At 34.6% G+C, this 71683-nt stretch overlaps 7 protein-coding genes and 1 pseudogene across 7 annotated transcripts; 4 read left to right on the plus strand and 4 right to left on the minus strand.

The window, feature by feature from the left end:
• The first annotated feature begins 7395 nt into the window (after window positions 1–7395).
• On the plus strand, window positions 7396–8076 carry LOC143542231 (putative calcium-binding protein CML36 pseudogene; annotated as a pseudogene).
• A 1295-nt stretch (window positions 8077–9371) lies between these two features.
• On the minus strand, window positions 9372–10487 carry LOC143542232 (F-box/kelch-repeat protein At3g06240-like). Its single transcript, XM_077034867.1, has one exon. It carries the CDS (start codon window positions 10485–10487, stop codon window positions 9372–9374), a length of 1116 nt encoding a protein of 371 aa, XP_076890982.1.
• Window positions 10488–11388: 901 nt separating this feature from the next.
• Window positions 11389–13685, minus strand: LOC143542271 (protein trichome birefringence-like 36). The gene is made up of 5 exons (XM_077034902.1): window positions 13332–13685; window positions 12379–12550; window positions 12059–12240; window positions 11836–11994; window positions 11389–11756 (listed from the first exon to the last, which is right to left on the minus strand). The coding sequence occupies exons 1-5, from the start codon at window positions 13661–13663 to the stop codon at window positions 11453–11455; spliced, it is 1149 nt and encodes a 382-aa protein (XP_076891017.1). The 5' UTR covers window positions 13664–13685; the 3' UTR covers window positions 11389–11452.
• Window positions 13686–19054: 5369 nt separating this feature from the next.
• LOC143542233 (uncharacterized) lies at window positions 19055–25371 on the plus strand. The gene is made up of 13 exons (XM_077034868.1): window positions 19055–19328; window positions 20222–20338; window positions 20647–20711; window positions 21396–21495; window positions 21664–21735; window positions 22156–22215; window positions 22295–22424; window positions 22493–22671; window positions 23503–23687; window positions 23767–23894; window positions 23992–24218; window positions 24309–24552; window positions 24641–25371. Exons 1-13 carry the CDS (start codon window positions 19059–19061, stop codon window positions 25270–25272), a joined length of 2409 nt encoding a protein of 802 aa, XP_076890983.1. The 5' UTR covers window positions 19055–19058; the 3' UTR covers window positions 25273–25371.
• A 4907-nt stretch (window positions 25372–30278) lies between these two features.
• On the plus strand, window positions 30279–33603 carry LOC143542272 (diphosphomevalonate decarboxylase 1-like). The gene is made up of 10 exons (XM_077034903.1): window positions 30279–30564; window positions 30996–31194; window positions 31540–31603; window positions 31864–31927; window positions 32022–32102; window positions 32226–32312; window positions 32510–32667; window positions 32764–32812; window positions 32973–33097; window positions 33190–33603. Exons 1-10 carry the CDS (start codon window positions 30349–30351, stop codon window positions 33413–33415), a joined length of 1269 nt encoding a protein of 422 aa, XP_076891018.1. The 5' UTR covers window positions 30279–30348; the 3' UTR covers window positions 33416–33603.
• Window positions 33604–33780: 177 nt separating this feature from the next.
• On the minus strand, window positions 33781–38600 carry LOC143542235 (putative sodium/metabolite cotransporter BASS4, chloroplastic). Its single transcript, XM_077034869.1, has 14 exons — window positions 38427–38600; window positions 38230–38332; window positions 37392–37499; window positions 37246–37313; window positions 37085–37163; window positions 36939–36997; window positions 36775–36843; window positions 36576–36689; window positions 36345–36366; window positions 36142–36209; window positions 35974–36059; window positions 35760–35889; window positions 35570–35671; window positions 33781–33902 (listed from the first exon to the last, which is right to left on the minus strand). The coding sequence occupies exons 1-14, from the start codon at window positions 38598–38600 to the stop codon at window positions 33828–33830; spliced, it is 1257 nt and encodes a 418-aa protein (XP_076890984.1). The 3' UTR covers window positions 33781–33827.
• Window positions 38601–39815: 1215 nt separating this feature from the next.
• On the plus strand, window positions 39816–43478 carry LOC143542236 (putative aspartyl aminopeptidase). The gene is made up of 10 exons (XM_077034870.1): window positions 39816–40052; window positions 40886–40973; window positions 41102–41237; window positions 41327–41599; window positions 41675–41807; window positions 41895–42131; window positions 42232–42364; window positions 42463–42644; window positions 42733–42845; window positions 43250–43478. Exons 1-10 carry the CDS (start codon window positions 39816–39818, stop codon window positions 43353–43355), a joined length of 1638 nt encoding a protein of 545 aa, XP_076890985.1. The 3' UTR covers window positions 43356–43478.
• A 1346-nt stretch (window positions 43479–44824) lies between these two features.
• Window positions 44825–49873, minus strand: LOC143542237 (uncharacterized). Its single transcript, XM_077034871.1, has 5 exons — window positions 49636–49873; window positions 46456–47125; window positions 46044–46395; window positions 45621–45971; window positions 44825–45002 (listed from the first exon to the last, which is right to left on the minus strand). Exons 1-4 carry the CDS (start codon window positions 49871–49873, stop codon window positions 45921–45923), a joined length of 1311 nt encoding a protein of 436 aa, XP_076890986.1. The 3' UTR covers window positions 44825–45002; window positions 45621–45920.
• Window positions 49874–71683: the final 21810 nt, after the last annotated feature.

The raw sequence follows: 71683 nt of genomic DNA on the forward strand, positions 1-71683 counted from the left end.
GACCAAATGCTGATGGAAAAACAAAAGGAACGTATCCGGAAGAGGTTGATCGAAGAAGACCAAGCCGAAGAATAAGAATAATGTTTTTTTTTAGTACTTTAATTTTTTTTTAGATATTAATGTGTTTTTTTAATTAATGTGTGTTTTTTTAAATAATTTATGAGTTTTTTTTAATAATACGTTTTTTTAATACATTTATAAAAAAATTAAAAAAAAAACCGCTCGCGCCCCCTCTCGCGCCCCTCCACACCAGGGCCGGGGCGCGAGCACCACAACCAACACCCATCTTATCAAGTTTCTCTCTCTGCCACACATCACAATATTATTGGCTGGAGCCCCCACTCGCGCCCCCCACACCCCTCAGCCCTTATTTCAGTTTTGTTTGTTATCTCTTTTCTTATTTAAAGTAGGTCCATATGCTCTGTATCTTTACAAGAAATAATAAAATCATTCTCTTTGATCTCCTCCTTATTCGTACGTTCTTTACAAACAAATCAAAAGTCTCCATTTATGCAAGCATCAGCAAGACCAAAATAGCTTCTATTAAAGTTTGAATACAATAAATAAAAAAATAAATAAATTGCAACTAATGAAATTATTTCTCCAAGAAAGATGCTACATTAACTGATCTTCCCATGAAACTCGGATTATGAACTTCCAAAATGCACTTCATTTTAAATCTGTTAAAGCAAAACATTAAAAAAAAAAGAAGAAAAAAAAAGCTAATTTTTTTTCTTGCATCATATGTCAGTTAAACACACAACATCATATAGACAAATTTGTACGTACTGTTATGCATAAACGATCCAAAGATAAATTAAGTGCAAGGGGAGTTTAGTTATAGTTCGTCAAATGAGATTCAATCATGAAATCAAAAGTAATTAACCCTATAATCTGGTACTTGAAATTCAATTTCATGACCTAAAAAACAAATAAGCAATTAAATCTAAAACCAATCGCATATAAATCGTAAATCAACTAAACAAATAGCAATCACAGAATCATAAGATCCAATAGAAACGATACCTCGCTTAGGGCAAACGACATATGATTAAGGTAGCCAAAGAATGATAATGACCGAACCGCAGGTCCGATATAGATACGGATACGAATGAAGATGATTCACCCCATCAACCGCTTTCAATCGGTCACGAAATCGAATATTTGTAAGTGGGCAACGTGCAAACAGTGATATAGTGTCACACCCCGTTGAGCGATTTGCGGAAGCGTAAAACGGAAATGTAACAGACACCTCTGGTATCAACCATATTGTTTATAAAGAACAATACAAACTAGTTTACAATATTTTACATCGATCTAACTTTGTTTACAACTAGGTGATACAAACTAAATCCAGCCGTTAAGCGACTTTACTTCTTACTAGCACACTTGCATCAATTCACCCAGCATTGATTGCAAGTCAAACACGTAGCACATTGACTTTCTAATCCAATCCAGTACCTGAAAAACATGTTAAAACGGGTCAACTACAAGTAGTTGGTGAGTTTCACAAATTTCAAGAAATCAGTTGTGCATACAACAATCACAGTTGTAAATACGCAAGTATGTATGTATGTACGTTCACAAGTACGTTTGTTTGTATGTTTATGATGTAATTATGCTAAGCTACAGTGAAGCCTTGATTGTCTGCGCTACGTGCATCCATTTCCCACGCCCAATCAACCACTGTGGCTCCCCTTCCGCCCACAACATGCCCCGGTAGCTATGTCTAACACTACATAGCCTGTCTGTATAAGTATGGTCATGTGCAAACGGCGCTATGTGACACGGCAGCCAGGCCGATTCCGTTTGGGTTTGTCAAACCAATAGTACTATTCACAAACCACCGGCTCGAAGTTAATCACTGTGTTTGTGGGGACTTTCGTGTGTTAGCACTTAGATAATTCCCATCATCAAACAATTCAGAGTATATAGATATGTATCAACATGTTTTTCACCCCGAAAGTTCATAAAAGCAGTTTAAAAGTGGGGTCATGAAACTCACTGTTTTGTGGGCACTCAGTGCGAGGTCAGCTCAGGGTTCGTTTCCTTTGTTATCACTTAGTCCCTATAATTAATATTATAATAATATTAATATTTTAATATTATTATAATCTCAATACTAAATCGGGCTGTATAGCTAGTCTGGATATAGCTGTTACATCCAGAAAGTGTCAGTAGGCTTAGCTTGTGATGTTGTTCAATGTCTAATACTTAAAACCGAACTTGCCCCAGTTTCCTCATTTTCCCAGCTGGGCCAAGTTGTTCGTTTATGCGTTCAGAAAACAGTTATGGGGAAGTAAGCTTGGGTAAATGTGTTGGTCGATAAAATGATTAACTTATAAAGAAAGATCACACATTGGGGTTCCGGATTCGCTACGGGGCCCGTTTCCGTTTATTCAGTTTGATTTGAGGAGAAACGCGCACTCTATCCAGATTGTCAAGGTTTCTCATAAAAAGGTTCTTTTTTACATAATTAATCCAAAAATACGATTTTTGATCACTCTTGGTGTTCTGATATTTCCGCAGGTTCGTTAATCACAAACTTGCCGGTTTTCATCATAATTGAATTTGTTTAATTTTCAAATTAAAATAACTAATTAACCGTTAAACATTAAATTATGAAACTTTAGCCACTTATCAAATAAAATATGCAGATTTTTATAAAAGTATTTCTGGAATTATTTATTGGTTTATTAATTTATAAAAATTCATTTTACCTGCTATATTTAGCCCGAAAATCATCCGTTTATACCAAACAATTTCTGAAAATTCCACAAAAATTCCTGGATGCTCAAATTATATCCTTAAACCATCTGTATCAATTCTAGAATGTAAAAACCTTGTTCAATATTCTTTTCGGGCCAAAAACGACTATAAAAACTCATATGAACGCAAATGCATAAAGCCTACTTAGGACTTTCCAAATGCTCCCAAATTTCATGTGTGATCACAATATATCAAATCTAAGTTCCCCAAAAATTTTCACAATTTTTCAAGCATTTTAATTATTTTTTCCCAAATAAACGTCCCAATTCGCTAATAAGTTCGCCAAATATTCTCGGATGATCGAAAAATTACCAAATTTGAAAAGGGACTCAATGATATGATCCCTAATGTCCTTGTAAAATTTCAAGACTTAATAATATGCACATCACAATATAATCCTAAACAGCCCGTAATCGAGTGATTCGGTATTACCTTACCGGTTTTGGTTCGTTTTCGCCTTTCTAATCAAGTTTTCAGGCTCTTGTGCTTCTATGAAAGCTAGGTGCGGGTCCTAGGTCACAAACCAAGCAAGTTTCATCAACATAACTGTCACACCTCGACCAATGAAGGCGGAAACGTCGAGGCGCGACATGATTGCTCATTGCACAATGACACTATAAAGTTACAATATTTAAACAACTCATTTAAATCCATATCATCATAAATAACACAACAATTGTTCATACAAAATGCCAAATAGATAGATAAACAAATAACTTGTTCTTTTATTTTCTAATATCCTAAAGCCAACATCAAACCTGTAACATTGCATAAAATAGAGTTTGTCAACACGAAGGTTGGTGAGCAATTTTCATAGTTTTGGACAATAAGTATATAGTATGAAATCCACAACTAGTATATGAAAACAATAAATAATAGCAACAATTTAGATAATAAAACCGTCAATAAGAATACATTGACGACAATAATGAAATCGTCAATAATAATACATTGACGACACCTTTCTATATGGGGATACCATATATACTCGGAATTAACGTATGATCATACTTTGATGAGGCTACCCGCCTTAGCATTCAAGAATTTGCACATAATCATGTAAAGCATATAACACCAAATCGAGCATTTATTTAAGTAAACATATACAATACGTGTTGTGGTTTAAGACTCAAGTATAAATCATTTGAATTTGAATAAGTATGCAATGCCACCCCCAAAACGAAAGATGGAAAACGGGGGATGAAAACGTACTCACATTAACAAGTAATTTGAAAGATAGTGTCGTGAATAATCGGAGAGATCGGTTTAATGAGCAAGACCTATATTAAACGGGTATCGTGTTAGTAGGTAGTCTTGGAGGGGTTTAAAATAAAATACATGACAAATAAAGTAAATAAATAAAGTTTAGGATTTAAAATGTAAGTATTTGAGAAATTAAAGAAACGAGTTTTGTAAAATAAGTTTACTCGAAACCGGGTCTTGGTATTCTATTCATTAGTTTTTTTCTTTTTTTTTTACTCAACCTATGTTAAGTAATAATATGGGTTAAAATGCGATATTGCAAAACCCTTGGTTATAAGAATACCAAGACGAGGTTTAAACGAGTGTTCGGGTTTGTCGGTTCGAGACTTGATAATTGACCAAGCTCACAGTTAACTTCCCAAAATAATAAATGTTATGAGATAACTCAATAAAATCAAAATAGACTTAACCAAGTATGTACTTCTATTGTGAAGAACCTTAACGTTCGTTAAGCGAGTATACGACCTTATCGGTTCGAACTTGTTATAAGATCAAGTTGGTTACCGATATGCCAAGTATGTTTATAAATTAACTAAAATTGATTTAAAATATAATCTTGAAGAAAAATATCAGTTTTGGTGGCTAAAAACACACTTGTGTGTCTTAAGCGAGTGAACTCGGTTTAGTTCGGTTTTTTTTTGGTTCGGTCATTGACTCGGAATAAGACCGAGGATGGTTACCACATACCCAATTACCATGGAACTTATAAATAATAATACTCAAGTTTTACATTCAAAAAGTTAACAATAAAGCTTTTAAACAAAAGTTCGGTTTTTGGTTCGGTCCTTGACTCGGAATAAGACCGAGGATGGTTACCACATACCCAATTACCATGGAACTTGTAAAATAACTTATAAATAATAATACTCAAGTTTTACATTCAAAAAGTTAACAATAAAGCTTTTAAACAAAAGTTCGGTTTTTGGTTCGGTCCTTGACTCGGAATAAAACCGAGGATGGTTACCACATACCCAATTACCATGGAATTTGTAAAATAACTTATAAATAATAATACTCAAGTTTTACATTCAAAAAGTTAACAATAATGCTTTTAAACAAAAGTTCGGTTTTTGGTTCGGTTCTCAATTCGGGATAAAACCGAGGCTAGTCACCACATACCCAATACCATGGAACTTGACAAATATGAACAATAAACTAAAATATGTAGAAGTTAAGCAAGTATAACAAGTTATATGGTTAGATTTGTTAAATATATAAACAAGGACTACAAAGTCCTCCATGTAACCTTACCTTACTAGCCCGACATTTCAACCGGTCGAGACCGGAGAAATGAAAGGCCGAAGGTAAACAAGGAGTGTATATTATATATATGTTGTAACATCAAGCTTTAAGTATTGAGAAGTTAGTTAAAATGAAAGATTAGCTTATGAAGAACAACCTTAGAATTCAAGAATTTGAGAGAGAAATGAATAAATGAGCAAGCACAAATGAAGAAGATGGGTGTGTATATATAGGGTAAGTTGAATGGGTCTTTCATAAAGGGTGTTTCATGAAAATGGGTTGGTTATAGACCCAAGAAAGCACAAACTACAAATGGGTCCTTCAAGTCTCCATTTTGGTAGTTTTAGTCCCTGGAGTTCGTTTTGAGCGTTTTTGGGGAATTTTAAGAACTGAAAATGGTGTTTTTTTTATCCAACAACTATAAAACAAATATTTAACATACAATTCATCATTTTGATAATATCGAAAGATTCGGGATACAAAACGGGTCGGGTTTACATTAAGAATACAAGTATAAAATAACCCGAAATTGACAAATGTCACAATAACAGCCCCATAACTTAGGGTTTCGGCTAAGGTATAAATCGAACTTTTGGATCGTAAAAACGCCATTTAATCCCTATAATTTGTGTTTATGGCAAAAAAAAACTATCAAACCAGGTTCCTAACCATGTGTATGATCAAAACATGTTTTTGAACAATTTTTAGGATTTTTGCATGGTTAGGAATGATTTTTAATAATCAAACTATGTTTATACGAAATCATATATGATTAAACATTGTTTAAATGATTAAAACATCAAAGTTACCTTATAGTTTTTGTTTCTTGATGAAGAAATCAGAAGAAAGTGTCCAGAATTTTGATAGATAAGGATGTTTAAATATCTTAGTATAGTATAATATAAAAGGAAACATTGGAGGGGGGCTTTCCCCATTTTACGGCCGCCGACATTGGGCCCCATTTTGGGCCTAATTTAGCCCACTTGTCTCGTTTTCCGTGCCCGAGGGTGAAATCCCGAGTCCAAATTTATTTCGGGTTCGGTTTTTGGCGTGAAAAATATATCGGGTACGACCAACAGCGCGAAAACGAGTGTTTTTCGGCTACTGTTGTGTAAATTTATAAAAACATATTATTTGTTTGTAAAAATCAAAAATATTTTCACGAATTGCTTAAAACATTTCAAATAAGTGTTTGGTAAGTCTTTTTTGGTTTAAGGGATGATACAATGCTTGGTTTGTAACTATCTTTCGCGTTTAAATCTATAGCGGGTAGTTAAACGGGCATGTTTTCGTTTAACTTGTTTGCTATCGAACTAAGGCCATAATATTAATATATTAGCTTATACTAATCGTATATCACCTATAGATGGCACCCGAGATATCTGGGTTATAACCAGACCTGTTCGGTTAATCGTTCGTTTGTTTCAAAATAAGCGTTTAATCGTTAAATCGGTAGGGTGTACCTGTTTTTGTCTCAATTGTCACAAATAGATTGATTTGAGAAGCATAATTGAATAGCATTATTATATGTGTTTAATTTAATGTATGTAGTGGAAAACCTTTGACTTAGAGTAATTACTAATCGAGACTTCATTAATTGGTATGATACGCTTAAAGAGTAATTACTTTTGTAAGATATGCTTGGAGATATAGAAATTATGTTCAAAAGTATTTGAAGAGTCAAATCTTTTTCTTTTGTTTTTACATCACATTACCCCACCACCGTGCAAATCTTGTCTCCGCCGTAAAACCCTACTTTCTCTCTCCGCCTTGAATTCTCCGCCACACTCACTAAAAAAATGGACGATCTGGAATCCAACACGTTTCACGATATTCACCCATGTTCAGATACTGTAGTCTTTTTAAAAAAGGACTATTGGTTTTTATTGTCCAAAGTATTTCATTTTTGCCGGCGCTGGTCCCAACTATCACTTTAACTGCCAACGGTCCCAACTTTCACACATGTGTCTGCCACCAGTCCACGACTAACCGAGTACTAACTCCGTTATGTTTTAGCTGACGTGTCCATCCTACGTGTTAAAAAACGTTGACGTGGCTGCCTGCGTGTATATTAATAACAAAAACCCTTCTCCTCCTGTATATTAATAACAAAAATATTATAAATCATGAAACTCGTCGCAAAAATAAACCCTAAGAACCTATTCAGATCAAAGAAACGAACCTCCATTTCCAGATCCGATACGTCGTCGTTCCAATCCTCCAACTCATCACTCGCCACGTCATCCACCTCACCGGAATCATCTCACCGTAATCCAAAATCCACCGGCATCACCACTCCGACGAGCGTCCTACCACCACACGACGAACTAATCCAAGCCTTCAACCTACTCGACACCGACGGCGACGGAAGAATAACCAGATCGGAGCTAGAATCCTTACTAAACCGGATCGGAGGATCCGAACCGATTCCGGCTGAGGAGTTAAAGCTAATGATCGACGAGATCGATACCGACGGCGACGGAAGCATAAGCTTGACGGAGTTTGGAGTGATCGGTGCGGCGTTTGGTCCGGCGGCGCGTGAGGAGGAGATAAGAGGCGCGTTTGAGGTGTTTGATACGGACCGTGACGGGATGATAACGGCGGAGGAGTTGTTTGCGGTGTTTGAGATGATTGTTGGTGAGGGACGGTGCACGTTAGAGGAGTGTAGGCGTATGATAAGTGAGGTGGATAAGAAACGAGGTTGGGTTCGTGTGCTTCGAGGACTTTGCGAGAATATACAGGGAAGGGTTTTTGTTATTAATATACACGCAGGCAGCCACGTCAACGTTTTTTAACACGTAGGATGGACACGTCAGCTAAAACATAACGGAGTTAGTACTCGGTTAGTCGTGGACTGGTGGCAGACACATGTGTGAAAGTTGGGACCGTTGGCAGTTAAAGTGATAGTTGGGACCAGCGCCGGCAAAAATGAAATAATTTGGACAATAAAAACCAATAGTACTTTTTTAAAAAGACTACAGTATCTGAACATGGGTGAGTATCGTGAAACGTGTTGGATTCCAGATCGTCCATTTTTTTAGTGAGTGTGGCGGAGAATTCAAGGCGGAGAGAGAAAGTAGGGTTTTACGGCGGAGACAAGATTTGCACGGTGGTGGGGTAATGTGATGTAAAAACAAAAGAAAAAGATTTGACTCCTCAAATACTTTTGAAAATAATTTCTATATCTCCAAGCATATCTTACAAAAGTAATTACTCTTTCAGCGTATCATACCAATTAATGAAGTCTCAATTAGTAATTACTCTAAGTCAAAGGTTTTCCACTACATACATTAAATTAAACACATATAATAATGCTATTCAATTATGCTTCTCAAATCAATCTATTTGTGACAATTGAGACAAAAACAGGTACAACCTACCGATTTAACGATTAAACGCTTATTTTGAAACAAACGAACGATTAACCGAACAGGTCTGGTTATAACCCAGATATCTCGGGTGCCATCTATAGGTGATATACGATTAGTATAAGCTAATATATTAATATTATGGCCTAAGTTCGATAGCAAACAAGTTAAACGAAAACATGCCCGTTTAACTACCCGCTATAGATTTAAACGCGAAAGATAGTTACAAACCAAGCATTGTATCATCCCTTAAACCAAAAAAGACTTACCAAACACTTATTTGAAATGTTTTAAGCAATTCGTGAAAATATTTTTGATTTTTACAAACAAATAATATGTTTTTATAAATTTACACAACAGTAGCCGAAAAACACTCGTTTTCGCGCTGTTGGTCGTACCCGATATATTTTTCACGCCAAAAACCGAACCCGAAATAAATTTGGACTCGGGATTTCACCCTCGGGCACGGAAAACGAGACAAGTGGGCTATGTGAACTCTTATAAATAAAATGCTATATCTAAGTTCCAGCTTTAAACCCATGTGAACTCTTATAACTTATTCCATGCAGACTAACATACTAAACCACTTAATTAACCAATGATCAATAGCCATGGACTCGTTTTACCCGTCAAGATTAAACCCAACATATTCATCACTTATTTATCAATCAGATAAGTAACAATTTAGTTAAATTTGACCAAAAGCACAAGATAATATGTTAGATAAAACTAACACATATCAAAAGGTGAAAGCAAACTTTCGACGTAATGGATGGGGCGTGAATATGCGAGACGATAATCCACGTAATACTTCTGATCATTGAAACCACCAATCCAGTCTGTCGCCATGGATTCATCAAGATCAGCCAAACCCTTGAGCGCCTTATATGAATCTTTTGATGTGGCATAGTTAACGAGTTCGAATGAGAAATTTTGGATGAGAACTTTCCCATCACCTAAAATACAAATAGGGTAGAACCTGTTAGCTTCCGATCCAAAGCTGAATGAACGTATTTTCAACCATACGTCTTCTTCTTTCATCAACCACAGATCAAATGCGATATTGGTATTTGAGCTATTGTTAATCATGCAAAGACATCCGTCTAGGACTCCCAAAACCAGCCCGTTGCATTCAAAATAATGTCCATTGGGTGCTTCTACTTTTGAGAATACCATCTCCTTAACATTGAGCGCCAAGATTGCCTTATTGGAAAAGTAAGCTGACCAATACAAAAAGCCATTTACAAACAAACCCGCCTGACCCGAAAGCTCAAAATCTCTTATGAGGTATGTATATGGTAGCCCGCTCCACAGACTAGTTTTAAGATCAAAGACATCATATTTATACAACCGTTTGTCGATTCGATTGTAAACAGTTTTAAGTCTAACAATCTTCAAGTCATCACCAACACCATAGCCAAATCCAAATACATAGGGATGGCCCGAACAAGGTCGATCCATAGCCACAAGTATCTTTGATGCACACGTTAAGGGATTGTATAGGACCAAATGACAACGTAAGGACGTGTCATGAAGAGCCAAAAGCACAATGCCATTTAAAGCTCCGACAACGGAAACGTGTGTACCTTCATCATGTTTTAAAGGAGAAGGAATTGTGACCATAGAATGAGCCTCGTCTTCGGCTGGTACATTGTCGTCTATGACAACAAGAGGCCGTGTGAATGGCAAAAGGATCATTCGACGTGATCTTGACCTCATAAAACAAGGATCTGAAATTAGAGCATTCCAATGCTTAGACACGCATCGAAACCGTAGTAAAGGTTTTCCCGGAAGTCGACCAAGAATGTTGTGAAGAATGTCGTCTCCTATATGGATGTTCGCCATAGATCGATATTCCAAAATTTTACTTGATGGTATTTGGGGTGCTGAGGAGAAGATATGAATGGAAGGATGGAAACCCTATGTTTGCATTGTTAACTGTATTATCTATATATAGCAAATGTGATAGTTGGTGCCACAAGATTATTTTAAATATATTTATCAACACTTTTTAGTCCATAAATTAAGTGACTACAAAAAATGTTATTATTAAAATAATAAAATATTGCATAAATATCAATTCGAACCCTGAGTCCAACCGGGTTTTCGTTCCACCGTATGTTACGCCAGAAAGTTCTGCTCTTGTGGTGGCACAACGACTATCAAGTGGCAATCTGCGATATGGTTTCTCGGGGGAACGCACAAGCCAAACTTTGAAGCCAGCGTGGGCCTGGTTAAGACAACATGGTCTGACCAGAGTAAAGCATTGGAACTCTCCAAATTTAAAAAGTATGGTAGCCTAAATACAAGCAAGGCACCATTTTCAAAAAAGAAAAAATTTAAAAGGAATAAAGTCTTGGATATGGATTTTGCCAACCAAAATATGAAGAATCATTCACCAAATAAGCAACAAAGATATCATGAAATATGCATGTGATGTTGACTTTATGCAAATGAATAATTCTTACTAATTGTTCTTGATATTAATTGGCTTGTATTTAGATTTAAAGGAATTGAAAGTTTATGCTAACCACCTTACATTGCAATGTATTAGATTTAAAGGAATTGAAAGTTTATGCTAACCACCTTATCCACCCGTATAATTTGATGAATTTTAACCAGTAATCCATTTAAATAATTCATTTAATGTAAAAAAAAATAGAGTGTTTGGAAGTGCAATCAAATTATGTTTCGTGGAAATAGCTTTTACCATTTATGGGAGAGTGTTTGGATGTTACAGCCCAAATAAACCACACGATTTAATTTCATTAATTAACCTAACCATACATGATCTTAATATAATTAAAACTTCAAAGCATAGCATTTAACATCTCATTCCAAATATCTGGAACCCCAGGCAGGCACCAGTGGCTACAATCAGCCGAACCATGATCCGCCCCATGCTGTTTTACGGCTCCATCACCGCCAGCTTGCGTGTAAATAGATGGGTGACCGTCTCTTCGTAGAGCCGACATAGTGGTTATATCTTGTAAATAAACAGGGAATCTCATCCTTTTAAGCGCACCTTTAAGAACCATCATCTCTTCTGGCACATGAGGGTGACTAGCATACCCTAATGGTTCACTTTGCCTGTAACATTTCCATCCATTGTCCCTATACAACTTTTTACGTGTTAGGTACAACTTTCTGTGCACAATGTACAACTTCCATTTAGTATTTATACACAAAGTACCTGTTATGCCGAGGTGACATGCTGCGAAATATGACCCTAGACTGACGCGGGTCAAGGTTCAAATCAATCCATTTAGCCCATGTCCGAAGTCCTCTTTGGTATGCAACCATTCGGTTCATGTCACGGGCTACATGCTTCCCCTCCATCACCAAGTCCCACCTAAAAACATTCCTCCGATTATAAGATGTAAACTGTAATGTACAAGTTATTACTTACAACTTACGAGGTCCATTTGTCAGAGTGGGTCCACCAGTGTGCCGAATCAAAAACCAACACGTTAGCAGCCCGCCAATACCTGGCATTCTCTTCTATCAAATCCAAATGCAAAATCCTCTTGTTTCCAGGCCCTTTCTTTAGTTCGACAAGCAGTGGGGCCCAACAAAATTCAATTGATGTTTCAAAATCCTGTAAAACAACACAATGAGCCTGTACTTGTCCAATAATACAATTATACAAATTCATATATGCATTGATGAGCTCTATGGTACAACTCATTAATGCATGTATCTTGCGGTTAATAGTTTTAAATACAATCGCTCTCACCAGTGCATGGAAGGCCATCGTTGGGCCTACATAAGTGACCGTTTTGCGGTCAGTTGGCACTACGGATTCGACCAAGCAAACGAGAGACTCCCATTGGTTTCTCATTATGGAGTCACCTACTAACATTATTCGTTTCCTTCTCATTCTTCCAAGAAAGTCCAAAGCATCAAACCTGAAAGTGTTTGATTTTGATCCATCAAATCTTAAGGTACAATTTGTGTTGACTCCAAGATCAGCAAATATAGTTTTTAAAAGATTGGGTTTTGCGATTCAAAAAGGGGTAGCGGCGCAGCTTGTTGCCCGCTTGCCTTCTGTTTCGATGTAATCCAATAAACAATTTATAATTTAGTTTATGAGATTTGTGTTGAACAGCTTAGAAACCAAAAATGTATAAATCCTTAGTTTTTAGGCAACACACTAATAATCAAATTTGAAATAAGCTATACAATTTGTTGCAACAAATTATTATAATAATTGTTTGGTCTCCGCAAGGTCCGTTTGGGATGGGGAGGCAGGGAGGTGGACCACCTTAGGCCTGAATTTTTAAAAAAAAAATTATATATATAACTATATTATGTCCAATCAAAAGTTTTATTTAAACAATACCTAAAAAATCAGACCCAAAATACAAATCATATACAATACTCGATTACTTTTACATGTGAGTTATCGAATTTATATTTTACTTAAGGCCCGAATTTATACTCGCCTTCGACCCAAAATTTTTTAACGATACTCGGAGACGGCCCTGGCCTCCACATAGGCTAAAAGAAGTAAATATTGTAATAATTTAAAAATAAAACGGATCAAACATATATAAAGGGTTGAAAGTATGTTTCAACCCAAGCTCACCTGACTCAGTTTGACACGTTGACACGTGACATGAGACATTATTATTCGTTGCCGAGCCTAACTATTATAATGTAAGGTAAAATAAAAGAGAAAATGCACACCTAGGAATGTTACAACCATGCGGCTTCCATCTCCATTTCTCGTAATCAGAATCGGGCCTCCCGTTCTTTTGGCAAGTAACCCGGGTGCTAAGATACGGACAAGTGGCTGCATCATAAAGAGGATATGTTTGATCATACACCCATTTACCCGACCCAAAGTCACATTTTCTTAGTGAGTCGTGACGGCCCTGGACCATGTTGATCTCCTCATCCTTGTCACCATCAAGCCATGACAACTCCTCGATCTCGAGGTTTGATGCTTCAAACGGTTTAACAAGACTAAGTAACAATGAGAAGGACAGAAAACACAATATGAAGGTGGTGGAAGCCATTTGTTATTACAAAGGTTACAAGAAGACATTAGTTGGTGGTATATAGAGGCATAAAAATGAGCATGTAGGACCCTTTATAAAAAGTTGGATGAAATTGTGTTAAATTTAGGCATGAAATGCGATGAAATTGAGTCATCAGGAGCCTACCAAGTACCAACTATCATGAATGTTCACAGTGAGATACAATAGTTTTAGACAATCAAGAATATACTTCATGATGAACTGATAAAAAAAATCAGGTATATTGGTTTTTATTAATCCCAGTTATCGTTTTTTGGTCACTACTGGTCCTAACTAACGAATTGGCTGCTGATGGTCCCAACATTTAACGTATTTGTTCCTAACGGTCCGCGACTAACAGAATCCTAACGTCGTTAGTTTCAGGTCGCCGAAAAAAACGTTTTTGGCCGGAAAACTCAATTTTTTTTTCCGGAAACTCAAAATTTTTTTCCCGAACATTTTGGTAATTTTGTATCGGACCTTTAGGAAACTTTTTTTATAGTAAAAGCCCCAATTATTGAGGTCGTTAGAAAGCCTAGAACCATTGTCGGAATCGGTTGATGGTGCTCAAGTGGTGGTAGTTGATTGGCGGTGAGTCAATTGGTGGTGGTGGCGGTGTTCAGGTGGTGCTTTTCGGCAATAAATTTGACTTTTATGACCAAAAACGTTTTTCCGGCGACTTGAAACTAACGGCGTTCGGATTCTGTTAGTCGCGGACCATTAGGAACAAATACGTTAAAAGTTGGAAACGTCAGTAGTCAATTCATTAGTTGGGACCAGCAGTGACCAAAAGACAATATTTGAGATTAATAAAAACCAATATACCAAAAAATTAGAATTTATCAAAAAAAAATCTATATTAAAGTGTTATCTATAAGCCGTATATTCTAAAAGCTATCAAAACTAATAAAACCAATTTTTCTTTTTTTCTTTTATAAATTACTGACATAACAATTATGAGGTAAATTGCATTGCTAATTTGCTATATTGTGAGCATTTTAGTTATTTAGCATAAAACAGTAAAAAGTAATATTCATAGAAGTACTTCCTTTTGAATTTGTGATAACCAAAATCATGACATGAAAAAAAGTAAAAGATAAAAGATTAACTTTAGAAGTTGGACCCATGTTGGACCATGGAAATGATATGGTTTAAACTTTAATGTGTGGAAGGGTGAAAGTTAATTATGAAAGGCATGACAATTGACAAGTCCAAAGCACCAAGAACATCATCACTCTACCAACCATCATTTTTTTAAAAGTTTACCTAAAATTTCGGAATATGAAATTATGAATAAGGTAAAGAAAGATACTAGACTTAGCTTGTTGTTTATGAATGTTGTCATAAAAGCTTAAAATTTAATATGAATAATATTAACCATGATGAAATTTTATTAAATGATAACAATTTTTTTTCTTGTAACACGTTGGGGAAGTAAGCTTGGAACATATGAAAGTGAGACGGTAGTATACAATGACGTAGACAACACCCATTGTTTTGTTGACCTTATTTGATCATGATGTTAACTACATTCACTATGTGAAAAGGATAAATTGGTTATAGTTTTGACTTTTTAGCTTTATAATTTAATAAAGGGTTGGTTAGAGTTATAACTGTTGATAACAATGTTATTTTTATAAACATAGGTCATCAGTGTTACATATTAAGCTTTTAAAAATTATATTATATTGAAACAGAAGGCAAGCGGACAACAAGCTGCGTCGCTACCTTTTTATGAATCGCAAAACCCAATCTTTTAAAAACTACATTTGCTGATCTTTGAGTCATAACATTACTATGCATGACCCGTTGAACACGGGAAAACCAAAAGTGTCAAAAGCAAATTAATAAATAGATGTTGGTTGTCAAGACACGTCTTCTTATGTTTGGTCATCTTGCCTGAAGCAGCTTTTAAACCAGCTTGACCGACTGTGAAACCACTACTTCCTAAGCCCACCAAAGGGGAAACCCCTGTTAAATCCACACACACATGTTTTCCTCCTATCCATCCAAACACCAAAATGTGAGCTGGTCGAAGAGATGATCTTTCCTCCGACGGGTCAGTCAGGAAATTCATAGGTGCTTCTTTTATAACAGAAATTCCGGCCCGCCTGAATATATCAAAGAGCACACCCTTAACCAGACCGTGTCCGTACTTGAACCCCGGGAGCTCTTTACAATGCACCGTGTGCTCCCCATATAAGTCTAAACACGAATTATGACAAACAGGACATATCTCATCAACCGGGAATAGAGGAATCATTAGGCGATACTTTCTAAGCAGGGAGCTCTTTACAATGGGGTGCTCCCCATATGAGTCTAAACACGCATTACGACAAAACAGGACGTATCTTATCAACCGGGAATAGAGGAATCATGAGGTGATACTTAAGGATAGTACGATACTCCACTGGAGACATATGTTGACCTAACCCATATATAAGGATAGCAAGAAGAAAATCTTGAGCATGTGATGCTCGTAGCACTTTAAAATGGCTTTTTGTCTATTTGTCATGACAAAGTGTGACTCCATGTTATAAACAATTTTACTAAAAAAAGCACTCGTCAGTGCATGTTGGGTTTTAGAGGGGGGCAGTCTCTTTGTTAGTGAAACTGCTAAAATCAACGTTTGGAATCATATCACGAAGACAAGCCAAAACGCAACAATAATCAGAATCCATGCCGCATATACCATTGTCTCGCAAAATATGATCCTGAAGCACCCAAGATTGGGCTCTCGAGACGTCAAACATATAGGAGGAAACCTCTACTGCCAAATACAACCCCAACCCCCCATTCTTTTATAAACTAACATATAGGGAAAAAAATGGACTATAAAGTTAATAAAACATATTTTTAATCAATAAAACAAGGGATGTCTAATGATACCGCTTAAAATTTTAAGAATATGAATCACTAGACCGTATAGTACTTGTTAATGCGATATTAGCTTTAAACCGGTTTGATCCCTAACCCTATCGGGATCCAAACTTGACGTTTGGGCATCCAACTTTAACCATATCTTTGCCATAACAATATCATCTTACCAACAGGGAAAAGAATAAAACAATTTAGAACCAGATTCTACTAGAGATATATGATATTATAAACTAACTTGTTATAAATACTACAAAGCATCTTATCTTTTAGATGGTAGCAGTATATGACATTTCATTCTAAGTTTTGCACACTTCTAGATACCCTTAGAGGATTTCCAACCCATTCCCTACTCTATATCCATATATATTATATAATTACACTAAAAATCACTGTTTTTTCTCTCTTCTGTTTAATTAAATAATACTTTTTATACCTTTATCATTATCTTTTCTCTTTCCTCCACTCACAACCACTTTTAGAAAATATTAAAAAATTATACGGTATGAACAGTGAATCTCTAAATTTAACTTTCCCTTATAACATTTTTTCTCTCTTCTACTTACAACCATTCATAACCATACCATATGATTTACAAATTCCCCTCACATATTTTAAGAGAATGGGCTGAGAATACTCTTAGTCGTTTATTATAAAAGTTGATGAACGGTGAAGTATATAATCGTCACCGAAACAAACAATGTATCATATGTCACTGTTATTTAAATTCTGAACTTTTTAGTTCGATAGGACATAATTATGAAATTTGCCTAAATTTGGCTTCATTAATTTTGTTTTTATGTAGTGCAGTTTTTTTTTTTTTTGGTTTGCTTTGGTATTTTTAAATCTATTGTTAAAAGTTAAAACTCATAATTTTAGTTTGGGCCTAAAGGGCCAAGTCTAATTTGTGTTATTATCTTTGTTTGTTGTTTTAACTTTTAAGTTATAACTGTGATAATGAAGCCCGAAAGTGGCACCTGGTCAAAGCCCTAAATTTTGGTTATAAACCGAGATAAACCACCTAGTCCTGGCTACCAAACCGAACTACCACATAGCCAAGAGTCAAGTCCCAATAGTTTTGACTTTGATGGTGTTTATGACAAAAGTTACCAAAGTTAAGCGCAAAACACACAAGCCCAACTCTAAAAGCTTTGCTTCTTTAATATAACCGTAGTTACTTATTACTTAAGATTAATATTCACTTTAAAACCGATTAGCCCGTGTTTATGCACACCCTACCTTAACGAAGAACTAAAGTTATTTATCCAGTACTTAAAGTGTAATTTTCTGACTTTCAAGTACTATTCTAACTTTTTTTTTTACATTGAATTTAAATATTTTCGTAACTATAATGCTTAATTTATACTCTATTATTAAATGTTACATAATTTTAAAAATTTAACTAATTACAACTTTTAAAACATATTGTACAATCATTTTAAACGTATTGTTAACTTATAAACCAACTTTCCCTAAAATTTGTAAAACGACGATAATTTTTTCATATGTAAATACTTTTTTTTAGATATACATAATGAAAATGAGCATATTACTTTGTTTCCTTTAATTTGAGTACGATATTGCTATAGTTTTTATTTTAATTAAGAAAATTTAACTTATAACGTGATTGCTTGTGTCTATGTTCCTCGTCGCACTGCGCGGACATGCCTCTACTAAGACCACCTCCAATAGATGGTGTTTTTGTAAATGTTTTTATATGGCACTTCATATTTAACCCCACAATAATACCTCATCAGTTATCTCTCATCTATTCTCTCTCCTCATACTTATCTCACAAACAAATTGCATTCGTCATCAAGAATCTCACCACACCCTCTCTCCTCCACATCATACCCTCTCTCATTCATATCACATTCTCACTCCTTAAAAAATCTCAAGAATCCCTTATTGGTGATGCTCTAATGTGTAACAAGCTGAGCCGAGCCCGAGCTCGACCAGGCTTGACCTTAGCTCAATTTGACTTACGAGGGCTTGAGCTCATTTTTTCTAAAGTTTGAGCTTAACTTGCGAGTTGATTTTTCAAAATCGAGCTCGGCTAATTTATATTAATTAATTAATTTATATACATTTTTTTAAAAATTATTTTTGCATATTTTAGAAAAAAAACCGTAAACAAGCCAAAACTCGGTTAGAGCTCAACTATGAAGTGTTGACTTAATACATAGAAGTCCAGAAGAGGTAAAACTTAGAAACACACAAGGCTAAAGCTCGATAACTAAACAAACTTTATTTAAGGCTTGGGCCTTGGCTCTAAATTGAAAAAGGCTAGACTCGTTTCAAGCCTTATGTAGCTTTCGAGGAGCTCGGCTCGTTTGCACCACTGCTTTGTTAGGTGAGGGTCTAATATGTAACACAAGGGTTATCAAGGTATTACAAGAGTAAAATATATTATTCTCAAATACAATTTACAATTATTTTACATAAACCCTAGCTCACCTCATTCTCCTTCTTCTTCTTCCCTAAACCTCACACAGTCTGTGAGGTCAATCAAGCATCAATGGCGGCATTTGACTACGCACAGAGCCTGTATGACGTGGCTATAAAACCTAGACTCCTCCGTTTACTAATCAACGAACACATTCCCGAAGAGAAGCAGCAATTGGGAGACTCATCGAAGCTTCTACACGTTGCCTCTGCAATCAGAACTCACGAACTGTTGTCTGAACGCGTTGTTCAATCCGCTGATAATAAAAAATCGATTGAAAAATGGAAGTCAGCTGTTGACCTTTGGGTTGACCGTGTGCTGATGCTAGTGTCTAGCAATATGGTATGTTCCAATTCAACTCGCATTAGAAGTAATGCTGTTAGGTCTCTGTTTTAGGGCAAGCTTATTCATAGGCCTAATTGTTTATGTTTCTGTTTACGGCTGTAAACAGACCGAACTAGGCGATGTTCATGTTCGTCCGTTAAGTTTTATCGGACAAGCTAACGGTTCTAGAACAGCTAACCGAATGGAATTTCATGTTCGTGTTTGTTCATTAAGGAAAGGAACTTGTCCGTGATTGGTTCACGAACACAAACGAACAAACACAAGTGAACACTAAATAGTGTTTTATATAATTTGGATAACAGAAATTGGTTAGTGTGAACGGTCAGGTACGGCTACAAGTTTGTGTTGGTGTTTTTTTCACATTCATATTCATATATTAATTTTACATGTAAATTAATTACATAATACTCATATATATTTTTGTTTTATAGTTAATAGTTTTGCTTAAATCTCTGTGATAAGATTAGAAAAGTCATTGAAATGTATTCAATGACAAACATAATCAAGCAAACATTAACGGATGTAAACGGACACGTTAACGAACTTCACAAACACAATTGAACGAACATGGATTTTGTTCATGTACGTTCATTTAGTTAATCGAACGAAATTCCTTGCTCATTTATTAAATGAATGAGCATATACGAACTTCCGCCCAGCAGTTCACCGAACGTTCGGTTCGTCCACAACCTTCTGCTCAAATAAAATGTCATACTTGAGTTTAGGTTTACGTGAATTATAGTTTAAATTCAGAGACTTTAGGAATCTAAAATGTAAGTTACAGATTATATTGGTTAGTTCACAGAAGAGAAGATAATAGTATGATTGCTTTCATGTAGTTTGTAGTCTAGTTCAGAACTGTAAATCTAAATTTTCTTTGTGTGGTGTAGCCAGATAAATGTTGGGCTGGAATATGTTTGTTAGGGGTGACTTGTGAAGGATGCAGTTCTGAACGGTTCCTTGCATCGTACTCTGTTTGGTTACAAAAGTTGCTTACACATCTTCAGGTATTTAGACTCTCTTCTTCTTTTATAGTTTGATTAATATTCGTGTTTATGGTGCATCTTGCATGTATTGTCAAATGATTGGAGATTACTCAACTTCCCCAGCTGTTTTGGAATTTCAAATATTACCTGTCTTGTGCAACGCTTTTTAAATGTCAGAATTAATTTTTTCACAACTCTGAAAAAGCTGTTAAAATACAATAAAAAGTGGATTTTGCCCAAAATTCAAGGTTGTGCTTTTATAAAGATTGTTATAAGCTGATTTCTTTTCTTTTTATCTAATACAAATTTCAATGTTGCATATAAATCAGGCTCCTGCAGGGTCTAACCTTGTGAAAGTTGCATGTTGTGGCTCAATCTCAGATCTTCTTACAAGGTATGTCTTTAATTTGTTTTAGCCAAATTACAAATGTGTCAATGTTTACAAATGAAGCTTTGTATTAATTTGTGGTTGTTAAGATTTAGAATAATAAGTGTTTGCCGAGACAGTGAAAAATAATGTAAGCACACATGATGCTTTTATTAACCTCTAAATTTATCTTATTTGTTTGACTAATTGTTTCCACTGTTTTTGAGGATTATTTATATTCTTTGAAAACAATATATGTTTTGTAACTTTTATGCTTAAAGCATGTTGTAGCCTTTCCATTTAAAGTTTATGTGTTTTGCCCACTAGAAACCATTATAAGATATTAGTGACTAGTGAGATTCATTGTGGTTCACAAATTTATTTAAATTTTATGGGTATTTAGGCATTTGAATATTATTAAAGGACTCTATACGTGAAATTAAATGTTGCAACTTTTACGGGACAAGTGGAGTGTAACAAAACTCAAAACAGTTACTTAAAAAACACGAATATTGCCACATGTGGAAACATATAGATAGAGTTGTGATATCATAAATATACCGGTACTTGCGGGGCTGTTACTTCTTATTTTGTGGGGCTGTTACTTTGTATTTTTCGGGACCGGTACTAATGTTAACTATATAAAGAGTATTTGTGTACCTCTGATATACATAATATTTTGTAACCTTTACTTGTTTTCATCTGCACCAGGTTGAGTGGGTTTCCAAATATGAAGAGAGATGGATCTTCACATGCTGCAAAGCTTCTTCAAACAGTTTTAACGCTGATACAAGAGGATAGCTCTGATGCTGTATGTATTGGTATTATCATTGTTTATCTTTATTTTTATTCTGATGCCAACTAAATGCCCTCATCAGAAATTTTTTATTACTTTGCAATTACCCGTATTATGAAACATGTTCTTTTTTTCTTTTTTTTTTTGCTTCTGGTAAACAACTGTTTTGTTCCTATTCTGCAGGATGGAGCTGTTAATTTGCTAAGCACGATTTTAACTTCATTTCCATCATCTCTCCAGAAGAACTATGATTCTGTAAGCTACCTGGCTCTTTTGCAAAGTGTGACTAATGATTTTGGTTATTTAAGCATATGAACACTCGGAAATGCTGATTTATTTAGTCTTAGCATAATAGCAGTTAAATATATAATCCGTTTTTAGCTTATCACTTTATGCAACTTGCAGTATGACCATAAAATAAAATCGGCAATTAATGGCATTTATCATTTGTTGTTATGTCTAATAGGAAAGTTAAGCAGATAGTAACATAAGCTACCTAAATTTTGTGCTACTTTTCTTTTTCTGAAAACTGTAAAATATACATGATAACAAAGTTTTTTTAATAAACTTCTTCGTAACTAGACATTATTTCTCCCTTGCTATCTTCAATATTCAGAAAATATGGCTTTAACTAATAGACAGTTGTTTTTTGATGTCTGAAAATTTGTTTGGCAGGCTGAAGCTGCTATTGTTGCAAAGATTATGTCTGGGAAATGCAATACTCAAATGGTGAAGGTTAGACCATTTTCTCCGCTTTAACATTTGATTATAGATGTAACAATGTATGACCCATTTTACTCTCTGTTGTGACCAGAAACTTGCTGTTTGCTTATCTTTACTTCCCAAATCAAAAGGGGATGCGGACAGCTGGTATTTGATGATTCAGAAGGTGTTAATAGCTATTAATGTTCTTCTGAATGATGCATTCCAAGGTTTAGAAGAAGGTAAGTTCATAAGACTTATTTTGTTTATGTTTGACAAGTACGTACTTTTTGATGTTTACCAACTGCAGAAACTAAAACCATGAGGACACTACTCCCTCCAGGAAATGACCCACCTGCCCCTCTTGGAGGCTTGGCGATGTTTGACATTTCTAATAAGTCATCAAGGGTAGAACGGGTTTATATGGCAAGTGTATCTTCTCTGATGCTTTGCTGTTCTACAATGCTTTCAACTTCTTATCCTGCTCAGGTACCACATTTTTATGGTCAACTGACCTTCACATTTTTATGGTCAACTGACCTTCACATTTTTATGGTTAACTGATCAAAACAGTTTATTTTGTGTGACTGTAACGGGTCATATCTGGTTGATCTGAAACACATTATGCCAAAATTATTAGGTGGTTATCAACCGCTAGTGTGCCGTATAATTCCAAACATTATTTAAAAACTGATATAGTTTGTTTGTTAAAATGATTTAGGAGGTTGTATGCTACAAAATTGCATTTTGGGTGACTTTTGACTCATTTAACACACACAATCTTTCATTAGTCTGTAACTTTTTGTGTTACGCGTTTGACTCATTAGAGTTAAAAATAACTCTAGTTATTACATTTTAGAAATAGTTGGTATGCTAAATAAAGGACTATGATTAACAAGCATAAAATGTTTATTTTTGGTACGAAAAATCTTTATTTAGCCAGCGTATCGCCAAAGTTAGCAACCAACTTACAGAAGTTAACTGTATGTTTTTTTCCAGACAGTCACATCTTTAAGGGCTATGTTTAGCACTTCCCAAATTATATTATTTTGAACGTAGGCTTAAATTTTTATTTTTTTTTAATAAAGTGGTTTGTGAGGTTTGGAAAGCAGTTTCTGTGACTTTGTATCCGTTCTGCCAATTTCAGTATTTAATCTCTTTTCAAGCTGCATTATTTCCCCATCTTTACCGGTTAGGGTAAATTATTACATGGATTAACCAATTCATAAGTAAATATGTCGGAATTGCTACATCTAACTTCACATTTAATTAATCTAAAGGCATAAAAGTTATTTAAACTCCCTTTTTTTCTTACTGCAGGCTAAAGTTCCTATTCAGTTATTATTAATGCTTGTTGAAAGAGTGCTGATGGTGGATGGTTCCTTGACACAAACCTTGTACCCAACTATAACTGCAATGCAACAGGAATATGTATGCTTAGAACTTCCCGTTCAGCATTCTCATAGTTTGGATATCCTATGTGGCATTGTCAAGGAAGCACGCAGGTGACCTATAAATTACATTCTATAATACTAAACGCATTTCTCTTGCCAACGTGTTTTAACACGGTTATCATATTTGCAGTCAACTGTTACCACATGCTGCACACATTATCCGAATTGTAACAGAGTATCTTAGGAAATGTGAATCACCCCAACTTAGGATAAAACTCTATGCACTCATAAAGTTAATGCTGTTGTCCATGGGTGTTGGTATGCTTTTAACTTTTATTTGATATATATATATATATATATATATATATATTATTCTTCTTTGTAATTGTAATTTTGTGGCTGTGTAATTGAGCAGGGCTGTCATTATACCTAGCTGAAGATGTTGTAAACAATGCTTCCATTGATCTGGAATCAGCAGGTGATCGTGGTGGTAATTCAGAATCTACGCAAAAGAAAAGAAAACATGAAATGACAACTATGCCCTTTGGACTTCAGGCTGAAACAAGTTATTCACCCAAACACCCTGTTCCAGTTGCTGTCAAGATTGCAGCACTTGAAACACTAGAAACACTACTAACCGTGGTATGTATGCATATGCTGTTTGACTAAATTTGTACAACTCTCAAGTTTTTTGTTTTATGCTACTGTAAACTGCAATTTTCTTGATGGCAGGGTGGTGCATCGGGATCTAACAGCTGGCGACCAAGTGTGGACTCACTTGTTATAACTTTAGCTACAGATGCTTGTAAAGGTGGATTAATAAAACCAGCAAATGATATTTATAATTCACACAACAGTGGCTCCAGTTGGGCTGATTTTCAGCTTGCTTCTTTACGTGCTCTTTTGGCATCTCTTCTTTCTCCCGGACGTATTCGCCCTCCGTATCTGGCTCACGGTCTTGAGCTTTACCGTAAAGGTATTGACCTTATTCTTAGCTAATTTTTTCTTTAATGTTAACCTGTAACATTCAGTTCTACAATTTATTTTTATTAAAACATATGCAGGGAGGCAAGAAACAGGAACAAAAGTTGCCGAATTTTGTGCACACGCGATAATGGCTTTGGAAGTTTTAATACATCCAAGAGCCATTCCATTGATAGATCTTGGATCTTCAATAACCGACTACCCCGTTAATGGAGTAAAAAACAGGTTTATGGAGAACTTTACGTACTCTGGTGCTCAACAACACAACTTATATCTAGGTGGCGGGTCCAGAAACGAGCCTGAAAACCCAGAATTAGAAAATGATGATCTGTATGAAAAATGGGTAAAAGATAACGATGGAAGCGAACCACCTGTAACCGAGCCAGAAAATAATGAAACAACACCACAAATAGCAGAAAAGTCTGTTTCAATTGAAGTGGTTAATGATAATAAAGGAAAGGGGATTTTGGTGGAAACACAATCAGCTGAAGAAGTTAACAAGCAGTCTGAAAGTCTAAGTCAAAGTCAAACAGTTGACTTTCGTGCGTTGGACAACATGGAGACGAGTAATTCAGAGCCGACAGGTAAACCATTGGTATCGGGTCCTGTGGGAGGTATTGAGTTGAAGTTTGATTTAGGTGATAAAGGTGATGATTCGATGGACGAGCTTCCCGATATTGTTGATGTTGAACCAGATTCTGATGAGGATTAGTATTAGGGTTTGGAAATTTTGATAGGAATCCATGGAGGTAACATGCTAATTAAGTTGTGTATTTTCTTGCAAATGCAAAATGTTTGAAATATGAAGTTAAAAATTTAGCGGCGAATTTTAGAGTATTATGGTGATGGGGTTAGATGAGGTTTTATGTGACTGCATCTGAAGTTTTACAGAGAAAAAGTGTGTATGGTTTTCTTTCCATTTTCTTAATAGTTTGATTTTATTTTGCACTAGTATTAATATATAAATGCTAAAGTAAATGATTTAAAAATTGATTATAAGTAGGGAATTAAACAATGTTGCCAATGCCTTATTTTTTAAATACGACCATTCGTAGTCGTGCGTAGAGATGATCAACAAAACCGGTTCCTGGAACCGAACCGGTGGACCCGAACCGGACCCGAACCGGTTCCTACCCGTTTTTTGTAGGAACCGGACCCTATCTGATTCAACCCGATGATCCGTGACCGGTTCTTGCATTTCTGAGTGGGGGCGGGTAGGAACCGGAACCGAACCAGAACCGGTTCTGGAACCGGAACCGGTTCCTAACCGTTTTTTTTGGCCGTTTTTTGACCGTTGGGGTCAAAAATAGCCGTTTTTTGACCGGTTACGGTACAGGAACCGGGTTAGGAACCGGTAAGAACCGGTTAGATAGATTAGGGGTCCGAGGGTGGGAGAACCGGTTCGGTTCCCTAACCGGTTCGAGCCTGGAACCGGTTTAAAAGGTGGTTTTGAATATAGGAACCGGTTCCGGTTCCTAGTCCCAAACCGTTTTGAACATCTCTAGTCGTGCGCGAGCCGTGGCTGGTGTTTTGAGGCCGTAAACAACACCCCCCCCCCCCCCCCCCCCGCGGCCGGTTTTTGGCTATGTGAACGTTGTGTAGACAACGGGTGATGATAAAATGATGAACTGATCGATCAGTTGGTTGAATTAGGATTAGAGTTTGTATTGTGTGGCATTTAGAACAAAGGGTCTTCATTGGTGGGTAACAGGTTTAGTTTTAACTTATTAGAGTGTTCTCGTTTAACCCCTCAATCTTCATTAGTTTACAATTGGCTTTTAAGCTTGAATAAAAACATAAAAAGGTGTATGATATAATATCAAGAAACACATAATTTAATGTAGTTTTTTATTTTTAATTGAATATAGGTTTTTTTAATGTATTTTTTATTTAATGAAATATTTTATTTAATTTTTATTAAAAAATATAAATGCAAAATAGAAAAAAGAAAATAATTGAGTAATAATTGGGTAATAATTGCTGGAGAGTTTTGGATATAGTATTGACCACACAATTTTTTTTTACAAAACTCTAAAAAGCTAACTGTATGTCACGTCGCGTAAAACATCGCAATGTGTAGGGTTTTGACCACACATGATCTAATGATGAAAAAATACAAATAATAACCTTTGTATATTTACTCTTTCAAAAAAAAATCTATATTTTATAAAGGTAACAAGTCTAATGAAAATTTGTTTTACAAATCCTTTTAGATATTCGTTTGGACTAGAGGTGCATAAAAAACCCGAACCCGGAACTGGACCCGAAAAAAATACCCGGAACCGGTTTTTTTTATACCCGGGTTTTTAATACCCGAACCCGACCCTACTCGTAGGGTACGGATAGGGTATGCATTTCGGTACCAAAACCCATATCCGGAACCGGACCTGATTTATACCCGGTAATACCCGAAACCCGGAACCGGTTCCATACCCGGAACCGGGTTTTTCCAATACCCGAAATCGGGTTTTTCAAATACCCGATCTATACCTGAAAAATACCTAAAAAATACTCAAAAATACCCCTAAAATTTGTAACCCCTTAAAAAATCTAATCTATACCCGAAAAAAAAACCCTGAAAGAGCCCAAAAATAGGGTTTTTTCAATACCCGAAAATAGGGTATTCAAATACCCGGTTCTATACCTGACCCGAACCCGACGTATAGGGTATGGTTTTTAGAGAGAATACCCGGACCCGACCCCGACCCCGACCCGGGTACTGCCAATACCCGATTTTCCAATATCCGGTCATACCTGAACCCGGTTCCATACCCGAACCCGGGTATTTAAAAAACCCGATTTGTACACCTCTAGTTTGGACAGTATGCTTATAATAGAATGGTAGCTATATGGGGTCCAAAAGAACATAAAACAAGCATATCAAAACTCATGTTTGTAGTTATACACGTGTTCTCCTTGTTAATTTTATAAAACTCATGTTTCATGAAGGAAAACGTGGTCACGAAAAGTTTGTTTGTACACTAAAATCAGCATTTAATTGTAGGTGGGGGCGGTTGATTGGTATCAAAACTTTGAAGATATAAGTTTCATGGTTTTTGAGTATAAAATCACAAAATATGAAATCTGATTCAATGATAATAAGATCATTTTTATACTATAAAAAGTGCATAAAGTTTTTGAGAATTAAACCAAAAAAAAAAAAAAGTTAATATCTTCTTCTTCTTTATTTTTTTATGTTTCTTGTCAAGTAATATTTAATAGACGACTTTTTTTTTGTTGTATAACCTAGACGTCTTTTATCGAAAAAGTGATTTGTTTGATAATGGCATGATACTTATGCGGGGAAAATATACTAACATTCACCTGAATTATATAAATCATTACACCTTATATTCTTATAATAACTACAATAAAATATCAAAAGAGAGCAAGATTAATCTTAATAAATTATTAGTTTAATAAATATCAATCTCCATCACGTGATGCTTAATCTCTTAAACCAAAATATAATGCATCTAAATCAAGCAGCAACAAACATGCTCTATTCAATAATCAGCATCAAATAAATAAACTATATATGAAACATAAACAACCAACCTTTTGATATCTTCAAAGCTTGAGTACAATGCTACAAATATTCGCTGGTTTGGTTGATTACGGTCAATGTTATTAATAGTTAATATTTTTTAAACATGTAAATAGTTGGCTTACAATTATGTTATGATTTTAGCTTATAATCACTCTATTCCTAACAAATACGCCTACATATATAGTTGTTCATCTTTACCTATTTTGTTTTGTTCATGTATAATCCCTAAAAGATATGATAATACCGATTATTTTAAACATAAGTTTTTATTCTATAAGTGTTGGGGTTTTCTTCTTAATGGTATTTTTGGATGAGTCAAGTCTGAAACATTAATATAAGTATGGATGAGTCAAGACTCACTTGGGTATTGTGGATAGTTAAAAAAATTAATATACTTTTTTTTTGTTTTTTGGGTAGGAAAAGAAAAGAAGGTAAAGATGTTTTTCTTAATATGCAAATACTAATTTAATATGTTTTTCTTTCTAGGAAGTGTCAAAGATGGACTGCAATTTTCAGTATTTTGAATTATACAAGCTACCCAGTAGTCCAAGTGATGGGGCTTCTTTTCAATATAAATATCCTCTTAGTTTTAGCTCTAATCCAAATCATGGAATAATGGTTCCAGAAGAATAATGAGTGGTCATACATTCAAATAATAAAAATATTAGTGGCCAAAGCATAAAAATACAACTAGTTTCTAGGAAGAGTGAAAACTTTTATATACTTTCAATTCTAATTGTAAACGGGTTATGTTGGTTCAACAATTTAGTTTTAATAAGTTTGAATATCACTTGTTTACGTTTATTAAACCTTTAGACATGGGGAAACACAATATATTTATCAAACAAGTCAACACCAATCCAGTTCTTCTATTTATATTTCTTTATCAAGTTTGTGTTATGTCAAAAATTATCATCCCTGTCTTTTATAACGAGACTAGATTAGAGTTAACATAACATGTAGTTTTGTGTTAGACATGACATGTTTAGTTGACTATTCAACCTGAACATGAGATACTTAACTAAACTTGTCATTTATTTAAACACTAAGACAAACATGTATAATTGAGTTAACACGACTACATCTAATTAGTTCAATAACACAACACCTTTAGCTCGATTACATATTAGCATTTCAATTTCAATAATATAAATGAAGCAACACATTTAACATGATTATTAGCACGAATCACTTAACAACACACAATAAGACATAACTTATAAATAAAAGTTATCAAAAGCAACAAATCATGAAATCCTTAACAAAGTATGTCATCTATTACATGAGGCAATTTAACTAATTATAAAGTTAAACATCTATGTCATCTTTTTAAGCAGATCTTAAATATGTCGTATCGACTTGTTAATCCATATAAATAGGGATGACAAAAAAGCTCAAGACCGACGAGTATACCCGGGGTATGCGATTAGGATTTAAAAATTTTCACGGACATGGGCCGAGTATGGGATTAGATGATACCCGACCCGATTAGCCTAAAACGCACACCCGTTTACTTGAACCGTATACCCGAAAAGTTCATTGTATTCTGTAGGTTGTGTAGTAGAAAAGTTCATTGTATTCTGTAGGTTGTGTAGTAGATATATAAAAAAGTATATAAAAATTAGAATGATATTTTTTATTTATTTATTACGCTTATAATGATTGTTCTATGAATAAAATGTATAAAAAAACTGTAATGATAAAAAGAAATGTACTTGAAAATCTCAACGGGTGCATTCGATACCCGACGGGTAATGGGCTGGGTATGAGACACGGTTTTACCGACACCCGCCCCGTTACCATCCCTACATATAAACACTGCTAGTTAAATGTGTTATTCTCGAACATGTTTAGACAAGTTTTTAAAGGTGCCACCAATCTCTTAACCTGTTTATCTCAAACCCTAACTCGTTTACCTTAACATTAAATAACAACGCCATATTTCGACCCGGTGCCAAGTAAAGTGTCCATAATATCAAAGAACAAAAACCATTGTGTCCAAAGTTTAAAAAGAGAAACTAATTAACAGCTACCTAAATGGTTATGGGCCCACTCCACTCAACTATCTTCAGTCATCAATGGTGGGTACCTTCAAATTCAATCTCTTCTTCATATAAATAAGCAGCTACACACTCACTCAATTTATAAACAACCTATCAATCCAAACCCTAATTTCACTCCCAATTGCTTGCTCTTAATAAATAAATAAATAAATAAACTTGTTCAGATCTTTAATCGATGGGAGGTGAAGAGGCGAATTGGATACTAATGACGACAGCACGGACGCCGACGAACATAGCCGTGATTAAGTACTGGGGGAAACGAGACGAGACGTTGATATTACCGATTAATGATAGCATTAGTGTCACTCTCGATCCGAGTCACCTCTGCACCACTACTACTGTCTCTGTCAGCCCTACCTTTGATCAGGATCGCATGTGGCTCAACGGCAAGGTACCTATACTTACTTTATGTTATATGTTATATTATTGTTACTTGTTTGTGATTCGATTAGACTGACTGGCTATGTTTTTGCTGATTCGGAGAAACCGAGGCGATTTGCTTAACATTTAGTAATAGTTGAATTGTGCGGATCGGATCGAACTGGAACTAACTGGATTGAGTGAATTCGGTTTTACTTTAGGATTTGAAACCGGATTTTTGGCCATCACTAGTTACATAAGTCAGTTTTACTAAAAAGTTATAACTCATGGCACAGATAACATTATAATATGTGGAACGTGTTATATGTCCTGTATGACCTGTAACCTGTTAGTGGTGTGTTGATAATATGTCAGTGGTGTGTGTGTAGCGCGTGCTAGTTTGAATTCATCAATCACTCGGTTTTTTTTCTCAATCTTGGTGTTTTTTGGTGGTTAATGTAGGAGATATCTCTACAAGGAGGTAGATTCCAAAGTTGTTTGAGAGAGATTCGAGCGTGCGCTCAAGATGTAGAAGATAAGAAGAAAGGTGTTCATATCAAGAAAGAAGATTGGCAAAACCTTCATCTGCACATTGCTTCATACAACAATTTCCCAACAGCTGCTGGCCTGGCTTCTTCAGCTGCTGGTCTTGCTTGCCTAGGTACAAATTGCATATTTGCAGCAACGTTAAATTATTATTATTATTATTATTATTATTATTATTATTATTATTATTATTATTTTAAGAACGGCTAACACACACCCTCTAATCCTACTCTCAAATCTACACAGATGTCCATTATGGGACCCGAACCCTCAATCTCGGGGAGGGACACCATTTTACACACCTTGATAGTACTAGGCTAAAAGCCCTTTGGTCGCCACATCAAATGTCCCTTGATACGACCTGCAACCACATTCAATAGTTATCATTTACCTTCTATGTTAGCTGAGAGTATTTTTTTTTTCTAAATAATTACAAATATTTTTTTTAACTCGTGGCCAGTTTTTTCTCTTGCCAAGCTGATGAATCTGAAAGAAGATAACAGTCAACTTTCTGCTATTGCTAGGTACATTTCTTTTTCCAGTTCTAACGAGGTGGCCTCTAGGGCTTGGATATTATTATTATTATTATTATTATTATTATTATCACTTTTATCCTTTTCTCAATATTAATGTTCCAATGAGTGAATTCATGTTATTTTCTACTTTTTCTAAGAAATATTGTAGTTGAATGCTTAAAAATATGTGTAACTTTATATCGGTTATATGTTTATGTGCAAGTGAATAATGATGAAAACGATTGTTACAATGTATAAATTATGTGCAGGCAAGGTTCAGGTAGTGCGTGCCGCAGTTTATATGGTGGATTCGTCAAGTGGGCAATGGGAAAAGTAGGTTTTCATGTTTGAAAGTTATAGCTTTTCTTTGCAATGTGATTCATTATGGGATCAAATATTCTTACTAAGATTTCTATATTAATTGTAGGAGGATAATGGAAGTGACAGCCTTGCTATTCAACTTGCTGATGAGAAACATTGGGATGAACTTGTAATTATCATTGCTGTGGTATGTTACATGTTTTTTTGTTGAACTTGTAACTTATTTTTCTGCGTTATTAGTTGACAAAATTATATTATGTAATAGCATGATTTTTTTTAATCATGGTAATGGTGCTTCTGATGCTTACAGGTAAGTGCCCGACAGAAGGAAACCAGTAGCACCTCAGGCATGCGTGATTCTGTAGAAACTAGTGCACTTATACAACATAGAGCCAAGGTACATTATTCATATATATCACATGTCCTTCGTACTTGAATAATCTTACTGTTTTTTGTGGTGCATATAAATATATAATATATGTTGGTATTCTCTCATGCTTTATTGATTTTTTTTTTTTTGGAATTTGAGAATTTCTAATATTTATGCACTTAAATTATATAATCATGTTAAACTTCCTACTTTTATTGTGATAGGAAGTTGTGCCAAAACGCACAGTCCAAATGGAAGAAGCCATACAAAACCGTGATTTTTCGTCTTTTGTGCGTCTAACTTGTACTGACAGCAATCAGTTTCATGCTGTCTGCCTTGACACTTACCCTCCTATATTCTACATGAATGACACATCGCATAGGCAAGTTTCTAGTTCTGTATACTAGTTTTAATCGTGGATCAGCACTACAAGAAGTCAAGAACAATAAGTTAACTTTAAATGGTTATGTGATTGCAGGATAATCAGCAGTGTCGAGAAATGGAATCGTGCAGAGGAAACACCTCAGGTCCGGGTTCTTTTCTAAACCTATTAAATTATGTAAAACACCCCTCCAAACAGACCAAACGTATACATGCATCTAAATGTTTGCCTATGCATGTATGTATATGTATAATATATAGAATGTGTGGAGTGAGGACTAACTTTGAGAAGGAGAAGCTGTGCAGGTGGCGTATACCTTTGATGCAGGGCCAAATGCGGTTATGATTGCACGCAACAGAAAAACTGCAGCACTTCTGCTCCAGAGGCTGCTTTACAACTTCCCTCCACAAACTGATACTGATTTAGACAGGTATGATAATGATAACTGTTTGACTCTTGGTATAATAAGCTTTATGTAATCTGTCTGGTAAGTACTATTATTTTTCCTCTTTGACTTGACAGCTACATAATTGGGGACAAGTCTATACTAAAAGATGCTGGGATTAAGGATATGAAGGATGTGGAGGCGTTGACCCCTCCCCCAGAAGTCAGAGATAGCATTCCATATGCCCAGAAATCAAAGGGAGATGTTAGTTACTTCATCTGCACGAGACCTGGTGGTGGCCCGGTTGTGCTGTCAGATGAAGCTCAGGCTCTCCTGGACCCACTCACTGGCTTGCCCAAGTAAGAAAGAATTGCATTTGCAAAATGTTTATTTCCTTGTGTTTTATTCATTTTCTAATGCTTTTCTTCTGAAGATTTGAGTATTTTAGAATGAGATTTGTATGGAGCTGTGTAACAATTCATTGTACCCATTTTTAGGATTATGCACCCAAAACATGTTATCTGAATAAATTGTTTTTTTTTCCTGAGTTCTTTTTGTTAATGTCCGTATGCAAGTAACAATGGGCTAACACCATTGGATTAATGTTTGTCAAAGAATAACACCCTATTATGATACATGTAAAGTTACCAAAAGGCATGAAAAATAGGTAATGACATTTACATTCATGATGTGATCACCTTTGAGTAGATCAGTAGAACGTGAAGGAAAACATAGACTGAAAAAGATGTTGCTTGTATCTTTGAAAACTGAAGCCTTATGCAAGCTTGGCATTCGCAACTGACTTCTCGTTTTTGTTCCAGTAGCTTACGAGAATAGAGTCCATTATGATCTAAACCAAAAGCATATATAGATTTTACTAGTTAGCTATGAAAGGAAATACCAATTTGAAACCCTTACAAATGTGTTGCCTGATTGGTTTTTAAATGCATATTTAGAGAAGACAGAATTACAAATTTTGTCCTTTAAAAAAAGCCAAAAACCGGTTCGTGTCCTTTTCTAAGTTTCCTTGCAGGCGGTGTACTTTAAACTTTTTTTTCCTTCAAGTTTTGTCCTTTACGCTAACTGGGTTAGAAAAACTCAGTTAAATGCCCTCACGTGAGACGCATGTGAGGGCATTTTTGTCTTTTCACCTGTACCTGCAACCAGTCACCTACATCACCACCGCCGGAGAACCCATAAACCCAGATTCCGGTCAAACCCTCACCACCACTATCTTCTTCCTTGTCTCCCCTGCTATATGACATCACCCCCACCACCACTGTCATCCACTCCCAATCAAATTCAGATGCTGCTTAAGAGAAAAACAAGAATCTTTCGGCGAATCTTAAGAAGACGCTGACTTAGCTCAATATGTTTGTAGCCGAAGGTAAGTTGGTTAAAGTCAAAAATTTACGGTTAAAGAACCAGATCTGTAAATTGGTTTTCCACCGTTGCATTTGAGGAATCGATTGCAAAATTAGTGCTCGTTTGGTGGTGGTTGTAAATTTGGGCTCGATTGGGGCAAATGGGAAAGATTCAATTATGTGATCAGGTTTCAATCTTGGCGGTGAACCTGTGTTGTAGACCTGTAGTATGGTCAATAATTGATTGTGAAACCATTTGTAGATTTTTATATAGAAAATCAAGTGCATAGAATAATTCGGTTCTCTCTATATAAAAACCCCTGGACTTGATTGCAATCGAAGAGGGTGGTTGACCATGGTGGTTTCCGGTGGGAGTGGAGATGGATCTGGGTTTGTGTCTTCTCCGGCGAGTTTGACCGGAATCTGGGTTTATGGGTTCTCCGGCGGTGGTGATGTAGGTGACTGGTTGCAGGTATGGTGGTGTGGTTGTTTCTGGTGGCCGGAATTTGTGACGGTGGCTGGCGGTGGCCGATTTAAGAAAGTATGGTCTTGTGGTGGCAGTTACAAGTGTTGGTTGGTGTGTGGCGGTAGCTGTGGGTTTTGTGTTCATGGTGGCCGGAGTTTTGGAAAAGGATGGGTCGGTGGCTTAGGTAGTGGTGGTGTTGGTGTAGTGAGAGGGAGGGAGAGAGTAGAGAGAGAAAGAAGACGGGAAGATCATTTTTAGTGACTGACATGTCGTTTTCCGGCGGTGATCTCCGGCGTCGGACGGCGGCGGTGATGGATTTGACCGGCGGCTGGATGTTAAAGACGGAAGCAGGAGAAAGAATTGAAGAAGAATTAGGTCTGGGGGTTATTATGGTGAAGAAGAAGATGGATACTGGATTTGATGATATATTATTATTATAATATATTAATTTATTTTTTAATTATAAATAACTACCAGTAGACGAAAAGACAAAAATGCCCTCACATGCGTCTCACGTGAGGGCATTTAACTGAGTTTTTCTAACCCAGTTAGCGTAAAGGACAAAACTTGAAGGAAAAAAAAGTTTAAAGTACACCGCCTGCAAGGAAACTTAGAAAAGGACACGAACCGGTTTTTGGCTTTTTTTAAAGGACAAAATTTGTAATTCTGTCTTTAGAGAATAAGAACCTGGTTTAAATGTGCTGCAATACAGGGAATGATCAGTAAACCCGATTCCCCAAATGTAGAACTTAGTTGATCCACCACCTCAACCAACACTGGTAACGCTTTCTACAAATCATTTTTCACCCTTCCGTTTTTCAATAAATAGCAGTATATGGCTGTTAATTAAAAAAATAATAATAAAACCATTAGTTACCTGGCTAGCAACAAGTAAGAGGGCAGTGAAGTTTTCCTTCTTGGCAAAAATTGAATTGCTACCACCAGATAGCGCGCACAGGCACCGTATAGAGATCGCATTGAAACTTAATAGTATGAGGTGAAGCAATCTGTAGATGTTCAGAAAGGTTAATGTCATACTGTTAAATCTACATATTTCAATTATGTTATTGTTTAGACAAGTGGGCACATACACTCCCATCATGACAGCTACAAGAAAAGCTGCAGGTTTAACCATTAGAAGCAGGTATCTTGATCTGCTTACTTGCATCCATGGGACCTGAATAAAATTATGATTTTTAGTAACACAATAAATTGAGAAAATACATATTAGTATTTGCTAAGCAAAGATTAAGCTTTACCAAACTGAGTAATAATACACTCAGCACTGATAAGAGCTTTCGGTTATTATCAGCAAAATCTGCCAACCCTGCAGTACATATGAATTTGAAGAATTAAGAAGACAACTCATTGCACATATGTAATTTAAGATCTTGGTTACTTTAGTTGTAAAATATGATTAAAAAACAATAACTTGGAAATTATGTGGAGAAAGAAATATCACCTTTAAATGATTCCCGAAACGCCTGTCAAGAAACCAAAACATTACTTTTTTAAACCTGAACATATAACAAGTGTCATCCCACTTTACTATGTACAGTCTAAAGCACAATATATGCATGACAATTGCTCTTATTCTACCTTTCTACAAGAAAAAGGCATGATACTTCCACTGCATGATTAAGAATTTGTGATATTTGATGGGGTCCACCAAACTGACAACAAAAGTTATTACCTTTCCAATAATCAAAGGTATCAGAAGTGTGAAGATAAGCCGTCTGAACAGTTTTTCAGTTGGGACGGTTGCCCCAAGTCCACAAGCTATCAGTTTCGATATAGAAAACGGAAGCTACAAAGATACAGTCGCCAGTCAGTTCTTTTTTTGTACAATTGTTAATTGTATCCTACAAAGAATCTAGAAGTCTTGAACTTACAATCATAATTGCCAACAAACTAGATGTTACAGTCATTGCAAGAGCCAATGCAACATTTCCGCCAGCAAGCTGCATATACGGGTTAACCCAAAATTAACTATATTATCAGAAATATAATGAAATTTAGTAGTAACTGAATGAATTTTAATATAGCAATTAACAACCCGGGTTAGAGCAGTTCCACTTGATAATGTTGTAGGCATACAGCTAAAAAGAGCTAGTCCTATAAGGTAAAAAGAATATAAATAACTAAATAAACAAATATTAATTAATGCTATGAAAATAAAACACTTATGACTGATGAACACACCTGTAACAAATTCTTGAGGTTGGAGATGAAGTTGCAGGATAATTCTGGAAAGGTTGGGAGTAAACAATAAAATTGAGGCCTGCAGTGAAAATAATGTGATTAATATTCATAAATTACATTTAATACTACTAATATGACATTTAAATAATATGAGTTCATACTAGCCCGAAGAGTCCAACCGGCCAAGCTTCAGCAGCCGCACTAATATCTTCACTGCGAAGTGTCAATCCTGTATCATGAAAAGGCAGAGAATAAGCTGATTAAGAGTAAAGCTAGCAGTAGCTAATACTCTTAATTACCTTCTTGCCTGATATGATAAATATCCCAAAAGTGCTGACTTTAGATAGCTGATATTTATATGCAAGGCAACCAGGAATGGGATTTGCAAGCCCCAATGCTACGCCCCCAACAAGAGCTGCATATTAGATATCTTAGTAAATAATGCTGGCTTTGAAACAGAATCTAGGGGTGTAAACGAGCCAATCCGATCGTGACCGACTAGTAAAAAAGCTTGATCGACCTGAGCTTAAATGAGCTTGAGCTTCAAAATAAGCTTGTTTAATAAGCAAGCTCGAACACGAGCTTCACTTATCGAGCTCGAGCCAGGTCGCAAGCCTTAGCAAGCCTATTATTTTTATAACTTTTATTTAATATATATATTTTTAATAATTATCATATATAAAGTTATGAGAAAAAAAATAACTAAGTAATTTTTATAATATCACAGTTGAAATATATCTAGAGCAAATAATTACTAAATAGTTTACAAGCCAAGCTCGAGCTTGAAAACTACTCACGAGCCGAACTCAAGCTTTAGAAATAGAGCTTGAAACCAGCCTAGCTCGAGCTTTATGCAAGTTAAATGAGCCAAGCTCGAGCTTATTGAAAACTACTCATGAGCCGAACTCGAGCATTATAAAAAGAGCCGAGCTCGAGGTTTGTGTAAATTAAAGGAACCGAGCTCAACTCCGTGTAAGCTAAATGAGCTAAGCACGAGCTTGAAAACTACTCACGAGCCGAACTCGAGCTATTAAAATAGAGAGTTTGGAACTCGAGCTCTGTGTAAGTTAAACAATCTGACTTGTTTGCATGCACCCCTAACAGATTATTATAATTAATTGAAACATTCCGTATTATATTATTACCTAGTGGAAGAAAATTGTTTGAAGCAAAACTGAATAGAGGCTCTACCATGGCCAATATACCAGAGTTTCGAGGCGGTTGATCTGGACCGCCATTTCTCTGAATCTAAAACAACACAATTACTATTTTCTCCAAATGAATAAAGTCATAAACTATCATTGATAAAATCTACATAAATCCAGTTCAATTTGATCAGAACCTGATCGGAATTGGTGTGGCTTCTTATTACTGTAACAGAAGGAGCCAGCTTCCTGTGTATCAACGACTTATTGATAACGTTGAAGCAGCAGTTGTTAGATTTGGAGTTAAGTGATCGGGCGGTTCGGGTGACCGGATTGATGAGATTGGTTAGGGTTTGAAGTGTTCCCGCCATTGGCTACCTCACATTCGCATTTGGTGGTTGTGTGACATGGGACTGTCAGTTATTCTGGTTTACAAATTATTTTTATATTAATCCTTTTGTTTCTTTTGTAAATGCAAGCATCATTTTTGATTATATCGATCGTCCAAAATGTCATGTCCACTTCAAGAGTTGTCTTTACTGTTATTATTACGTCCGTTTTTAAACACCACTCGTTAATAAAAACAAACACAAATCAATTTATTTAATGTCGCGTTTTGATTATACCACATTGGCACATTACCACTCAATAATGAATTATAACGGTTCACTTCGCTTTGCTAACAAAACTTACCCTTACTGGTGTAAGGTGTTGTATGGTATTGGTTGTTGATGTATATAGATATTTACAAATAATTTCATCTTCGCGAATATCCTGGTTTATTTATTGAAGTCTATGAAGGATATAAAATAGTTACGTTATTTAAGGTTTCTATCCTAAAAAAGCATTAGATGGATGGATTGGTGTAATTTTATTTTGCAACATTTTTGGTGGTGGTTTGATTCTAGTTGTTTTAATGAAATTTGTCGTTTTAATAAAGATTAGGCAAATTGGAAATAAATAATCTCAACTTTTGTGTATTGCTGATAATAATCCTAACTTTAAAATCACTACCAACGATCCCAACTTTCAATTATTTTTGTCTCAATGGACCTCCGTTAAAAATTACTTAACGCCGTTAAGTTTTTTCCAAAGTTTCAAAACGACGTTTTAGGGCTTTTGATCGAAAGAATGATACGAGTCAACCGATGTAAAACTTATCTCGAAACGGTGATCCAAGCGACGAAACGGTGTTTTTTTGTTAACTTTTTGTGAATTTCTAATTAACAAAAATCAAGTCATTTGAATCAACATTTCGAGATAAGTTTTACATCGGTCGCCTCGTATCATTTTTTCAATCAAAAGCCCTAAAAAGTCGGTTTGGAAAAAAACTTAACGGCGTTAAGTGTTTTTTAACGGGGGTCCATTGAGACAAAAATAGTTGAAAATTAGGACCGCTGGTTGTGATCTTTAAATTTGGTTTGTATTATTTATTTCCAATTTGCCTAAAAATTAAAATATAAAACTTACACTTTGGTCCTCTTGATATCTTTTGCACACAATATTGATAGGAAGTCATTAATCTGACTAACGAAAATAGATTTGGAGATCTATCTTTCTATCTATTATCTGGTTGGCAAATGGCAATGGCAATGGCAGCTGCTGCCATAGCTCGACTCCAGCACGCATCATCTTCTTCTTCTTCTTCTTCTTCTTCTTCTTCTTCTTCAGTTCTCATCAAGCCTTATTCAGTCTCATCCAAATTAACTCACTCTTCATCCTTCTTTTGTAACCCTAATTCATTCCGGAACAACAACACTCGTAGTAGTATTATTATACGCAGGCTTCATCTCACTCCCTCACTCTGCTCCTCAACTCCCGAGGTTAGGTTAATGTTACCTCATATCTATTATCAATTTTTTCATTTATTTTCAAATTACACTAGAAATTGAGTGATTTTATTATTAGATGTTAATGTTTTAGATAGCTGAACACAGACGTGATTCTTCATCTCATAATATTATGTCTAGGTGTCGGTATTACAGTTAGGGTTGTTTATAAGCCGAACCGAACCGAGCAAGGACTTGTTCTTGTTTGGCTCGATTACAAACCGATCCGGCTCATTTACAAATCGAGCATTTTTTGATAGAGCGAGGTCCGAGCATTGCTTATTTGTTTTCGTATTAAACACATTAAAAATTTCTATAAGTACCCGAAAAAATATTAGTAAAAGCAAACTTAGAGTGGTTTGCAAATTGTATAAGAAAGAAGTTTGAAGTTTGGATATAATGTACATGAAAACATACTTCTAGTAGTAATTGTTAGTTGCTGGTCGGCCGGTTGGGTGGGGACTGGTGATGAATCGGGATTAACCGAAATTAATTGGCTGGGATTAATCGGTGCCTTGTCGGGATTTATGCAACCATGCTTCTAGTAGCCTGAAACTTGAAGCGAACAAGTGAGACGATGAAATTGACGGAGTGAGGGAAATTTTTGAAGGGTTAAAAAAAAAGTGTGTGTGTGTGTGTTATGACCAACCGAACTGAGTGTACATTTGCTCGTGCTTGGATCGTTTACAAACCGAGTTCAAAATCGAATGAGCATTTTCGTGTGAGCGTTGAGTGCTATGGACAACCCTGATTACAGTTAGTCAGTTAGGCAATTCACGTCTCCTGATGTTAATTGATAAAAAATTAAAAATACTTTTTTGGTGCAGAATTCTCCAGCTAGCGGGCCAGGTGGTTCAATAGTCGGTGATCTTCTAGACTATCTCAACGAGTCATGGACTCAGTTTCATGCCACAGGTATGCAATTATAGTGTTATTGTTTGGCTTTCTGTCATATGCAAATGTATTATTTGAATATTAATAGCAATACATAAAAATGCATTTTGATGAAATATTGATACATCTGTTGTGATATGAATCTATAGCGGAAGCAAAACGACAATTGGTTGCTGCTGGATTCCATCTTCTCAGTGAGAATGATGACTGGGAGCTTAAACCTGGTGGACGCTACTTCTTCACGCGGAACATGTCCTGTTTGGTTGCTTTTGCAATTGGAGAAAAGTGATTCACCACTGTTTTCTTTTACTGTTTAATTTTCTGTCATCCTTTTGAGGTTAATGTTTTGATTATTGAACAGTTCAGTTTTTCAGGTATTCTGTTGGTAATGGTTTCCATGTAATTGCTGCGCACACTGACAGCCCGTGTCTGAAGCTGAAGCCGAAATCTGCACTGTCAAAAACCAACTATCTTATGGTTAATGTGCAAACGTATGGTGGTGGATTATGGCATACTTGGTTTGATAGAGATTTAAGTGTAGCTGGAAGAGTTATATTGAGAGCAGATGATGGCTCGTTTCAACATAAATTAGTTAAAGTTAAGAGACCTCTTTTACGCGTGCCTACACTTGCCATTCATCTTGACCGGTTTGTTTGCTTTTTCTCTCTTGTTGCTTTATGAAATATTTATATATGTGAACATAATCGTTGTTTTTGTTATAGTACGGTCAACCAGGATGGTTTCAAGCCAAATTTGGAGACTCATCTTAACCCACTATTGGCAACAAAACATGACGATGCATCCTCAGATTTAAAAGATAAAAACAAATCCTTTCATCATCCTCTACTCATGCAGGTAGTAGAAATCATGTTTTTGGGTGTATTTATGGAAAGATGGTGCTTTTTGAACCAATTTGTTTGATTAGTTTCTAAAAAATTTCAGATTTTATCGGAGGAGTTGGGTTGTGAAATTGATGACATAGCAAACATTGAGCTAAACATATGTGATACTCAACCTAGTTGTCTAGGAGGTGCAAACAATGAGTTTATATTTTCTGGAAGATTAGATAATCTTGCTTCAAGTTTTTGTGCACTTAGAGCTCTTGTTGACTCGTGTGGGCCCCAAGATTTGTCAGACGAGCATGCAATTAGAATGGTTGCACTTTTTGATAATGAAGAGGTATGCCAGCTTATGAAATATTATTTTCATGTCAATTTAGATGCAAAAATTGCCAGTCGTTTATACTGTTTATCGTCAGTTTCTGCATATTGTTGTATAGGTTGGTTCTGATTCAATGCAAGGTGCTGGTGCACCAACAATGTTTCAAGCCATGAAGCGGATAACCGATTCACTGGGTAACCAATACATTAGGGAAAGCATCATTGAACGTGCAATTCGTCGATCATTTCTTGGTTTGTATCAACTTTATTCTGTTATTTTACATTGCAAATTAGTGTTAAGAAATAACAATTTTGTTCACATCAAGTTTTACTTTTATATCTTTTTACAGTTTCTGCTGACATGGCGCATGGAGTTCACCCTAATTTTATGGAAAAGCACGAGGAACATCATCGCCCAGAATTGCACAAGGGTCTCGTCATAAAGCATAATGCAAATCAACGATATGCGACCAGTGGAACTACCGCTTTTCTTTTTAAAGAAGTCGGTAAAATTCATAATCTTCCAACTCAGGTAATTATTTGTAACTGTAATTAGTGACTTCTAGTATTTCTTAACAGTCTCCAAGAAGTCCACTAAATCTGTTTTGATCTATATGCAGGACTTTGTAGTAAGAAACGATATGGGATGCGGGTCCACTATAGGTCCTATACTTGCTTCTGGAATTGGTATCCGTACTGTTGATTGTGGCATTCCTCAGCTTTCCATGCACAGGTAATAAATCCGACTCGTTTACTCAAATTTAACTTCAAATTTTAAAAACCATTTCTTAAACGCTGTTCAAAAAGCTCGAGGCTCGAAACTTGGGCTCGTGGCTTGCTCGATAAAAGCTCGAATAAAACTAGCTATAAAAAGTTGATTTGAAACATCCTGAGCTGATTTGGATCATTTTTGTAACCGAGCCAAAATCGACCTAGGCTCGGCTCGTTGGCTCGATCTTAAGCTCGTTAACTTCAAAATCAAGCTACAGCCAAGCTAAGTTGCCTTGTTTAATTTTGAGCCCAAGCTCGAAACCACCCTGGCTCGACTCGTACGCCAAATTTTACTTTATTTCCTTGTATGCTTTTTATATTCTTTTTTTTTTTTTGAATATTTTGGTGTTTTTTCAATAACCGCAGTGTAAGAGAGATATGTGGAAAGGAAGACATAGATATAGCCTACAATCATTTCAAGGCATTTTACCAAACTTTCTCAAGCGTTGACCAAAAACTGAATGTCGACTAGCTGCTTCCCGCCAAGATTTTAGTAACAGAACAAATATATGACAGTAAGACACTTGTACATTCTTTTAATATGTCAAGAAAACTATATATTTATTTTCCAATTTGGACAATAAACATCAAGAAAAGATGGAGGTTATTATCAACAGGTGGTAATCAATATGAATTGACCATAATTCCTTACGGTATGCATGGTATTGTACTATTGCACATGAAACATTTGAGAATACACATCCAAGATTTTGACTTGCTGCCCTTTGGTGGTTTGGATTTGTTCTCTCTGGGAAATGGAAGTGAATGTTTAAAAAGATTTGAAGGTTGATTGTTTTGCCACCTTATTTTAACAAATATGAAAATACATAATAGCATAAAGGTTAGTTGAACGGTTAAAAAGATTTAAATGAAAAAGGCAAGAAAATACATAGCATGAACTTAGTTACCAGAAACAGACAAGTCTTTACGTATTCACTTTCATACATGGGTGTCAATCGTGTCGGTACCCAACCCATATATTTATTCGTGTCGTGTCGACCCATTTACATTTGTGTCGTGTTCGGGTCAACCCATTTTACGTTTATTTACGAATATGAGCAATACCTAGTGGCTTAATAGTAATCTAAACAATCAATTACTCTAATTCTTATAAAACATTTTAATAATTTGTGATAGATCTAATTGTTTTATGTATTTATCTCTCATTCGCAATTAACAAACTTAGGTTTATATATTTTGCTTAAGATAAGAACAAACGAATATAAATAATAAGAGAAAAGATGACTAATAAAATAAAAATGTTGGAAGTGAAGAGTGAATAAAATATTTTTAAATGTAATTAGTTTAACTTTTAGATTTATGAAAAATTATAGATCAAAATATTTAACTTTAAAATTTAACACATTTTATCTCTCTAAACAAAATATTAACTTCTCTAAAATTCTTAACAGATCAACCCACTTTTCGGGTTAACTTGTTTTTTAGACGGGTCAGGTTCGGGTTGACCTGTTTAAGAAAACAGGTTGTGTCAGGTTTGAGATCACGGATTGACATCCCTACTTTCATATTATATGAACCAAGCATCATGCATGTGAAAGTAACTGAGTTGGTAACCGTTATCATTATAGTAGTCACTAGTTGGCCAGTGAGGTGGGGGCTAGCGAATCGAGATTGATTGGTGACTAATCAACGCCTAGTCAGAATTTTTACAACCATGGCTATTATAACATTATGAAAACATAATTGCCTTGGTTTTAAATGTTTTTTAACAAACTAGAACACTAATCATGATAACATGTAAATGTGCTCACAATCTGATTTACAACCGCTAACCACAGTTGCATTAAACAACAGACCACAAATAAATGTCACCGAGCCATGGTCCCATAAGTCTGGCATTAAAAGTGACAAAACAGTGAAACACACTGAATGCACAATCAATATTTATCTTTGAAAAGCAAAACAATTCAAGTTAAAAAAATCAACGGTCACAAGCAAACTTTAAACTTACAAACATACGTTTATATATATATTCAAATCCGCTATTCTTATTGTATGCCATTTTCATTTCTTCACCCAACAAAGGAGTGATACAATCGAAGCCTCTTTTTGCAAGAATCCACCAGCTGAAAGCAAACAAACCCGAATCATCCCTATGCTGTAAAGAGATAAGAAAATTTTTACTGCGTCATGTGAAGTTAAAAATACAGGTCAATGCAAAATTTGACGCGCTCCTTAAAAAAAGGCCTAAGTGGTTATGTATTGGTGCATAAAGCATCCTAATTCCTAAACCATATATTAAAAAGTTTAACTACTTCTAAAAAAGATTGTATTTTGCAATCAAATTTGACAAACTAAGCATTGATACAACTAAAGTAAATTAGTATTCAGCGCCCAAATTGCCAAATTTGACCCAAACCGTTTAAACAACCCAACTGTGTCCATCTTGCCACTTCTAATAGCCATTATGTCAGGTGACAACAAAAGCTAGTCTCCATTAAATTTAAAAAAAAACATCCCTTTACAATGATTTAAGCCATTATGCCAGTCAAGATATATATAATTTCTAACTTTAGTATCACGTTTTATTTAAAAACCTGAATATAGTTGAATATTATCAAATTAATTACGTTATGTTGCTAAAAGGGCAAGAGACATGTACAATTTCTTAAAAACAGCCAACAGTTTTTATTTTTAACTTTTCTAAAACAAAGTAAAAAAACTAGTACTTGTGTTCGAGAAAAGAAATACAACAAAAACAGACGTTACAGGGTACCTTGGCTTGAAAGAGTGGTGTACGTTTGCAGCTCCGATACTCTTTCCTTTGTATCAATCTTTGTTATCATTGATGGCAAAGCATAGCTCTCATAGAGCTAGTCAGCACAACTGTTGAGACCAATGAGCATTCAGCAGATGAAGCTCTCAAGACCGGGGATTGATGACATGGACCAAATAATAAATACAACATCATGTCCACACCAGGCGACCCCGGTAGATAATGCCTGCACCCTGGCCAGCTCAGATAAAGTGTAGCGCCCCGATAGCTCTGGCAGGGTGCAGGCATGGCCCAGGCCCCTCATCGGGGCCGGGCTAATCCAAAACTTGCATCAGATTGCTGCTGCTGAGACTACAATGACAAGTCATCAAGAAACATTAGTGTCCCATTGAGTTATTAACTATTATCAAGAAGCATTCTTACTTGTGCGTAATGGTGATGAATCTGTTCATAAGGATGAATGAATGTCATCCCAGGCCGCTGACATGGATACTGCATATAGAGAGTGGAGGCTGAATGGGGTCCCGCATGGTTGGGGCTAAATGGAGTCATCATTGCATCTGGAGGCCTGTAGCCTATTCCTGCAGGTGAAGATGGTGGGACCCATGGACCAGGTAAATGTTGAGGGAGGACACGATCAGTAGAAATAGGAGATCTATGAGCTGAACCAAGCTGAGGAAATTCAGTGTTGTAGTTCAAAACTGGTGCGTACAATGGCTGTATAGGATATGAACCACCATTAAACCCAAACCCTGGATCAAATCTTTGTGCATATCTGTAAAAGAAACATATTATTATCATTCCTCGTTATGAAGAAACAAAACATGATTCTGACCTGTCATAGTTCCTGTCATAATCTGGATCCTTCCTTTCAACTTCACGATCATGAAAAATCGCCACTCTACTATTACTTCTTGACCTAACAATTGGCTCTTTTTCTGCCCTACTTCTACCAGATCTACTGCTTCCAGCAGAGGAATCAACTGAAGCTCTACCAGTGCTGACATCAGCAGCAACAGAAGCTTCTTCAGTTTTTGAACTGCTATTATGCTGAAATGCTTCTTGCGTTCTTGTTTCACTAGAGCTAAATATTCTTGCACGTGCACGGTTATATTCTTCTTTTCTCTCTTCCATACTCTTTAAACTGTTGTTTTTTGAAGAATTTGAGTTTGGTCCACCACTTAACTGTGACCGTTTGTTGGGGCGTTGTTTGATTGCAACCTTAACAACATTGCTGCTAAGGTTGTCTTCTGTTGGTATGTTAACAGGGACGTCTGCTAAACGGATTAATGGAAGCCGAAACTCAGAAGTCTTGCGGATGATAATTCGGGAACCAGAACCATCTGGAAGGTTGTTGTCTAATAAAACCATGGATTGGAGTGAATAGTGTTGAGCCACACGATGTGCTGCTAAACGCAGGTATGAAGTAGGCAACTGCTGAAACTCCATTTGTTGTTGTGAAGGATCTTTAATGAATTTCTCAACATCCTGCTCCATCCGTAGCACTAAACAGAACATAATGAAAATGCTTAATTTTAGACACACAGCAAATTATATAATCCCTCTGTCCAAAGTAAAGTCCTAACATAAGACTGATGCACAAAACAAATAAGCAATGAGTCCAAATTGACGGCAAAATAAATTTAAACCTATTATATATATACAATCAACATAGAATAAAGACACAAATCAACTACTTTGAAGTACACACAACAGCTAATATGAAAAAAGTAGCAACTCGGCAGAAAAAACACACACGGCATGCAATTAACAGTTAACACACAGTAACGCCCAGTCACCCAAGTTTTCTAGATTAAGAAGCAAGATACCTAAGCGGTTTATTTCGTCCTTGAAAAGAAGCTTAACAAATAAAAAAAACATTGAATTACAATTTCAAAAATCCACCAACAGAAACTTCCAAGAAATCAAGAATATATTCAAAATAAAATAATCAACAAATCTGGAAAATATTTAAGCTACAATTTCTAGAGCCATAAAGCTCATGAGTTTAAGAATGTTCCAAATTTTGATTAGCAACCACGTGAGTTGCTAAAAAACCTTTCAAAAAATCATTAATCTTCATCAAGAAACAAACAATCAATAAATTTGAATAGTGATGTGATGATCGTAACAACTCTTATGAAAAAAAATATCACAACTCATAAAACAAACTCATGATATGACCCTTTTGTTTCATTAGACACTATAATATCACTCTCGACCCATTTAATATTCATACTTACAAAACACGTGCCAACCAACCAAAAAAGCAAAGCCAATAGTGTAGTATGTTAAGATTATCTATATTACTAACTCCATGGTCGGTACAGAAATCTTCATGATCCCTACTAAGAAAAAGCCCATGCAAGGTATAATAATGAATCCCCTTGTTTAGAAAACACAAGCAGCCTCTTAAACGTGAATCCAAACTCAACATTCCATCAAACATCACAGTTAGAGAACTAAAAAACAACGCATCAAAATACTTCTCACGGTCTTCCATTCAGAAAGTACTTCGGTGCCCTGATTTTCAATCTCCTAAGTCCTAATTGTGATATTTAACAGGGTTGCTGAACTTTGACTTGAGATTATTAGTTGCCGTAATTTTGAACAAAAGAATTCGTTTTACCTTGCATGGTCTATGGTTGCTCCCTAAGAATAATAAAGATCTCTATAACATGAAGCCAATAAAATAGATATATTAACATATTACACTATATATACATGCATAGACACACATTATACCTGAGTGTATGTGTGTGTTTGTGTTAGCAGCCATAAACTTCATAAAGAATAGAAAGGCAGCATGTGGTAAGTCATTCAACAAGCACCTCGTTATACCTAATCATATGCCATTATAATGATTTATGTAACATAGATGAGAGCAAACTATTTAAATCACAGCAACTACAGACTTTGTTTTTTTTGTGTGTTAAGGTTGCTGAACAAACATAACTTAACCTAAACTTCTAAATGCATCTTTTATAAATTCAACCACGCTCAGTTCAACTGAAACATGTTAGATGGTCACAAATATAGAATGACAAATACAGTTCAACACTTCAACGCTATGACTTTCTGAAGCTAATAAGATAAATACTAGACTTGAAGCTAAAGCATCCTGCAGATGCAAAATTCCTTCCTCCAAGAGGCCAAATAACTAAAACCCATCATTCAATGAGCACTTGATTATATCTAATCATATGACATTATAATGTGACAAATATAAAAACTAACACATCAACTACAAACACCAGGCTATTATCTTACTTTTTTATCATTCTTTGTCTAGCTCAACAAGCACAACTTCAACTTGGTTTCTAAATGCATCTTACTAAAATCCAACCACCACAAGTATCAACTGAACCATATCAGAACACACAGATGGTCCATTCCTTATCTACACTCCGACAGAGGAAGTTACCAAGTACCAATGAACTCAATGGAGCATCTGTTGTGTCCAATAATACCTAGGCCCCAATCGACGCCTATTAGCTAAATTCCACACCTTAAATCCACCTATATACACTTCAATACATACGATCACCATGTACCACCAGACTCTTAATAAATTACAAATAAACTATCTATCAAAGGTTAACCTAATTTTCAAGCTAAGTAGACAACTATGCAGTCGATAACGCCATCGGTTGTCGGTCCCTTGGTAAAATATCTGTATGAATATCGGTACCGATAATATCAACAATATCGACCGGTATTTGATCGATATATCACCAATATTCCCGATATCAGTGTTTTAAGTCTTAACTATCAACTTTTAGTGTTCAATGTTAGTGTTTTAAGTCTTAATCAGTTTCTACTTGCTTCGATTGTTAGTGTTTCGCAAGTTGCAAAAGGCTAATTTGTTAATAGTAGGAGAGTATAGTGAATTATTAGTGTTAAATTGCTATATATATGAATTTTATATCCCACCGCGATAACCGATATCTGTGCCTAACACCTTAATATTATGCTTCTATAACTAATTACCAATACATATATAAAATTAATTAGCATATAGCTGAAAGTCGTTCCCTAGGGTTTTGCAACGCTTCACGAAGAAACTGATCAACCGAATTCACCAAGGCACCGTCAGACGAAGACCTATCATCAGTATCAAACTCCGTAGCAGTAGCCGTAGTTGAATCTGATTTGTTATTGCTGTTAGATAGCATCAAGCGGCTCATAGAGGCGTCTAAGCCGGCAACCTCCCATGAATCCGGTGGACCTAGATCGTCTACTGAACCCGCCATGATGATAGACAGTAGAATAGAAGAACGAGTAACCGTCAGAAGAAAACTGATACCGATCGCAGGCTCTTCGATGAAGAAGAAACCCTAGATTTAATCGCTTTCATGAGAAGATGATGATGAATCGGAGAAGATAGGGTTTGACGAAGACGAGAGTGCCTCTTTTGTTTATTACAGAAGTAATCTCCGAGTTATAATAATATATCATAATCGACCCTTTGTTCGTATTAGCCCGTTATGATTTTATCAGATAAGCGGACGGTTTATGAATCTATTAAATGAAAATTTGTGTCCGTTTGTGTCCATTCGTTAATATTATAATGAATGCAAACGGACACTGATGAACACTATCGAACGTGATTGGATGCTAACGGAAACTAATTGACAGACAAACATAAATGACCCTAACGGGAAAACGAACGAAAACGACGTTAACAGACAGACAAACATAAAATATTACATATTTGGAGACTTATAACCATAAATCCACGAATTTCAGCCACGAGTCAAGAATTGCACCCAAAAAAACTTAATACTTTATATAGCATAACAAATAAATAAATAAAAATACCATTAGTAAAAATATTAATGCATGAACCTAACCGAACGGACATAAACAAATGTAACCCGGCACACTAAACATATGTAATCAGATAGACGTAAGCGAACACATTACCAAACGTTCACGAACGCAACCTTTGTTCGTGTTCGTTTGTTAAGCTTACCGAACAAAATTTTTTTGTTCGTGTTCTTTAATTTATTAAACGTACGAACTTCACACCGAACGATTTCACCGGACGTTTAGAACCCCAAACAGGAGCTAAGATAAATAAAATATTGATTGATACTCGAAGTATAACTAAAACTATAAGTGGAGTAATATGGATGAAACTTGTCACACATTGGTGGGTGAACAAAATTTAAAGAATTTTATTAGAATGAGCACTCTTTATATATTGTTTTATCAATAACTAACTTTGTAACACGTGTTTTGCGCATTATATATATGTCTTAGCACGTGTAACTTTGCTAGTAATATGAATAATTGCATTTGTATTTATGTTATCAATATCAATGTGTACTAGTGTATATATTCTAAATTTTTACATATGCTTATTTTTTTTCTTTTTGTTTTAAGAAAACATTCGGGTTAATCCCGTTTCAATTTAGATAAATTAATGAAGAACGAGAAATGAAGAAACAAGTAGATTTACGAAGTAGATGTTCACATACGTGTAATACGTTTTTATATAAATTTAATATAATGTTATAAACAATCATATTATTTGGGAATTTAAATGAACCTGATTTTTTATCAAAAAAATGTTTAATTGTTTTTTTGAAATAAAGGCCACGGTTGATATAGTGTTATGTATTATAGTTAAAAAAATTCAATTACACTAAGAAATAAATAAACTAGTAACAAATTACGCCGTAACCCTTTTTAAACTGAGAGAATGTTTAAATGCTGAATTTTGTGTTTTTCTAGAATATTATGTAGCTTTTAGTACCCATAATACTCTTTTGTGTGTTTCTTACTTTCTTTTATTAAATGGTAAATCAAATAATTAAATTAATCTATTTAAGTTTAATGTGAACCACAACGTTACTTTGATATATATTGACTTATTGACTTACATTCACCAATATAAAGGTTAAAAATATGAATTTGCTTACCAAAAAGCCTCAACCCTGACCTGTAATTGCTTGAGACTATGCAATCGGTGATATATCAATTATCGATCCCTTGGTGAAATATCAGTCAAAATATTAGTCAGAATAACGGTACCGATAATATCAGCGATATTGATCGATATCTGACCGATATTGAACTGATATTTGACCGATCTTCCTGATATCAGTGCTTTAAGTCTTAATTATCAATTTTTAGTATTCAATGTTAGTGTTTTAAATCTTAATCAATTCTTACTTTTCACGATTGTTAATGTTTTGCAATTTGCAAAAGGTTAATTTGTTATTGGTAAGAGACTATACTGAATTATAAGTGTTAAAATGTTTATATATGAATTTTACATGATAATAAAATTACCGATATCTCACTGCGATAATCGATATCTCAGATATCGATCCTTGACCGACTTCCAGCATTTTTCCACATTAACTGCTTAACTTGAGAGTTTTTGTGAAGGAAATATGTCACATTTTTCATTTTTAGCCTAAAACTTGACTTTTAGATCCAACTCATCGAGGTGACAAAATGAATGGGCCCTTTACTTTTGAAATGCATCATCGAAAACTAAAACGTTACTAACAGTCACTTTAATTTCCTCTAAATTAGTGTAAACTGAAGACACTTGAATGATGTTTTCACTCTGCCTACTTGAGTTTCATCTTCAAACTAATCGTCTCGTAATATATTACTCACATCGGTTTCAGATTCTGAAATAAGGCATTTACACATAATCATATGTGATACTACTTTAGCATGGCTCAATTTTATGAAGCAATGGCGATGTTGAAAGTTTTGATATGATTCTGAAAACTAAGTAAATGCAATTTTAATATAAATAAATGTTTTCTTTTAGATGTGTTTAAAAACTTTTACAATTGGTATTAGGTTATGTGTAGTGAAGGGCTATAAAATAGGGGCAATTTTTAACACGTGACACATCTGAGAGCTAACTAAGAGGGTGTGTGCATAGAGGGAATGCACATACTGTGGAGACAGTTTACAAGAAGTCTCTTTTTTATTTTTAATTGAAGGAAACGTGAATAAGAAATAAATATAAAACACCAGTTAAGTAAAAGGTTTTCAAGAACACAATTTGGAAAATATATTCAAACACATATATATTATTTTTTATATATATAATGTATTTGTGTAAACTAGTTTGAATTACTTTTTAAAATATTGAGTTTTGCAATTCAAAAAGGTGTAGCAGCATAGCTTGTTGCCCGCTTGCCTTCTGTTTCAATGTAATCATAAACATTTATTTTTCAATGCATATTATCATTCGTAAATTTTTAAAAGATAAATGCTGAGATGAACAAGAGGGGGAGAGACTCATTCTTGGTAATCGTTGAGTTCAAACGAGTTTTGTAAGTAAACATAGAAGAAATAGTGTTTTTATTATTTCATTTGAGAGTAGAGTTTAAAGTTTTTAGTAGATCTAAACACATTTTTGGCATACAAAGACCGAATAATCGAATTATTCTTTCACAAACGCTTATGCTTGCGGTTAACGAACACCCTCCATGGACATTCTTTGGAGGTGTTTAACTGAGACAAAAGTAATTTAACGATCATTATTTTAAGTTATTTATCTATTAATATTTTAAGTGGATTATATTTTGTAAATATTTAAACACTATATTGATTATATTATATATTACATTCATGTTAAGCATTATTATAACTAGTGTTTCACCAGGCGCGCTGCGTCGGGACAGGTCGATAAAACTCGGACAGTGATAAAACCCAAGCGTTGTGGGTCCTCGGGCGTTGAAGCAGTAAGTCGACATGAATTCGGTCGGTCTCAGTTACGTTTGTTACAGTACCAAAATTAAAGCAAAACAAATACAAAAAACAAATTTGGCATTCGGTTGGTTTTTGTTACGTTTGTTAAGATGCCGGTACTAAAACAAATGCGGTGAGTGTACATGAATTCGGTCGGTTTCCCTCACATTCGTTACGGTTACGATAGCAGAACTAAAACAAAAAGAAACTTAGTGGCTGCTATGTGGTGGCCACTGATTGGACCTACATTAACTTCACTGTAAACTTGACAACAGACCGATATTTTTAAGCACGAATATACAAACAGTGGCGGATCCAGGAATTTTTTTCAGGTGGTGCACAACTTTTAGATGATTCAATTTCATAGAATCGGGTATAAAAAATTCCGGGTCGGTTTGAGGTTCGGGTCGGTTAGATGGTTCGGGCAAAGTTCATTACATAATAAAAATACAATAATAAATTCCGGCTCCGTTTGATGTTCGGGTCGGTTAGAAACCATATTCACACAATTAACCTTACCTCAACAAAAAACATCCACCAACACCACCACTCTTATCTTTCCAACCATTTTAACACCCAACACCAACAACCATGATTTGAAATATACTATTCGTGACCACAAGCCATTAAAACTAAATTTAACAAATAACCTAACAATTAGTAGTTCGCAATCAAGAACAATTAACATTTAACAAATGAATGCAAACTTACCTTCAAAGTGGGAGGATTCGAGCAATCGAGCTTCGAGGAAGAGTAGAAGACAGGAGGAGAGGAAGGCAGGAGGTTGGAGAACGGCCGGAAAAGCTGCGGTGGTGGTCGGGGAACGGCCGACGGGGAAGAGGGGACAGGGGAGATAGCAGGCGCCATTGTGTTTAGTGTCTGTGTGTTTTATTTTTTGACTAATAAAACCCTAAATGGGTTGTGCAGTAGTTAGTAAAAGGAAGAGTTCAAGAAAAAAAGTTCAAAAATTATATGGAAATCCGGAATCGAACTTGCGACCTTCAAGTTACAAAACCAGCACCTTACCAGCTGGCCAAACGTTTCAAATGTTTTTAAGGTGGTTCCTTCCTAATTTATAAGGTGGTTCCTCTAATGTTTTATATATACAAATACATTATTATTTTGAAACTCGGGTGGTTCCGGGGAACCACCCATTTCTACTATAGATCCGCCCCTGTATACAAAGTCAAACACATCATAACGACTATCACTTTGACAGAACAAAAAAAGAGTTTATCTATATATCAAAATAACTTAGTCGGCATCAGTTCGAGTAACTACGGTCTTAATGTAGTACGACACTCTAAATGTAGCTTGCAATAGCAAAAAAAATACTTAAAGAGAATACAACTCTGCTTCCAATGAAACTGATATACTTTATTGCGACTACACCTCCAGATTGACATAAATAAAAGTAAACATGTCATAACAGCACACTAAAAAAATATAAAAATTGTGTATGTTAATCATTATGAAAGAATCAATGACTTAAATATATAAATAATAACAAAAAGAAAAACACATGTTATGACACAAATTGATACAATGAAAACTTTGATGAGTTACATTGCAAAGTAAACAAAGTTCAAAAAAAGAAAATATTAGGAATTAAATTAAAACAGTTTTAACACTTTAAGGGCTAATTTGAAACATTTTAAAATCAAAGAACTAAATCACTAAAATTATATTATAATTATAAGAACTTATATTTTATTATATTTTAGTGTAGCTATAGATTTCCTATTATATATTAAATAATAACAAAAAGAAAAACACATGTTATGACACAAATTGATATAATGAAAACTTTGATGGGTTACATTGTAAAGTAAACAAAGTTCAAAAAAAATAAATATTAGGGATTAAATTAAAACAGTTTTTAACACTTTGAGGGCTAATTTAAAATATTTTAAAATCAAAGAACTAAATCACTAAAATTATATTATAATTATAAGAACTTATATTTTACTGTAGCTATAGAATTCCTATTATATATAGTATAATTTAAAGGAGTAAATAGTACAAGTGAGGAAGGTAGCCAATTTCATGAAATTCTGATAGTTATAGCAGGAAAGTCACTGCTATAAAGTATTATACAGGATAAAACTACTAATAAAGTATTATAGATATACGTTAAAATAATAAAAATGAAAATTGCGATAAGAATTTGTGACCATACAAAAAACTTCTCAACAAAAGATTAAAAAAAATTCATAACTCAAAATATAAATAAAAAATAAAAAAAATTTAAAAAACTCAAATGTTTCCTCAGTCATTCTTGTTCCAAAAAAAACCCGACGAAAATACACAATGTCGAGATCAACGACACAATGATTAAAATGAACCAAAGACACAATTATAAATAAAAAAGACACAATATGATTGCAAAATATAGCACAATGCTGAACAAAATATAACAGAATATTGAGTAATATAACACAATATCAAGAAAAAAAACACAATCAATCACGAAAATAAACAAAAAAACATAATGATAAATAGAAAACCCAACGACCATTTTCGCTCAACATTATGTCTTTTTTGTTTTTTAATAATGAGGAAGACGGTGGAAACATTTTTCTGTTTTTACTTTTTTTTGTTTTTTTACTAATTTTTTAGGGGATTTTTTGTGTAGCTACAAATTCTTCTCAATTTGTTCCTTTTATAAAATAACTTGACCCTATAATTGTATAGATTACAGATTCATAAAACCAAATTATTTTCATTGATTTTTTTTAACGACCAGCAAACAGAAAATTGCATAAATACTTCATACGGAATGACCCTGGGGCAAAAGGTCACCACTAACTGGCCAACCAAGCCTTACAGAGTCCTTAAGCACCTTCAATTTATCTCCAGTTTCGGGGAAAACCCACCCGCCCAAAGGAGGCCGGACGTCCTTAGGATCGAACTAAATATCACAAAGATCACAGTGTTCCTTCACATAGTCATTCATGCCCCCTTCAAAATACTGTCAGTGAGGTTTGAACCTGGGTCTTCATTAAAAACCCAGACTTCCAACCACTGTATCAAAAATGACAATCATTTTCATTGATTAACTGATAAAATTACTAAAGCATATTATTATAGCATGCATTTTATTTTTTTGAAATGTTTAATTTAAGGATGGAGTAAAAAATAATTATTGGTAAATCATACGGCAAAAAGAATTATGGGAATAGATTATGATTCTTACTATTTTCTCATAAGAAGCCACAACGTAACTAAGGGGGTGTTTGGGTGAGCTTTTAGATTTGCTTATTTGATTTTTGAAATGCAAAAGTCACTTTTGAAAAAACACCATTTTAAAGCTTTGAAGAATATTTACCAAACACCTTTTGTTTTTCAACAAACAAATAGCAAATAAGCAAGTTTTAGAAGCTCACCCAAACACCCCGTAAACATTTGTAGTTCAATATGTGTGTGTATTAATTTTGTCTTTCCTGGAATAGGTTAAATAGGTTATGTTAAGTGTGTGAAATGAAAGTAATTTTGTTCGCGTTCGATCATTTATTAGATTAACAAACTTCTTGTTGAACAATTCATGTACAATAAATAAATGTTCGATTCATTTACATATAGGGATGACAATGGGTCGGATTTAGGTAATCCCAAACCCATACCCGATTATTAAAGCTCATCTCAAACCCGTCCCAAACTCATCAGGTATTAATCAGGTAATTACCCGTCGGGTTTCGGGTTTTCCCATCGGATTTCGGGTTTCTTATCGGGTTATCTAAAATCTTTAACACACCATTCAGAGGCCAACATGGGCACATACAAATATCATAAGAAAACTAACATCATATAACTAAACCATAACAATGGAATTAGATAGATTAGAATTTATTAACTACTAAGGAAACGAAAATGCGTAAATGCAAGCTACATGGTTTGAACATTGAAATATATGACATATATAAAGTTATGTCAGGTATATTGTATATAGAATCGGGTAAATGGGTCAATGTTTTGGGTAATCGGGTCGGATAATTGGGTATATTACAAATCCCAAACCTGTCCCAAACCAACGAAAATTTCAAAACTAATCCCAAACCCGTCCCAAACCCTAATGGGTCGGGTATTACCGTTCCAACTATGTCGAAGTTCGGTTTTCCCATCGGGATTGTGTTTCACTGTCATCCCTATTTACATACCTACATATTACTAAATAATCCCCGTCTGAATACAATTTTTACAACACCAATCTTACTATCAGGTCCCTTCACTCCACTTGTGTCCCATCATAGTCTTTAGTCCCTTGAAATATTATACATTTATAATAAGTTTTTGTACTCGCGCGTTGTGGCACGTGTCAATAGGTGGTGGATATATTTTAGTACATGACACGTGATTAAAGTTTGAAACAAAAACACACAAATACAATCATTTTATTTCAAGTTTGGTAGACAAAGCAAACAACAAATGGCATAACACCATTGTTTGGAAACTGTTAAAAATGAAGACTACGTTTTCGTGAATATGAAAAAATGAGTTGGACTACATGGTTGAATTTTGTGGTTAACATTTGAAACTTTCATCAATAGTATATTTGATAAAATCTGTGGAGGGAAACCACCGGACTACCTGAGATCCGGAGAGGGAGAATCGGAGAAGGGTTTGTGCGTCGTGTGTTTGATGTTGGATTGAAATGATATGCATCATGTTCAATTGTTTGATATAAAAATTTAGGGTTAACTATTTAGGGTATATAACATATTATATTATTAAATATTTTATTTAAAAAAAATCTAATCAGGTACTAACTAGTACCTAAAAGGTGCCGAGTATTTTACCCGTTTAGAGACGAAAATTGACAGGTCGATTTGTGTCTACCTATTTAGTACACGAAACCTGTTAACGCCACATCTGTTAAAGTTGTGTAGGTTCGTGACGTGTATTCGTGTATCGTGTCTAAATTGACGGCCCTATATTATAATGTATTTGTCACTTTAATTCTCACGGATAGCCGTATAGGTATTCCTATTTCAAACATACTGTCTTTTGATAATCGAGTTATTTATTACGTTTTTTACCATTTTGGTGAAACTGTAGTACCGAACCCGAAATGTGTAAATCATGAGTAAATGTTATAATCATGAGTACAGTACCTTACTGTGGTTCCAATATTCGTTCTCATCTATGTGTTTTCTTTAAACCAACAATACAATAATGATAACATAACCAAATCATAATCTTTAAATCACAATGGTCAGGAGGTTGTCCAGATAGTTACGTTCAAAACTCGCTCGATTGGAAAATGCTCATTCAATTTCGGCCCGGATGTAACAAACCGAGCCCGTACAAAGGTAGCTTGCTCGTCGCATGCTTATTGGGTTCGAATTATTTTATGCATATTGAATTTCAATAACTCACGTTTTCTAGTTGCCCGATAATAATCCAACCTAAAAATTTTTTTGTCACAAATCCCACATTTTGCTCTATTTTTTACCATTAGACATTCGTTACAAAAAAAAATAAAAAATAAAAAAATCAACCTCCTTAAGTTATTTTCAAATTTTAAAATAATGTTTTAGAAAATTTGATCGTAAGATGGATACGGGTCAATAAATCCAATACTTATCTCGAAATAATACTTCAGAGTTCAAACAAGGAAAACATTTTCAAATAACTAATCATTCTTTTTTTTATCAATATTGTAATTTACTTTACTTTTGTGTTAACCTAATTAATTCTAAAACTAATCAACTAACTTATAAAAAGAATAACTTGCAATGATTTAAAAGTTGTCGGTGAGTTTGTTTTAAAACTACCTAGTGATGTAGATGTCGTGTCTTTTACCCACACATCACCTAGGTGTGAGCAATAACCAAACTATTAATCGAAACCGAATGAAACCCCGACAAAATCGTACTGAAAATCGGTTATCAATATTTTTTACTCCCAGGTTAACAGGAATTAACCGAACTGAATCACTCATATTTTCATATGATTTTTCTTTCATTTTATCTAATTACACATCTGTTCCATGCGTTTCTAATAAAAAAAATTGAGTTAAGTGTCATTTTAGTACCTCTAGTTTGTCCAATTACGCAACTTTAGTACCGATTTTGAATTTATTGCAAACAGCTACTTCGCTTTTCTAAAACTTGCCATTTTAGTACTTTTTCCTAACCCCGTCTAATTTTGTCCGTTAAGTCAGGGGTAATATGGTAATTTCGTTATTTTATTTATATTTTCCTTTTCTTTTAAAGATCTTCCCCTTTTAATTCTTTCAAAACCGTAATCCCCTTTTTAATCCAGATTGAAGCTTACCAACATTGAAGCTCAAGCTGTGATGCCATGCCACCATCAACTACTACTAACCACCGTAGGTCATCACAATCGCCGGTAGTCACCATCTTCGACCTCCACCATCTCCGGCCTCCACCATCTCCCGCCTACCTACGATCACTCTCTCTCTCCATCAGATCTAGCTGACAACCACTGCATGCTCATTAAAAACTATGATCTAGTTCCGAAAACGGGATAAGGTGTCGGAATCGACAACTCTTGTGGTCGTTTTCTCCACGGAAAATGTCACACCCCGACCAAAGGCGGCGGAACATGCCGAGGTGTAACGATTGTCCATAAGCACATGACACTATTTAAAGTGACAGTATTTAATAAACTCATTTCATTTCACAACATCGAAAATGTCACATAACAATTATCCATAAAATAACCATAAACAAGATATCACAAAATATGACAAATTGATATTGTTCATTTTTACTAATATCCTAAGGTCTTTGATGTCGTTTTCTTCACAATCATAAATCAACCAAGATGCAAACCTGCAACATTTCATAAAATAAAGTTTGTCAACACAAAGGTCGGTGATCAATTCATAAGTTTAATCATATTAGTATATAATAAAGATAGCCACAAAACTTGCATACGAAACGATAAATAAAAGTGGTAATTTGGATAAATAGATATCGCTAAACACATTGGCGACACCTAGCTATAAGGGGATGTCAAATAGTCTAGGATTTTATAGTTATCGTTAATTGCATTACGTTAACGACACCTTGCTATAAGGGGATGCCAAATAGTCTAGGATTTTATAGTTCCACCAACCAAAAGCGATAAACACATAGGCATATAAGCATAGAACACCAAATCGAGCAATTATTTAGGTAAAGTATACAACTACGTTTGTGGTTTAAGATTCAAACATAAAGCATTTTGTTGAATAAGTATGAAATGTCACCCCCAAAATAAAAGATGGAAAATGGGGTATGAAGTACTCACTTTCAAGTAGTAAACTTGAAAGATGATAATTTGGAGATTTGTCGGAACGACGAGTTTAACGCACAATGCCTAAAAAGAAAAGAAGTCTTGAATTTAGAAAGGTTGTCTTGAAGGTCTTTAAACAAAATAAATGTTGAGAAATGTAAATAATTAAAGTTCAAGGTTTAAAATGTGACTATTTAAGAATTTATAATAATAACCCTTTAAAAATGTAAGTTTGCTCGAAACCGGGTTAAAGTATCTAACCTTAATATTTACTCAACCTATGTTAAGTAATAAGGCGGGTAAAATGCAAGAATGCAAATCCCTTTGGAATAAAGATACTAAAACGGGTTTTTTTTATCGAGTGTTCGGGTTGTCGGTTCGGGCCTTGATAATTGGTCAAACCCAAAGTCAACTTTCCAAAATATTGAATGTTATGAGATAACTCAATAAACTTTAATAAGACTTAACCAAGTATGTAGTTCCATTGTTTTAGAACTAACAACGCACGTTAAGCGAGTGTTCGGTTTTGTCGGTCCAAACTTTGTTATGAGATCAAGTTGGATCCAACATTTCCAAGTACTTAAGAAAATATTTAAAAATCAATTTGTAACTATTTTTAAAGAAATATACAAGTCTTGATGGCTAAAAAAAACACACTTGTGTGTCTTAAGCGAGCAAGAATCGGTTTGGTTCGGTTTCCATCTCACAACAAGTTCATAGATGGTTTTCACATGTCCAAACACTAAAGAACTTGTATAATAATGTACAAATAAAAAAATACCAAAAGTTAACAATAAAGTCTTTAAACAAAAGTTCGGTTTTCGGTTCAGATCGTGTTTCGGGTTAAGACCGAGGTAAGATTCTACAAACCCATAACCATAGAATTTGTAAAAATGATTTTAGAAACTTAGATCTAACACTAAGTATGTTTAAACAAACAAAAACTAGTAACAAAGTTCGGTTTACGGTTTAGAGCTATTTACGGTTAAACCGAAGCATAGACTCTTAAAAACCCATAACCATGGAACTTGTAAACATGACCAACAAACTAAAATAAGCAAGATTAATATGTATGAACAAGTTATATAGATGTATATATATCAAGGACACGAAGTCCTCCATGAAGCCTTGCCTTATGGGGTCCGAAACCTCACCGACCGGAATCGGAGAAGTAACTACCAAAGGTAAACAAGGGGTGTATATTATATATATGTTGCACAACCATAAACAAGTATTAATAAGGCTACATAAACTAATTAAGATGAAAGACCAAAATTCTTCAAGAACACTTAAGAAGATAACCTTGAATCTTTGATGTTTGAAAGAGTTTTTTTTTTTTTGGAGTTGTAGCAAGGGAAAATGAAGAGGAAAGGTGGTGTATATATAGGGTAATGTTGGTGGTCAAATATGGGTGTGAGACACAAGAGTTTTCATGCAAAATGGATCAAGACAAAAACACAAAACAACAAAAAAAATAATAATAAAATAAATAAATAAATAAAAATAAAAATAAGGGTATGATGTTTTCAAGACCCAACAAACAAGTGTGAAACAATATTGTAACATAAATCCATCATTTTGATTATAACATAAGCTTCGGTTTACAAATCGGGTCGGTTTAAACAATAAACAAATACAAAAACGAATACAAACAAAACCCGAAATTGACGAATGTCACAGAAAACCTGCAACTATGGTGGTGGTGGTGGTGGTGACAGACAAAGAGAAAGATGGTTGTAATCCTCCATCTCGTCGGAGACTATGGTGGAGGTGGCCGACGGTCCATGGTGGCGATGAGGGTGGAGGTGACCGGTGGTTCATGGTGGTGACGAGGGCTTGAAGAGGACATGTTCTTTTCCATTCTTTTCATGTTTATTTTTCCTATTCTTTTCATGTTTTAAAGATAAAAAGTAAAATATGTGGCATACAAGATTTTAGTAGAGGGGTTAGAAAAAAAAAAGGTAAGTAATCAAACGAAAATTTAGGGTTTTAATTTTTTTAAGGATTGTAAAGAGGAAGTGCAATTTAAAAGAAAAGGAAAAGGTAACTAAAAAATGAAGTTACCGAATTACCCCTCACTTAACGGACAAAGTTAGACGGAGTTAGAGAAAAGCACTAAAATGGCAAGTTTTAGAAAAGTGAGGTAGTTGTTTGCAATAAATTTAAAATTGGTACTAAAGTTGCGTAATTGGACAAACCACATGTACTAAAATGACACCTAACTCAAAAAATTGGCCCAATTTTAGTTTTGGTTATTAACTTAAACGAATCAAAAACAACAAACAAACCGAATAAACCATAATAGTTGGGGCTAATAACCAAAGCTTTCTTTGAAAACGGATAGCTTAATGATCTAGTTAAGAGATGTTCGTCTAACAACTTAAACAATTATAAGTAGTTACATGAAGTCCAAGATTGACCGGGCGGATCTAATATTTAAAATGTGAAATTTTGGAAAGCATACTCTAAACCCGGCGTTGAGTACACCGGGCATGGTTTGTAACCAAAATTCTAATAAAGCAAAATTTTATGTTTAGTAGTTTTGTATGTGTATGGTTTAAGTATTAATAATACTAATTATAATGATGTTAGTTATTTAGGTGATCTAAACGTGGAACCACATGGTGGAAGAATCAAGTGCTTTGGACGAATCAAGGACACACATTACTAAGTTAAAATTCTTCAGTTTATAAACGTGTTTAAGTTTACACGGTCGATTGTTGTTTCCAATTAAAGCAAAATGTTGTGGCTATTACAAGTAGATAAGTGATTGATAAAACTTAGCTCTATGTTGTTGGCATTAATAAATTTTTTTTGGGACCTGAATTTCCGCAATTAAATATATTATAATGTCGCTTAAGTTATAATATAAAGTTGTTTTAAACATTAGGGTCTAACACTAATGGACAAATTCATGACTGGAAACATACTCATCCTAACCCTCTAAATTATTAATGAGACAAGCAACAATTATAAGAATTATTGGTAAGTTATTTGCAAACAAAATGTAAAAGAAATAGACATGATTCCCTGGGCTGCATATCAGCTTCAACCTCCGTATCAATCTCTATTTTATCTTTATCATTTTCCGGTTCATATTTATATGGAAGTATGATGTACATGAATGAATTTATACCCACATAAGAAAATCCCCCGTTCCCCCATTTCTTCCCGTGACTATTTTCACTCTGCAATAATGGCTATCTCTTAGTTTGTTATCTTCTTTTTTTGGCATAATAGCACAACCAGTTATTATCATGGCATGCTTTACCCGAACATCATCATTTTTCCCTCTTTTACGGGTTTCAGTAGTAGGTGCATGATAAGGATCCATCGTTGTTTCTCACTGTTTTGCATCCTCAAGATTTTCAAACTCATCCATATACATAGGGCATATAATATATAATGGGAAATTGTTTTCCCTTAGGCCCAAAATTATACAATATTGCATCTAGTATCTTATCCTTATCATGAATAAAGGTCATTCCATCAGGCATGTAATTCGCATGCTTTCTAATCATATAGTACTTCTCATCCCAATTTTTCCCCCTTATAACATGTGTAAATGGGTATGTATAATTAGTTTAAAGCCCGATCTCAGTGCAAAATCATTCAATGTCTGAATCGGATGTATAGTAGCCATCAATTAAAGGTTGTGGTGATATAATACGTCTACGGACATTTTTTCTGGACAACCGCGTGACTATGCCTACCAAATCGGCAGTTGTTAGCGCTAGGCAACTACCATCGGCTTTCTGGTTGAAATTTCAAACATATTGTCCTTAAAGGAAAAACTTAACCCCTTATTTGAACTTGTATCCTACAAATTGTAAAAGAATGTATCATTCACACGTGTGTAGAAATTGGTAAAAACCTAAAGTGTAACCACGAATCCTTAAATAAGTAAAAAAAAATAGTTTGAAAAAAACAAGTTGGTTTTAATAAATTTGGTTTATGCAACTAGAAAGCAATGTCTAGTAAGGATTATGACTTCCCACTAAAGAAATATCAAGAAACTAACATAAAGGATTATGTGTACACTTAAAACAATGTATACACTACTAATTATGATTCCTAATTTCAGGGCACAAACTGAAATCTAGGCCACCCCCCAACTTGTAAAAGTGTTCAAGTGGATTCCAAATATGGATAAACACATTCAATAATTCGAAGTAAAAGTTCACACAAAAAAAATACAGACCTGACAGAAATGGACGTAGGACCGATTGGTGTTTTAGACTTGGCGTTTCCTTGTTTCCTTCAAAGAGATGAACAAAAATGGTTAAGACAATGAATGAAAGAACTTTATAAGTGGTTAGCTTAAATCAAATGAACAAAAGAACAATATGAGGGTCAATTAGTGGTCTTTAGCACCTTGAAACACATCACATTATCTCGAAATCATCGATCTATATCCAATTAATCATCAAATCATCTTTAAATATAGATATGGATCATCAATCGATCAATTTTTTATTGTTCTTAACGAAAAACATTGAGCGTAACTATGCAATTTGAGCGTAATTATGAAAAACTGATATAGATACTCAAAAGGGCAAATACCACTAAAAACCAACATACTATTAGTATAAATGTGAGAATATGAATGGATTGGGTTGGATTGAGTGATTGGTTAGAATGTGTTTTTAAAATAGAGAGTTAGGATAAGTATCGGTCAAGATGGGTAACAAGTAAAAGTTAAAATACAAAGGTTTCAAAAATCCTTAAAAATTCAAAAAAATTAATAACTCAAAATATAAATCAACAACATTTTATAGATGTTAGTCATCCTTTACTTATCTAGTTAGAAACTTAGAAAAACATCATATAGCTACTGCTTCCACCATGAATATGTAGAAATCAAAGAGAAACACTAATTTGACCCTGGTAACTTGAAAGACGACCAAACAACTCCAATTTATAGACGGAAAAATATTGCTTATTCCCAAATGAACCCCTAAGTATTTGAGTGTTACATATAATATCCATTATATGACCCATATTCAAGACCCGGTTTTAACTAGAATACCCGTACAGATAGCTTCGCTTCATGCTTCCACCGCTTCATGATAGAATACCCGGTTTTAGCTATATTGTTTTGATTCTCGAGATTAATCAAAACAATATAAAACTGTGAGAACCAACAAGAATCAAGAAAAAGTACTACATATTTAACAATATTTCCGGATAATCACTATTTAAAAAACATTAATCAAGAAAAAATACTACATATTTAACAGTTAGTTCTCCAGCCATGCTAGAACGCATCCTACTTTAAAAGTTCACAAAACTACATAAGTCTTAAATCGAACACACTAATACTAATGATGAGATCAACAAAAAGGATGATCATACCCGCAATAGGATGCTCTGAAGCCTAGAAAAACATCATAGCCATTGCTTCCCAAATAAGTATATAGAAATCGAAGGCCATGACAAATTTGCACGAAGAGTCTTTCACTCCCAACTCACAATAATCAACAATTGTGAAAGGTAAGAAAGAGAAAGAGAAAGAGAAAGAGAGAGTTTTTTTTAATGATCATAAAATAAACAACACCGTTTTATAAACGAAAGTCATAAAAATATGTTCATGCCCCTTCACTTTTACTTTGTTTTCATGTGAATCCCTAAAGTATTTTGTGATAACATGTAGCACCCTTTACTTATCTACGTATCTAGTTAGAATAGTTTAGCCTACACATAAAAGGGTGTTGCTTTATACACTTTAGTATGTGACAGACACTCTATCTACTCTATAATTTTTTAATAAATTTAAGACTTTTTTAATTATCACTCATTAATGAAGTTTCTCAACTTAAACAATCATTACCGGATTATTAACCAATTGTTACTAATCACATGTAATGTTTAGATAGATCTAATTTTATAAGTTTTTTTTGTCATGTGTAATATTTAACAAAAATATATATTTTTTCAGTATAATAATAAGGAAAACAACTATATGAATTATGCTGCATTCAAAACACAATATTAATTAAATAAAGTAGTATATATATATGAAAAGTTAAAAAAAAAGTTACAGAAGAATAAATAAAATATAGCTAAGTCTAGTGAAACTTAATATATGGGTTCAATTTTTTTTATAACCATGTGTCAGTTAGTGGGAAAGGTTAAAATACAAATGTAGACAAAAATAAGAAGTACGAAAAGGACTTGTAACCATACAAAAAAACACATAAAAAATTCAAAAAATAATAAAAAAATCATAACTCAAAATATAAATAAAAGCGAAAAAAGTAAAATGTTCATGTCACTCTCGTTCCAAAAAAAAAAAAAAACTCACGAAAAGATACAATGCCGAGACAAAAGACACAATTTATCGCAAAATATAACGCAATGCTGAACAAAATATTACACAATGTTGAGTAATATAACACATATCAAGAAAAAAATATACAATTAATTACGAAAATAAATAAAAAGACACAACGATAAATAAAAAGGACACAATAATATTTGTTCCTCAACATAGTCTTTATTTTGGAACGAGAAATACGGAGGAAACATTTATGTATTTTTATTTACTTTTTGTTTTTTTATTAAATTTTGAGTTATGAGTTTTTTTAATTAATTTTTCACTATATTTTGATTGTTACTTTTTTTTTTGCTACAAATCCTCATCATTTTTGTTTCTGTCTCTATTCGTAGAATAACCTAACCCGTTAGTTAGTTACATATAAAAGCATTATAAGTGACCTATAAATTAAAAAAGAATGTTTAAAAAAAGTAATTAGATATTTAGTATGTTATTTTTTTTTCATTTTTTTTAAATTTAAAATAACAAGTAAATAAAACTAAATCTCTATGACTAAACGTGCCTTAATAAAAAAAACTATATTTAAAAATATAATAATAACTAGATTTTGTCCCCCGTATTACGAGGGTTGTTTTACTTTTTTCGTTTTTTAATATTTATTTTTGGATTTTAATTTTCTTTATTGTAAGAAAGTTAATAATATACTTAGGGTTTGATGATAAAAGAGTTTCATAAATAAATGATATGTTATAGCCCGTTTAAAAGCTATCTGGATTTTGTGACCCATGACCCGCTTATGTTTTTTACTATAAAATTGTTTATTAGTTATAAATAATATCTTTTTGTTTTTAAATTGGATATTAAATATTAGTATATCCCTGTTTTATAGGATTTTCATATCAAATGATTGATAAGATTAATTTTTAATTTAATGAGATGTTATAACCCGTTTAAGAGATATCTAGTTTTGGTAAGACCCATACCCACGAATTTGGGTTAAATCAATGGGAGACCTCCATTTAAAAATCAAGCAATATGGTGGCTTTCATAAAAGGAGGGAGCGATGACATCACGACACATAAGATTTTAGGGTTTTCTTTTATATATATTATAGATAAACGTTTCGTTCGCATGTAACATACCTTAATTGTTTATTAAGAAAAATATAGCCTCAACTCTTCCAAAAAAGAGAAAAAAAGGTATGAACCGACTTAATTTTTTTATTAACCAGATAATCTAAAATTAAAAATTAATTTTCTTAGTTAGAGTTTAGGTTTTTTTTTTTTTTTTTGTAATTTTATGTTTTATTTTTGTTTAATTGTAATTTTTTATAAAAGAGAGAAAATTAAGACCATAAATAATAGGAGAGATAATGAACTTTATTAGGCATTGAAATGTAATTAAGAATATAACTATGGTGTAATTGGAACATAGGTTAAGGTATAGTTAGAAAAACCCACACAAAAGTTCGACCCTATGGCCCTTGTAACCGATCAACACACAACAAATCAAGCATCCTCTCCTATGTTGGCAATTACGGCTGTAAACGAACCGAACGAACACGAACAAGGCCTTGTTCATGTTCGTTCGTTAAGTAAATAATGTGTTCACGAACGGTTCACGAACACTTACCGAACGTGATTTTATGTTCGTGTTCGTTCATTAAGGAAATTAATGTGTTCACGAACACAAATAAAATCGGTAGAGCCTAAAGATTTAGACCGATGTATTCATCAATGTGAATAATGAATGCCTGTAAACGAATCGAATGAACACGAACAAAGGCATGCTCGTGTTCGTTCATTTAACTTTGAAAGAACACGGACACTTAATCGAACAAATATTTATGTTCATGTTTGTTTATTTAAAAATGGACATTTGTGTTCGTTTGTTTAAAATCTAAACTAACATAACTGAATAAGGATAAACGAACATGTATGAACAAACGTAAATGAACACAAATACAAAGGAAGTTAAATGAAAAAACTTAAATGAACATAAATTAACAAACATAAAACCTTTAAGCACATAACCTATCCAGATAATATTTAATTATTTTCTATTAATATTAATCCATAAATAAACAGACATAAACGAACGTTCATGAACATAAATGAACGAACGGAACATGCGTTCATGTTCGTTCGTTTAATTAAACGAACCCAAATTTTTTATTCATGTTCGTTCGTTTATTAAATAAACGAACATAAACAAACTTCCCGTCGAACGGTTCACGATAGTTCACTGAACGTTCAATTCGTTTACCGGCTTATTGGCAATTAATAAGAGGAAACGAAACACCATGTGCATTTTTACCCATCTAGTCTAGTTATCTATATATAGTAAAAGGGACTTTTCGTGTCACAACATTGAAGTTCCAGATGTTTTATATATATTAGATATTTGTAAAAGTATAACAACTAACTACTTTTGGTCCATTGGCTTCCGTTAAGTTGTTAAATGGCCTTTCCTTGACTCTCCCGGGTTCGAATCTTGGCTAACACAAAATGCTTTCTTCACTAATTTTTTCAGTTGTTATGATCAAACTGTTAATGCGGCGCCAGCCTTTTTTTTTTGTTTTTTTTGGTTGGCCATTTTGTTTTGTTTTGTTTCGGCGCCAGCCTTTTTTTTTTTTTTTTGGTAGGCCATTTTGTTTTGTTTTGTTTTATTACGTAACGCTAATTGGCCGAACTCTTTTGTTTTAGTTTCGGTATCGTAATGAATGTGATAGAATCGACCGAACTATTTTGTTTCAGTGTCGTAATAAATGTGACGGAACCGACCGAATTTGCACAGACTCGCCGCCTCAACTCCTGAGTTTGACCAACGTCACCCAATTGGTCCATCTCAATTTATATCTATTTTTTTAGTAATGGTACCGTAACGAGCATCATGGAAATCGAACAAATTCATGTAGCCTCACCCGCCTCAACGCCCGAGACCGACATTGCTCGGGTTTTACCAACATCCGATTTTACCGACTGACATCACCTTATACGCCCGCATCAATATTTATATTGTTTGTGTTTTTGTGTTTGTTTTTGTTTTGTCACCGTAACAAATGTAACCAAAAGCGTAATGAATATGACGAAAACTGACCAACTTTGCATAGACTCATTACCTCAACGCCTGACTTTGACCAATGTCTAGGTTTTATCGACCGACGCCATCTCATTGGCTCACCTCAATTTTTATATATATATATATATTTTTCTTTTACTTCTGGTACCGTAACGAACGTAACCAAACAAACTTTTTTTTTATTTCTGGTACCGTAATGAACATCATGGAAATCGACCAAATTTACGTAGACTCACCTGTCTCAAAGCCCGGGACCGACATTGCTCGGGTTTTGCCAACACCTGATTTTACCGACTGACCCCACCTTATTGGCCTGCCTTAATATTTATATTATGTGTGTTTCTTTGTTTACTTTTGTTCCATCACCATAGCAAGTGTAACCAAAAGCGTAATGAACATGACGGAAACCGACCAAATTTGCATAGACTCACCGGCTCAACGCATGGGACCGATAGCGTTATCGGTCCCATGCGTTGAGCCGGTGAATCTATGTAAATTTGGTCGGTTTCACGTAAAGTTAACGCCTTAACTCCCGGAACCCGCATAACGCGCGGGTAAATTACTAGTTTTATATAAAAGTGGATGATGGATATTTCAAGATGTGGAAAGTAAAAGCAAATAGCTACTCTCTTTCACCACTTGTTTACATTGAATGTGATAATAATAATAAATACAATAAAGCAAAAGACTAGTTAATAATAGCCCTGTGATAAAATAAATAGGAGAAACTCTTGTGTTTAAGTAAAGCAAAATAAAAGCCATCGTCACTTTAACTCCCCAACCAACCCGTGACACCTTTTCCTGCCATATGTATTGTCTAGTTGTCTGCAATCTCTAGCAAGTGGATTCAAGTTTAAGATTCTTATATTTTCTTACCTTAAATCCACCCATAAAGCATAGTGAGCTTCTAATCTTTTTTATATAAGTGTTTGCTATATAACTTGTTCACCCAAACGTAAAAATAACAATAAATAACGATCAAAATGTATTTGTGTGTTTCTTTTTTTTCTTCTTGAGTTTGGGTTAGAACTATTATGAGGCCAGCATTTGCATGCAAGACCACTTTCACTAATGTGTGATAGGAGAACAAAAAGCATGGAGTACTAGGCATCTTTTAACTCAAGACTTACCTAAATAAATTGTTACACGAAAACGAATAAGCAAACAATTCAACTAGTTAGAAAGAGCATTAAAATCACACCATTTTTATCCCCCATAGCCAACTCTCATCAAACCTACACCCCTTTATAATTTGTCATTTAGTGATGATTTGGTTAGTAGCATATGTTGTATGCAGGTGTAAAAAGTTTATATAATAAACATTAAACACATGAAACCCACCACAACACCCCTTTATATCAAACACCCTCTCCCTCTTTTATTTCTTATCGGCCGAACATCAAGCAACCCCTCACCCCTTGGTTTGGTTTTCATCAAACATCCACATCCACACCACTCCTTTGCTCCTACAAATCAAGACCATTCTCTAAATAAGCTCCATGACATAATCAAGTCCAAAAAAAGGGTGTTTTGAGTACAAGAAATATATAAACCATGCGCTCGGAGTATCCTTCAAGTTCTAGAGATTGATTTGGAGTGCTCAAGTTCAAGGCGTTATTTTCTTTAGCTTGATCATAGGAGTTTGCCACACATAGTACTAAGCCAAAATTTAACTCACTCTCTTGTTCATATGATTGTAAGCTAAGGGATTATGCTAGATTAAGTTCACTTAAGT

Source organism: Bidens hawaiensis, unplaced genomic scaffold (assembly GCF_021521415.1).
Source record: "Bidens hawaiensis isolate Kalapana, Puna unplaced genomic scaffold, B.hawaiensis_p1.1 tig00012813_1, whole genome shotgun sequence".
Lineage (NCBI taxonomy): Eukaryota > Viridiplantae > Streptophyta > Magnoliopsida > Asterales > Asteraceae > Bidens > Bidens hawaiensis.

Excerpts from the sequence above, each read along its gene's own strand:
- LOC143542232 (XM_077034867.1), bottom strand. The coding sequence starts at position 10,487 with ATGGCGAACATCCATATAGGAGACGACATTCTTCACAACATTCTTGGT.
- LOC143542271 (XM_077034902.1), bottom strand. The coding sequence starts at position 13,663 with ATGGCTTCCACCACCTTCATATTGTGTTTTCTGTCCTTCTCATTGTTA. Across the intron at positions 12,241-12,378 it reads CGATGGCCTTCCATGCACTG|GATTTTGAAACATCAATTGA; the intron begins GTGAGAGCGATT and ends GTTGTTTTACAG. Across the intron at positions 11,995-12,058 it reads CACTCTGACAAATGGACCTC|GTGGGACTTGGTGATGGAGG; the intron begins GTAAGTTGTAAG and ends GAATGTTTTTAG.
- LOC143542233 (XM_077034868.1), top strand. The coding sequence starts at position 19,059 with ATGGCGGCATTTGACTACGCACAGAGCCTGTATGACGTGGCTATAAAA. Across the intron at positions 21,736-22,155 it reads TCCAGAAGAACTATGATTCT|GCTGAAGCTGCTATTGTTGC; the intron begins GTAAGCTACCTG and ends TTTGTTTGGCAG. Across the intron at positions 23,895-23,991 it reads GCTGTTGTCCATGGGTGTTG|GGCTGTCATTATACCTAGCT; the intron begins GTATGCTTTTAA and ends GTAATTGAGCAG.
- LOC143542272 (XM_077034903.1), top strand. The coding sequence starts at position 30,349 with ATGGGAGGTGAAGAGGCGAATTGGATACTAATGACGACAGCACGGACG. Across the intron at positions 30,565-30,995 it reads GCATGTGGCTCAACGGCAAG|GAGATATCTCTACAAGGAGG; the intron begins GTACCTATACTT and ends TGGTTAATGTAG. Across the intron at positions 32,668-32,763 it reads ATGAATGACACATCGCATAG|GATAATCAGCAGTGTCGAGA; the intron begins GCAAGTTTCTAG and ends ATGTGATTGCAG.
- LOC143542235 (XM_077034869.1), bottom strand. The coding sequence starts at position 38,600 with ATGGCGGGAACACTTCAAACCCTAACCAATCTCATCAATCCGGTCACC. Across the intron at positions 37,164-37,245 it reads CGGTTGGACTCTTCGGGCTA|GCCTCAATTTTATTGTTTAC; the intron begins GTATGAACTCAT and ends TTTTCACTGCAG. Across the intron at positions 36,060-36,141 it reads GTGTATTATTACTCAGTTTG|GTCCCATGGATGCAAGTAAG; the intron begins GTAAAGCTTAAT and ends AATTTTATTCAG.
- LOC143542236 (XM_077034870.1), top strand. The coding sequence starts at position 39,816 with ATGGCAATGGCAGCTGCTGCCATAGCTCGACTCCAGCACGCATCATCT. Across the intron at positions 40,053-40,885 it reads TCTGCTCCTCAACTCCCGAG|AATTCTCCAGCTAGCGGGCC; the intron begins GTTAGGTTAATG and ends TTTTTGGTGCAG. Across the intron at positions 42,365-42,462 it reads AATTCGTCGATCATTTCTTG|TTTCTGCTGACATGGCGCAT; the intron begins GTTTGTATCAAC and ends ATCTTTTTACAG.
- LOC143542237 (XM_077034871.1), bottom strand. The coding sequence starts at position 49,873 with ATGGCGGGTTCAGTAGACGATCTAGGTCCACCGGATTCATGGGAGGTT. Across the intron at positions 46,396-46,455 it reads TATGACAGGAACTATGACAG|ATATGCACAAAGATTTGATC; the intron begins GTCAGAATCATG and ends TTTCTTTTACAG. Across the intron at positions 45,972-46,043 it reads TTCATCACCATTACGCACAA|TCTCAGCAGCAGCAATCTGA; the intron begins GTAAGAATGCTT and ends TTGTCATTGTAG.